Source organism: Triticum urartu, chromosome 7A (assembly GCF_056163025.1).
Source record: "Triticum urartu cultivar PI428250 chromosome 7A, HENAU_Tu73, whole genome shotgun sequence".
NCBI lineage: Eukaryota > Viridiplantae > Streptophyta > Magnoliopsida > Poales > Poaceae > Triticum > Triticum urartu.
In genome coordinates this window covers 253,620,061-253,692,149 of record NC_141879.1, presented here as the reverse complement: position 1 = coordinate 253,692,149, position 72,089 = coordinate 253,620,061, and positions in this window count along the sequence as shown.

Sequence of the window (72,089 nt, the reverse complement as noted above, 5' to 3'; positions counted from 1 at the left end):
CGAATTCATACATATCAAGGGGATTTGTGGATACGTATAAACTACCAACCCAAGCCCTTAGATCACCCATGTTAGTAACCTCGCATGGAGCAGAGTATATGGCCAGTCTATGGTGTGATCGGTTACCATTAAGGATTGGTAACTATGTATTTCCCTCGGACCTAATAATATTGAAATCCCAAGGATTGGATGTGATATTAGGCATGGATTGGTTATCAAAGTATGAAGGGAATATTGAATGTGCCAGTAAGTCAATTTTGCTTACAACGCCAGAAGGGAGAAGGATCAAGTATGTATCCCGGCATGTGCCGAAAAGGACTCAAGTAACTTGTTTAACAGGAGTTGTGCAGGAGGAAGTACCAGTGGTGAAAGATTTCCCTGATGTATTTACAGAGGAGTTGCCAGGCATGCCACCAGATAGAGATATTGAGTTTTTGATTGAACTTTTGCCAGGCACAGGGCCAATATCTAAGAGACCATATAGGATGCCTGCAAAGGATTTGATGGCGATTAAGAAGCATATTAAGGAGTTACTAGATAAAGGATATATTCACCCAAGTTCTTCACCTTAGGGATCGCCGGTACTTCTAGTGGAGAAGAAGGATGGATCGTTAAGGATGGTTGTTGATTATCAAGGATTTAATGAAGTAACCATCAAGAACAAGTACCCACTAGCGATGATCAATGATCTGTTTGATCGATTGCAAGGAGCTAAGGTATTTTCCAAGATCGATCTGCGATCAGGAGACCACCAGTTGAAGATCCGAGAACAAGATATACCTAAGACGGCTTTTACCACCAGGTATGGGCTGTACGAGTATACTGTTATGTCATTTGGTCTGACTAACCCCCCTGCATATTTTATGAACATGATGAATAAGGTGTTTATGGAGTTTCTGGATAAGTTCATTGTAGTGTTCATCGATGATATCCTGGTATACTCGAAGAATGAAGAGGAGCATAAGGAGAATTTGCGTTTGGTTCTTGGAAATCTCAGAAAACATCAATTATATGCCAAGTTTAGCAATTGTGAGTTTTGGTTGAAGGAAGTTGGATTTCTCGGACACGTTATATCTGGAGAAGGTATAGCAGTAGATCCCACTAAGGTTGATACCGTGACGAATTGGGAAGCGCCAACAATAGTTGGAGAGATTCGTAGTTTTCTTGGACTCGCGAGATACTACCGGAGATTTATTGAGAATTTCTCAAAGATTGCGAAGCCTATGGCGGAGTTGTTGAAAAAGGATACCAAGTTCATATGGACTGAGGAATGTGAGGCTAGTTTCCAGGAGTTGAAGAAACATTTGGTTACCTCACCAGTGTTGATTTTGCCAGATCAGACCAACGATTATGAGGTGTATTGCGACACTTCACGTCGAGGACTTGGAGCAATGCTTATGCAGGAAGGAGGAGTTGTTTCATATGCCTCACGACAGCTTAAGCCTCATGAGTTAAATTATGCTACGCATGATTTGGAGTTAGCAGCCGTAGTGCATGCATTGAAAACCTGGAGACACTTTCTTATTGGAAACCATTGTGAGGTGTACACGGATCACAAGAGTTTGAAGTATATTTTCACGCAGAAGGAGTTAAATCTTAGGCAAAGGAGATGATTGGAACTCATCAAGGATTATGATATGAGATTGCATTATCACCCTGGAAAGGCTAACGTAGTAGCTGACTCATTGAGTCGTAAAAGCCATGTCAACACACTAACGATGAGAGATTTACCAAGGGAGTTAGCCGAAAATCTCCGAGAGCTATGTTTGGAAATAGTACCAAGAGGCTATGTAGCAGCATTGGAGATTCAGTCTACTTTGATGGATAAGATTAGGGAAGCCCAGAAGACTGACAAGGAGATTGCCTCTATAAAGGAGAAAATGAGCAAAGGAAAAGCTAAGGGATTTCATGAGGATGAGAACGATACCTTATGGTTTGAAGACCGTGTTTATGTGCCTAATGATTTGGAGATCAGGAAGTTAATTCTGCCAGAGGCCCATGACTCACCCTATTCGATTCACCCAGGAAATACCAAGATGTATCTGGATTTGAAGGATATTTTCTGGTGGACCAGAATGAAGAAGGATATTGCAGAGTATGTAGCAGTTTGTGATGTATGTCAGAGAGTAAAGGCAGAGCATCAGAAGCTAGCAGGATTGCTACAGCCATTGCCGATACCCGAATGGAAGTGAGATAAGTTAGGCATGGATTTTATTACGGGTTTACCCAGAACTCGTTCAGGCTATGACTCGATATGGGTTGTAGTCGATCGTTTGACAAAGGTAGCTCATTTCATTCCCGTGAAGACTACCTATACTAGTGCAAAGTTGGCAAAGATATACATGACCAGAATCGTATGTCTGCATGGAGTTCCAAGGAGCATTGTATCAGATAGAGGAACCCAATTTACCTCAAAGTTCTAGAATCAGTTGCACGAAACTTTAGGTACCAGACTGGAGTTTAGTATAGCTTTCCATCCGCAGACAGACGGACAGACCGAGAGAGTCAACTAGATTTTGGAGGATATGCTGAGAGCTTGTGCGCTAGATTATGGATCTAGTTGGGACGAGAATTTGCCATATGCAGAGTTCTCTTACAACAACAATTATCAATCTAGTTTGAAGATGGCCCCTTTCGAAGCCTTGTACGGAAGGAGGTGCAGGACCCCATTGTCGTGGGATGAAGTTGGAGACCGCCAGTTGTTTGGACCGGATCTGATTAAGGAGTCTGGACAGAAAGTGAAATTGATTCGCGACAGGCTCAAGGTAGCTCTATCCAGGCAGAAGAGCTACGCAGATTCTAAACGCAAGGAGACAGTTTATGAAGTCGGAGACCGAGTTTATCTTCGAGTATCTCCACTTCGAGGAGTTAAGCACTTTGGAGTTAAGGGAAAATTAGCGCCACATTTTGTAGGACCATACAAAGTTTTGGAGCGTATGGGAGAAGTTGCTTACAAGTTGGAGTTGCCTGAAGGATTGTCAGGAGTTCACGACGTGTTCCACGTTTCCCAGTTGAAGAAGTGCCACGCAGAGATGGACGATATACCGCTGAGAGACACAGTGCCGCTGGAAGCGATTCAGTTGGACAGTGATTTGACCTATGAGGAGAAACCAGTTAAGATTCTAGAGTATGCCAGTCGAGTCACCCGCAGCAAGGTTATCAAGTTTTGCAAAGTTCAGTGGAGCCATCACACGGAGGATGAAGCCACCTGGGAGCGAGAGGAAGAATTGCTGAAGGACCACCCTCACCTATTTTCTAGCCAACCCGAATCTCGAGGGCGAGATTCATCTTAAGGGGGGTAGGTTTGTAACATCCCAAATTTTCAATTTGGAATGTTATACACTAGACCATCATTGCATATCATATTTCATTGCATTTTGGTTGATCTTAGAATTTCTACGCAACTCAAGGACCCTCGGAGAGAGTTGGGGATTTCGTTATTTTCATATTTGAGTTTTCTCAAATTTTGAAAAATAGGATCGTTTGATTTTATTTATTTTATCTTCAATTATTTCTATTATCAAATATGAGAGAGGGAATAAAATGACTTCCCAAAAAATAAAGAAATATTGAGGATTTAATAAAAAAATCAAATAAGATTTTATTTTGGTTTTATTTGCTATTTATTTGAATTTAGGAAAAATTGCACGTTTTCAAAAATTGCATTTAGAGCCAAAAAAATGTTCATCCTGTTCTAAATATTTTATTTAGACGGAGAAATTTGTTTTGGCATTTTTAGGATTTTATTTATTTTTTTCTAGATTTTTTTAGTCACAGCGAAACTGTTTAAAAAAAAGAGAGACCCCATGCCCGACTGGGCCAAAGGCCCAGCCGAGCGGGCCGGCCCAGCCAGCCGCCGCCCGAGTCTGGGGAGGACTCCGCCTCCCGAGGCTGACCCCTCCCCCAAGTCGCCTCCCTGCCCCCTTTATAAGCGCCCCCGCCCCCCTGCAGCCCACACCGCCGCCGCCGCCGCACGCCCCCAGCGCCGCCGCCGCACGCAGCCGCGCCGCCTGCCGCCGCCCCGCCCCGCTTGCCGCCGCCGCCCCGCCGCCCGGAGCCGCCGCCCCGCCGCCTCGCGCCACCCGCCGCCCAGCCGGAGTCTCGCCGGAGCGCCACCGCCGAGGTAGCCGCCGGCCGGTTTTTGAGAAAAAGCCATTTCAGTTTTTTTTGAAAAACCCTAGTTTTCATTTTTTTAAATAGATCGGTTTTCTCCGGTTTATTTATTTAGCGAGCGTTCGCTCGTCCGTTCGTTTTAACGAACGCATTTTTCGTTTAGTTCCAGTTAACGAACGTTCGTACGTTAACCTGTTCGTCATTTTTCTTTTTCCCGGATTAAATCCACGATTTTTCTGATCACGATTTCTGATCCGATGTTCGTTTTAGTTTAACTTTTCGCTCGTTTATCGGAATCAGGCGATTCAAGCGCCTGGAGTTTCGTCTCGAAACCCTCTTTCCGTTTAACCTACTCAAACAAGTTTTTTCCACAGTAAAAATTGCCCTAGTTTCAGATTAGTAAACGAAGCTTATTTCTTTTGCCGTTTGTCTTTCGTTGCTTTGTTCGATTTGGTTCTTTTTGCCAACCGGAGTTCTTAAGTTGAACTTTCTGGTTAGATCTCTTATTCGAGTTTTACCTGTGCATTAGATGAGTACTTATTGTATGCTTGTTTGTTTGCGATAGAGTACCCGGAGTGCGCCGCTTGCTACTTCGAATCGCTAAGTTTTGCGGATCATCAGCAAGGCAAGTAACACTTTGATCATACCTCCAACTACCCAGTTTTTATTGAATTAGACCAATCCTCACACATTGGATGATTAGGATCTAATTAAATTATGGGTTTGGGAAGTAGTTGAGGTAGAACCTATTACCTGTTTATCATCAAACCTTTGGGAGTTACTTCTACGTTGCTTATTATGCTATGCTATGCTATGCTAGTAGACGTGGATTGGGTGAGTGTATCCATGACAGATGTGAGATTGTTAAATTTATGGTTTATCTAAGGTGGAAACTTAAATACACATCTGGGTGGATTGAGGCACCTGGGTATTCCAGCGATTGCCTGTTTTTCTTTTGGACCGCCACCCAGGCTCAAAGGGGTCATGAGATTATTCATGCTAGAAACTTCTGTGTGTAGCCACAAGCTATTATGGGCTCTAGCATAGTTGACTAAGTCATGCGAACTCTTACAGTGGTAGACTAGCAGATGTAGGGGATGTAGGTTGGTACGGTCTACCCGTTCGTAAGGTGCTAGCGCTTCTGAAAGACTATGTCTCGGTCATCCGTTTCTCAAACATCATGTATTGCGAGAATCCTAACGGAGGAGATCGAGTCTTGTGGGGAAAAGTGCGCAAACCTCTGCAGAGTTTATAAACTAATCATGATTAGCCGTGTCCGCGGTTATGGACATCTTGAGTATCTAGTACCTGGATTATCATGTGAATCTCATCATGTTACTCTAAAATTAATTTTGGTTGGGTTTTGTTTAATGATGATGCTTAATTGGGATTGAGAATGCTGTCAACCATTCTCAATGTTTAACAACTACCATGATAGTTAAATAAATTTATTCCTTTGTAGTAGGGAAAAATTGGCTTTACGCAAAACTGTAACCATAGAGTTTTCCACCAGCCAAATATGCATATAGAATAGCCTTATTCTTTTATCATTCTCTATGTGTTACATTGCCAGCATATTCCATGTGCTAACCCGTTTCGGGCTGCAACGTTAATGTTGCAGACTTTTCAGACGACGATTAAGGTGCCTTTAGGTCGTGGTTCTATACTCAGTGATGCCGTTGGAGTTGATGGACTCACTTATCTTCCAAGCCTTCCGCTGTTATCGTTATTAGATGGCCTTAAGCCATATTTATTGTAATAAGTTCTCTTTTGAGACACTCGATGTAATAAGTGTGTGATTGCTACTCTGTTATAAATCCTTCAAGTACTGTGTGGTGTCAGCATTACTGATCCAGGGATGACACCTGAGCATAGAGATTGGACCGTTTGAGGTCTAGTCGCTACAATTATACGCACTCTCACCCTTCCACCCTTGCTAGCCTCTTCGGTACCGTGCATTGCCCTTTCTCACATTGAGAGTTGGCGCAAACTTCGCCGGTGCATCCAAACCCCGTGATATGATACGCTCTTTCACACATAAACCTCCTTATATCTTCCTCTAAACAGCCACCATACCTACCTATTATGGCATTTCCATAGCCATTCCGAGATATATTGCCATGCAACTTTCCATCATTCCATTCAACATGACACATTCATCATTGTCATATTGCTTAGCATGATCATGTAGTTGACATAGTATTTGTGGCAAAGCCACCATTCATAATTCTTTCATACATGTCACTCTTGGTTCATTGCATATCCCGGTACACCGCCGGAGGCGTTCACATAGAGTCATCTTTGTTCTAGTATCGAGTTGTAATCATTGAGTTGTAAATAAATAGAAGTGTGATGATCATCATTATTAGAGCATTGTCCCAAGTGAGGAATAAATAAAAAAAGAGAGAAAGGCCATAAAAAAAGAGAAGGCCCCCCAAAAAGAGAAAGGCCATAAAAAAGGAGAAGGCCCAAAAAAATGAGAGAAAAGAGAGAAGGGACAATGTTACTATCCTTTTACCACACATGTGCTTCAAAGTAGCACCATGATCTTCATAATAGAGAGTCTCTCATGTTATCACTTCATATACTAGTGGCAATTTTTTCATTATAAAACTTGGCTTCTATATTCCAACAATGGGCCTCCTCAAGTGCCCTAGGTCTTCGTGAGAAAGCAAGTTGGATGCACACCCACTAGTTTCTTTTGTTGAGCTTTCATACATTTATAGCTCTAGTGCATCCGTTGCATGTCAATCCCTACTCCTTGCATTAACATCAACCGGTGGGCATCTCCATAGCCCATTGATTAGCCTCGTTGATGTGAGACTTTCTCCTTTTTTGTCTTCTCCACATAACCCCCTTCATTATATTCTATTCCACCCATAGTGCTATGTGAAAGTGCGTTATATCGACTAGAGGGGGGGGGGTGAATAGGCGATTTTTGTGAAAGTCTTCAAAACATGAAAGTTATGAAGACAAACAGAATAGATAAGCCTATCACTATGCAGCGGAAGTTAGATTACACAAGGCAAGCCATGGTCAAGTATTCAATATAGTGAAAGCACAGTGACAAACAGCTTCAGTGTAATAAGGATCAGGTAGGAAGAAGTTATGAAGCCAAACAACTCATACAGTTACGTTGTGAAGACAAAAGATAGAGCAAGCATGCAATGGCTTCACAATGAATAACAGTAAGTCAAAGGAAGTGAAGATGAAACCAGTGACACGTTGAAGACAATGATTTGTTGGACCAGTTCCAGTTGCTGTGACAACCGTACGTCTGGTTGGAGCGGCTAGGTATTTAAACCAAAGGACACACAGTCCCGGACACCCAGTCCTGAACACGCAGCTCAGGACACCCAGTCCTCACCGTTTTCTCCTTGAGCTACGGTCACACAGACCTCGCCCAATCACTCTGGTAAGTCTACAAGGTAGACTCCCAAACCTTCACAGACTTCGTTCACCGGCAATCCACAATTTCTCTTGGATGCTCAGAACGCGACGCCTAACCGTCGGAGGATGCACAGTCCTCAAGTGTAATAAGTCTTCAGATCACTTAGACCCGAAGACTTAAGTGATGCCCAATTTACTCTGGCACTGGGTGGTTAGGGCTTTTCTCCTCACTAGGAATTTTTCTCTCAAAGGCTTCGAGGTGGGTTGCTCTCAAACGACAAAAGCCGTGCACTGAAATCTGAGCAGCCAACCGTTTATGGTTGTGGGGGTGGGCTATTTATAGCCACTTGGCAACCCGACCTGATTTATCCGAAATGATCCTGGGTCACTAAGGAACTGACACATGTCTCAACGGTCAGATTTCGAACTCTCATGGAAACTTTACTTGGGCTACAAGCAAAGTTGACTTGTCCGGCTCTGGACAAGATTCGCTCTCATTGTCTTCACTCGAAGACATAGGTTTTTGATTTAGGCATCACTTCAGTCATTCTGACTGGTTCTCCTGGACCCCACTTAACAGTATGGTGGTTCCTATGACTCAACAAGAATAAGAAAAGAACTACGAAGGATCTAAGTCTTCGAGTTCCATAGGCTTCATAACGTGTCTTCTGTTATCATAGTCTTCAATGTGAATATCTTCATATACCACCTTTGTCTTCAATGTCTTCATACATTTTTAGGGGTCATCTCTGGTAGTAAAACCGAATCAATGAGGGACTTCTACCTGTGTTTTCCTGCAATTCTCACAAACACATTAGTCCCTCAACTAGGCTTGTCGTCAATACTCCAAAACCAACTAGGGGTGGCACTAGATGCACTTACAATCTCCCCCTTTTTGGTGATTGATGACAAACTAGTTGAAGTTTTCAACGGGGAATATAAAGTGTGAAGCTTGTAAAGGAATTGTCTTCATAAGTTGCAAGAGCTCCCCCTGAAGATGTGCATATAAGTTGAATGCAAATGCACATGGCAGGTTGTACTTGTGGAGATCAGCTTCAGCTTATGATGACAATCCACTATGCATGTGAAAGTATATGAAGATAATGACATGCATAATGGAAAATGGACGTCTCCAGAATGAGATGAGTGCGGAATTTATCGTCGCACATGCGGAATTTATCTTCGCAAACAGAGTGGTAAACAAGTAGCAGACGACCATCGAGTTTTAGTGTTTACAACTCAAAAGAACCAAATGAAGCAAAAACAAGAGTTGTAAACATGAAGCAAAGTATAACAAAACAAGGCACCCGCCCATGTTGACCCGCTTGAAGACTATAAACATCATATGATTCTCCCCCTTTTGTCAGGAATGACCAAAAAGGTTTGAAGGCATAGAGTTTTCTACGCGTTCCCAGGCGCAGCAGGGTCGGTGGAGTTGTTTGGCGGTGCTGAGCTTTGAGGTGCTGAGGCAGGTGGTGATGAAGTAGCATCATCATCTTCATCAATGATCCTCGCAGTGACGGTGGCGGCAGATGAGGAATACTCAGAGTCTTCAAGTGACGGTGTGTTGCGCATCACAGCCCTCCTAGGAGGTGTGGTGTTAAATTTGAAGCGCTCTGTGAAGCCATCCTCTTCAAGTTCAGCTTCAGTGCAGATCATTGAGAGGCCTTTCCAAGTGCGGCGACAGGTTTCGTGTGCGATGAATGCATTCTTGGTTGCCAGATTTCTGATGCGATTGACGTCTTTCATGATGCTTCTCATCTGCCTCTTGAGCCAGTCGTGATGCCTATCTTGCTTTTGGTGAAGAGCCACAAGAAGCTCTCGGTCATTGAGTGCACAAGCGCGCTTCTTGGGTCTTGGAGCGTTTGTGCTATCTGTGGCTTCATTTGATTCTGGTGCACGTGTAGTGCCAGCCATCGGATAGACCCTGGACATGGCTTCAACACCTTCAACATTCTGCGTGAAGCTCTGGTGTTCGGCATTCTGAAGACTTATTGGTTGCTTGGCAGGCTCAGGGTATATTGCTTCAGCAGAGGTGTCCACATCTGGTAAGAAGATCCGATGGTTGCGGGCTGAGGGCTGATATGAAGTTGCAGAGTGAATCTTGATCAGCCTCATAACCCAAGGAGCATAAAACTTCAAACCAAAGAGATCTGAGCCGGATGCTGCAAGTTGGCGTATAAAGAGATCCTGTGCGTTGAAGCATTTGCCATGCAGAATACAGAAGATGAGAGTCTTCATTGCACCTTCAACCTTGGCATATGGAGAGTGCCCCTTAATGGGCCATAGAGTTCGCCTGACGATGTGATATATGGTTCTGGGCAGGTACTCTAAGTCTTCAACGAAGAACTCAGTTGGATAGGGTGCATCATGAGGCAATGGCTTCATCATTGAGAGCATCTGACTCATATTTGGCTCAGGACGCTGAAATATGCTCTCAATTGCTTCAGCATGGAGTTGGCAGCCTTCTTCGAAGAATTCGCCAGGAGTGGGAAGGCCGGTAAGCTCAATGATATCGAAAGCATTGGCTTCATGATGGACATTGCCGGTCATCCACTCCAGGACCCAAGTCTTCGGATCTCTGTTGTAGCCTTTGATATGCAGGGTGGCATAGAACTGGAGCAAAAGCTCTTCATTCCAGTGCTCTTCATCGGTGATAAACGGCAGCAGACCCACTTGCTTGAAGCAATCCAGTGCGTCTTCCAGGCTAGGCAGGCCAGCAACAGCTTCAACCTCAAGGCGCTTGTGAGGAAAGATGCGGCCTTGGTTGTATAGGATGCATGAATAATAGCTGCGCTGTTGATAGCTCCAGAACCTATCTGATACAATCCGTTCCCTTGAATAAGGGTTCTTGGAGCTGTTGAAAAATGTGTTGTCTGCCCTGAAGCTGTTGATGTTGAAGGAGCCAGGAACTGATGCAGGACCTGGGAACCTTGGCAGTCGTGGGATCGGCTTCTGGACCTGGGGCCTGTGCGCAACATGATAGTTGAATTGGGGACCGGCAGCAGACTCAGGCACAGAAGGTTCAGGAGCAGTAGCTTCAGTGTCTTCTGAAGCTGTTGTTGGGGAGGGCTCCACATTTGCTTCGTTGTTTGTGGCAGCCTCAACATTTGCAGCCTCCACACGTGTAGTGGGAGGGATGAACTCAGGCACGTTCTCCTGGAGAACTGCTTCTTGTTGGTGCGGGGGAGTTGGAGCTTGTGGTATTTCTGCATGCTCTTCGGCTGATGCAGCCGGAATGTCGTCAGCAGCCTGAGCCCTTGGCCCTTTGCGAAGCCTACGGAATGTAGGCGGCGCCGGTGGAGTTGCAGTGGGCTGGGGCTCATTATCTTCCTCCTGTGGGCGATCTGCCCACGATGCATCTTGTGTGATTGGCGTCAATGGACGACCAATGCTGATCAGTTCGCTTGTCTCAAGCTGAGGAAGGGCTGCATCACCTTGGACATTGTCTTGGAGACCAATGTCTTCAGCAGCGTTGGGGTCGGCTGCTGGAATGTCTTCAGCGTGCGGAGCCTCTATGAAAGCAGGCTCATGCACTGTTAACTGACGATCTGCGTTAGGATAGCGGACGGAGAGGGGTTCAACTATCAAGGGCTCTGTGGGAGCAGCCCGAGATTTCTTGGTCTTGCGCTTCTTGATGGTGGGGTCAGAAGGAGAGGCTTCAGAGTGTTTCCTCTTCCTAGCTTCAGCCTCTGCAGTCCATGTCTTCTTGAGCTCTGAGGCGGTTCATCGACTCTTTGGCTTCGAGCCAGTCGTTGCAGTGGGGAAGACAATCGGAGCAGTTTCTGACCTTGGCGCCTCTGGTTCAGGCACAGCGGGCTTCTTTTTCTTCTTCGCGGCCACCCTGGGGTCAATGCCGGGACGCCCAAGTGCCTTGCGCTTCTCGGCCTCATTGTAGGCCTGCACGCAGCGATCAGCCAGAGTCTTCATGCGCTCTCGCGAGCCTTGAGCTTCGGCACGCGTCTTCAGAAAGTTCTCTTTCAGCTCGTGCAACATGATCTTGAAGTTTTTCACTTCTTGCACGCTGAGCTTGGCCACGTGCTTCTTGAACTGAGCCTTTTCAAAATCAATTTTCTGCTTCAGTTCAACAATGCGCTGGGCTATTGCAAGTTCTGAAGCAATTGCGCCTTGAAAGGCAACGCTGAGGCCTATGGGCAGCTGCAGATCGTTGAAGCTGATGTCCGGTGAGGCAAACCATTCATCGATGAAGTTGTGGATGATGGCGACATCAAACAGAGGCAGATTGTTGAAGATTTCAGCCTCCTCCTTGCTCTTGATGAGCTGCTCAAGAGCGTCATCTCCAAGATCTTCATCGCTTGATAGATCAATGGTTTCGCAGCGCAGAATGGCAATGGCTGTGAGCTCTTTGCCTGTGTGTGGCTGAGGCTTCTTGGCTTCTTGGGGCTTGGAGACTCGTGATAAGTCTTCAGACTGCGCACTGGCTTCAGGAGGTGCAGTTGCCAATGGCTTCGCTCTTGAGATTTTGGGAGAAGCGGCTAGTTTTGAAGCTTTTGGCTTCTTCTGCTTTGGCTTCGGCGCAGCAGGGGCGTCATCAGACTCAGTATCTGCTGGAGGGTCATTCACGGCAGTCCCTTGGACTAGGATGCGGGTGATGAGGCCTGCAAGATTGGCATACGGCCCGATGATATTGGGATCGGCATCGCGTGTGCCATCTGCCCTTGGTTCAGAGGGACCAGGGTTGAAGTCTAATCCCAGCTTCTTCTTGTTTTGCTTTGCAGAGTTCTGAGCAAATTGGAAGTTGCGCTTGAACAGATTGTCATCGCGACACCAGAGAAGTGATGACGGATGTGCTTCAGCTGGCTGTGGTCCTCTCACCATGCATGGATAGAAGCCTTGAGCAATGGCTTCGTCTCTGGACCTGGGTACGAGATTTTTGTATAATACGTCTCCCCACGATCTCTTGATGGCGTACTTTTCGGCATACTCCTGAGTGACGAAGCGGTATTGAAACCATTGCTCTGCCCAATATCTTCGAATCCATTGGATTCGTGTCTTGCGCTGACCATAGCTTTCTTCAGGATCAGTTTTGTACATCTCTGCCAATTCATCAGGCAGATCTTTGGACGTTCCACCACGTCTCTGTCTGCCTCCCTTCCTTGCTGCTGTTTTTGAAGCCATGAATCTTAACTTGGAAGGCTTCAAGATGTTCAAAGTCTTCCTTTTGCTTGACCAACAAGAACTGGCTTCAGGAGAGTTGATGTGATGCTGCAAGTACTCTGCAAATGAATGCAGACTATGAGAACCAAAGGATTCTCCCACGGACATGTACCTGTGACAGCATTAAGGTCTGAGGGAAGGGGAAGAGGTCATATGCATTCTCAGAAGATTTTGAAGATAAATCGGTTTAGAAGACATTGACCTCATCGTGCGAAGACATTCACTCATAGATAAGAAGTTGGTTCCAGATTTGTACGAACCCACAGATCAGTACAAGTGAGGAATGTAACTACTTCGTAATGCACAAGTGAATATCTAGGCAGGTTATGAGATGCAGACTGAGAGAGATGTAACTTGTGAGAGCAGAAACTTCTTATGGCAGAAAGTGACTGAACTATAGGATCAAGAGAGGCTGTAAAAAGAGGTTTTATTTACCACACTTGGAACTGCTAGACGAAGTGGGAGTTGAGGCCGAGCAGTTCGATCCTCCATGCCCTAACTTGGCGACGGAAGACACCTACGGCGACGGCGGAGAGAGCGATGTCCGCTGTCGGCGTGAAAACGGCGTCGGAGAGGTTGCAGCAGTGAAGCGCTTCGTCGCCGGCATCGTCGAGAGCTAGCGGTGGCGCTAGGGTTCGTGCGAGGGTGGAAGAAGAGATAATGACCGCAGTGAATCGTGTATTTATAGGGGTAGAGGCGGCACTGCGCTATTACTCAGGTGCCCCTGGCGATTCGCATCTGAACAGCACGTGGCCATCATGCGGTATTTTGGGGGCAGTTCCACATCCCACGCACGCCATGATTGTCGGGTGTCGTTCCTACTTCTCCGGATTTCTTGTGGATGAATGAGCATTGAAAACGGTTTTAAAGTTTGTCTCTGTGTCTTCTGCTGACAAGGATGCAGAGAAGACATTCGACAGTTTCAATAGAATGCATACGACTTGGAGAGATAGAGTTTGAGGTAGAAAGCATGGAGAGGTTAGGGTCCGATCACATTCACTTAGTTCAAAAGATTCAAACAAGAAGACATAGCTATAAGTGAATTCTATAGAGGACAGAACACCATCATATATATATATATCTATATAATCAACGCAGTGAATATAATCATGAAGACATATTGAGATTGAAGCCAAACCAAATGTGAAGACATTGCGAGGTAACGCCATGAGTGAAACACTTCAAAATAGAATGTTTGGTGGTGGCGTTACCCACCGTATAGGAAGTATTAGACCCAGACACGGCGCACAATTATCGTGGCACTCCGAAGTCAAATTCCACATTAATGTATTCACACTTAGAATGTATGTCTTCATTGATTGAAGATATACGTTACTTCGTGTGTTGCACATCTAAATCATCAATATGCATAAGTGTTAGGATGTGTGCCTGATCACAGGACATTTGAGTATTCCAAGATATTTAGCTCACACCGTAACTTGCAAAACCTCTTCTCATCCAAGGGCTTGGTGAAGATATCTGCCAATTCCTCTTCAGTGTTGATGTGTATGATATCAATGTCTTCCTTCACAACATGATCTGTGAGAAAGTGATGACGAATTTCAATGTGCTTTGTCTTCGAGTGCTGAACTGGGTTGTTGGCAATCTTGATGGCGCTTTCGTTGTCGCAGTAAAGTGGCACTTGCTTCAGATGAATGCCATAATCCTTGAGTGTTTGCTTCATCCACAGAAGCTGAGCGCAGCAAGATCCAGCAGCAATGTATTCAGATTCAGCAGTGGAGAGAGATACACAGTTCTACTTCTTTGAAGACCAACATACAAGTGATCGTCCCAGAAAGTGACATGTGCCTGATGTAGACTTGCGATCAACTTTGTCACCAGCATAATCGGCATCCGAAAATCCAACCAAATCAAACTCTGAGCCCTTTGGATACCATAATCCTAGAGTTGGGGTGTGAGCCAAATATCGAAGAATTCGCTTCACAGCTAAGTGATGCGACTCCTTTGGTGCCGCTTGAAATCGAGCACACATGCAAACACTAAGCATGATATCTGGCCTAGATGCACATAAATAAAGCAAAGACCCAATCATGGAGCGGTATACCTTTTGATCGAACTCTTCACCATTGTCGTCAGGACCTAGATGATGTTTGGCCGACATTGGTGTTGTGAAGCCTTTGCAGTCTTGCATACCGAACTTCTTCAGGCAATCTTTGAGATACTTCTCTTGAGATATGAAGATGCCATTGCACTGTTGTCGGATTTGAAGACCAAGAAAGAACTTCAAATCCCCCATCATGGACATCTGATATTGCTCTCGCATCATATATCCAAACTCTTCACTGTACTTCTGATTGGTGCAGCCGAAGATAATATCATCCACATATATTTGGCACACAAACAGTTCACCATCGTATGTCTTCGTGAAAAGAGTGGGATCCAGGGAACCAGGTATGAAGCCTTTGCTCTTTAGAAAGTACTTGAGTGTATCATACCAGGCCCTAGGGGCTTGTTTGAGGCCATACAGTGCCTTGTTGAGCTTGTATACCATATCAGGATGTTTTGGATTTTCAAAGCCAGGTGGTTGTGCAACATACACTTCTTCTTCAATCTTGCCATTGAGAAAGACACTTTTCACATCCATTTGATATAGAAGTATGTTATGATGATTTGCATAGGCCAGCAGTATGCGTATGGCTTCAAGCCTAGCCACAGGAGCAAATGTTTCATCGAAGTCAATGCCCTCCACTTGAGTATATCCTTGAGCAACGAGACGAGCTTTGTTTCTGACAACTTGACCATGCTCATCTTGCTTGTTGTATATCCATTTGGTGCCTATTATGTTGTGCTTCCGTGGATCAGGACGCTTAACCAGTTCCCATACATTATTTAGCTCAAACTGTTGAAGCTCTTCTTGCATAGCTTGAATCCATTCAGGTTCCATGAAGGCTTCTTCAACTTTCTTGGGTTCTGATATTGAGACGAATGCGAAATGCCCACAGAAGTTTGCTAGCTGAGTTGCCCTTGAACGAGTGAGTGGACCAGGTGCATTGATGCTGTCAAGTATTCTGTCAATCTGTACTTCATTTGCAACACGAGGATGTATAGGACGAAGACTTTGCTCTTGCTGATCTGCGTTGTTGTTTGGAGGAATGTCTTCATGCTGAGCATTGTCTTCATGTTGATCAGGTGCTGAGATGATGAGTTCTTCTTCAGGATGAGCTTCAGAAGGCATAATCTCTCCAGTTCCCATAAGCTTGATTGATTCACTAGCTGGGACTTCATCTAGCACATTTGGCAGTTGCTCTCTTTGTGAACCATTTGTTTCATCAAACCGTACATCCACTGTTTTGACCACTTTGTGATGGAAGAGATTGAAGACTCTGTAGGAGTGTGAATCCTTTCCATATCCAAGCATGAAGCCCTCATGTGCTTTTGGTGCAAACTTTGAGGTGTGATGTGGGTCCTTGATCCAGCACTTTGCGCCAAATACTCTGAAGTAACTGACATTTGGCTTCTTGCCAGTTAGGAGTTCATAAGATGTCTTGTTCAGAAGCTTGTGAAGATAAACACGATTGATTGTATGGCATGCAGTATCAATGGCTTCAGTCCAGAATTTTCTTGGAGTCTTGTATTCATCTAGCATTGTTCTGGCCATTTCAATGAGTGTTCTGTTCTTGCGTTCGACGACGCCATTCTGCTGTGGCGTGTACGGAGATGAGAATTCATGTGTGATGCCCAAGGTATCAAGATATGTATCAAGGCCAGTGTTCTTGAATTCAGTGCCATTGTCACTTCTAATGTGCTTTATCTTGGCGCCAAAATTGTTCATAGCTCAATTGGCGAAGCGTCTGAAGACATCCTGCACTTCAGTCTTGTAAAGGATTATGTGTACCCAAGTATATCTAGAGTAATCATCAACAATGACGAAGCCATAGAGGCAAGCAGTAGTAGTAAAAGTTGAGTAGTGAGTGGGACCGAACAGATCCATGTGGAGCAGTTCGAAGGGTTGTGTAGTAGTCATGATTGTCTTCGAAGGATGTTTTGCCCTTGTCATCTTCCCTGCTTCACAGGCACCGCATAAATGATCTTTCTTGAACTTGACGCCCTCGATGCCTATGACATGCTTTTTCTTCGCAAGGGTGTGGAGGTTCCTCATGCCAGCATGCCCAAGCCTTCGATGCCAAAGCCAGCATTCTGAAGCTTTTGCAAGAAGACATACTGCAAGTTGTGGTCCTGCTGAGAAATCTACCACGTACAAATCACCTTTCCGATACCCTTCAAACACTAGAGATTTGTCAGATTCCATTAGCACCAGGCAACGATATTTTCCAAACAATACAATCATATTCAAATCGCAAAGCATTGAGACAAACATTAAGTTGAAGCCAAGGGATTCAACAAGCATGAATTTATCCATGTGTTGATCCTTTGAGATTGCAACTCTACCTAGACCCAATACCTTACTTTTACCAGTGTCAGCAAATGTGATGTGGCTCTTGTCGGATGGACGTAAAGTTGAGTCCATAAGAAGGCTTCTTCTGCCAGTCATGTGATTTGTACACCCACTGTCAATAATCCATTCTGAAGACTTTGAAGTTGCTGGTGTCGTACCCTACAGTGCAGTTAGGGGGATAGGCTTCACGAAGAGAATTGTGAAGCATAAACATTTGACGAACCAGTGGGTTATGAAAACTTAGATCCAGATTAGGACTAATAGGGAGAGTAGCATGCGATTCAGGAGCAAAGTACATAATGATGCCATTCGGGCATTTTATCTTGCGCCCTACAAGATTTTTAAGGTCCCTAGCAATATCATCAGTAGATTTTGTTTTTCTGCTGGAGACCTTTCCCTGCAAAAGAGAGTTAAGCTTTCTTAACCACCCACATCTTCAAGGGTGGCTTAGAAGCAATAAGTCTAAGTGCAGCATCTGAGAATTTTGGCTTTGAAGCCTTAGCAAACAGTCTTGCAGGTGGACAATAATACTCATAGGAATAGGCAGAATAATTTTTGGTCACATGAACACGATTCGATGAACCGCTCTCATATTCATATGCCTGAGTATAGTTTCCCTGCAAAATATTTGCGTTAGTGCGACTCAGGTGAGTCCTCTGTTTGTATGAAGCCTTTGGACCATATGAAGCCTTTGGTCTGAGGTTTGTCTTCTTTAAGTGAGGTGTCATGAAGACATTCATAGGAAGATTTTCCAGACACTTTTTCGGAACCCAGATCTTCTTCATAGGCGGTCCATTCCTGCAGTTAGTACCAATGTACCTGGCAAACACTTCACCATTCTGATTCTTAAACAGTTTATAGTTTGCATCAAAGGATTCATCAATGATAATGGGGTTAGCACAAGTGAAGCCAAATAAGTTGGATGGATCTGCTGAAAGTTCCTTTGCAGCAACCCATGTGGTTTTGGGGTACTGCTCAGGTTTCTAGTAAGAGCCATCTGCATTGATTTTCCTCACAAATCCAACACCCTCTTTCCTAGGGTTTCGATTCAGGATCTGCTTCTTGAGGACATCACATAGTGTCTGATGTCCTTTAAGACTTTTGTACATCCCTGTTTCAAGAAATGTCTTCAACATAGCATTCTCATCAGCAATAGCAGTGGTATCCTCAGCAGAGGGGTTAGTTACCACGTCAACAGTTGAAGATATTGCAACAGCAGTAGCAGTGGAACATTCAGCAACAGAATTAGCATTATCACGCTCAATGCATTTAAGACATGGTGGTTCAAATCCTTCCTGAGCGGGACTGATCTGTTCGGAGCGAAGTGACTCGTTTTCCTTTTGAAGATCTTCATGAGCCACCCTCAATTTCTCAAGTTCTTGCTTCCTTTGAAGATAATCATAGGAAAGCTTTTCATGAGTTGTTGAGAGAGTATCATGACGATCTTCAAGTTCCTGATACTTAATGTGAAGGTTTCTTATGTCTTCAATTAAGGATTCAGATCGAGTCATTTCAGCACCCAACAGATCATCGCTTCTGTCTAACAGTTTTTGAATATGTTCCATAGTTTTCTGTTGTTCAGTTGCAATTTTAGCAAGTGTTTTGTAGCTGGGTTTTGAATCACATTCAGAGTCATCGTCACTAGATGTTTCATAGCGAGTAGTGCGTGTGTTTACCTTGGCACCGCGTGCCATGAAGCAGTAGGTAGGAGTGGAGTCGTTCTTGTCATTTGCGTCGGTGTCGGTGATGCAGTCATTGTCTTCAGTGTTGAAGATGGACTTGGCGACGTATGCTGTAGCCAGACTCGCAATGCCAGAATCAGACTCCTCCTCAGACTCCACCTCTGCCTCCTCAGATGCGGACTCCTCCTCTGAATCCATCTCCTTTCCAACAAACGCACGTGCCTTGCCAGATGAGCTCTTCTTGTGTGATGAAGACTTTGATGAAGACTTGGAAGAAGACTTTGAGTATTTCTTCTTCTTCTTGTCGTCAGAATCATATTCCTTGCTCTTCTTCTTCCTTTTGTTCTCATTGTCCCATTGTGGACACTCAGAGATGAAGTGTCCAGTTTTCTTGCACTTGTGACATGTTTTCTTCTTGTAGTCATGAGCAGAAGCTTCATCATTCCTTGAGCTTGATCGTGAAGATTTTCTGAAGCCTTTCTTCTTGGTGAATTTTTGGAACTTCTTCACTAGCATTGCAAGTTCTCTTCCAATGTCTTCAGGATCATCAGAACTGCAGTCAGATTCTTCTTCAGATGAGGAGACAGCTTTTGCCTTCAAGGCGCGAGTTCGCCCATAGTTTGGACCGTAGATATCTCTTTTCTCAGAAAGCTGAAACTCATGTGTGTTGAGCCTCTCAAGTATGTCAGACGGATCGAGTGTCTTGAAATCAGGACGTTCTTGAATCATCAGGGCCAGGATGTCAAACGAACTATCAAGTGATCTCAGCAGCGTCTTGACGATTTCATGTTTGGTGATCTCAGTGGCGCCGAGGGCTTGAAGCTCGTTTGTGATGTCAGTGAGTCTGTCAAATGTGTGCTGGACATTCTCATTGTCATTTCGCTTGAAACGGTTGAAGAGATTGCGAAGGACACTGATTCTTTGATCTCTCTGGGTTGAGATGCCTTCATTAACTTTGGAGAGCCAGTCCCAGACCAGTTTGGATGTCTTCAAGGCACTCACACGGCCATACTGTCCTTTGGTCAGATGACCACAGATGATATTCTTGGCAGTAGAGTCCAGTTGAACGAATTTCTTGACATCAGCAGTAGTGACACCTTCTCCTGCCTTGGGAACGCCGTTCTCGACGACATACCATAGGTCGACATCAATGGCTTCAAGATGCATGCGCATCTTATTCTTCCAGTAGGGATATTCAGTTCCATCGAAGACGGGGCAAGCAGCGGAGACTTTGATTATCCCTGCAGTCGACATAGCTAAAACTCCAGGTGGTTAAACCGAATCACACAGAACAAGGGAGCACCTAGCTCTGGTACCAATTGAAAGTGTGTTATATCGACTAGAGGGGGGGTGAATAGGCGATTTTTGTGAAAGTCTTCAAAACATGAAAGTTATGAAGACAAACAGAATAGATAAGCCTATCACTATGCAGCGGAAGTTAGATTACACAAGGCAAGCCATGGTCAAGTATTCAATATAGTGAAAGCACAGTGACAAACAGCTTCAGTGTAATAAGGATCAGGTAGGAAGAAGTTATGAAGCCAAACAACTCATACAGTTATGTTGTGAAGACAAAAGATAGAGCAAGCATGCAATGGCTTCACAATGAATAACAGTAAGTCAAAGGAAGTGAAGATGAAACCAGTGATACGTTGAAGACAATGATTTGTTGGACCAGTTCCAGTTGCTGTGACAACCGTACGTCTAGTTGGAGCGGCTAGGTATTTAAACCAAAGGACACACAGTCCCGGACACCCAGTCCTGAACACGCAGCTCAGGACACCCAGTCCTCACCGTTTTCTCCTTGAGCTAAGGTCACACAGACCTCGCCCAATCACTCTGGTAAGTCTTCAAGGTAGACTCCCAAACCTTCACAGACGTCGTTCACCGGCAATCCACAATTTCTCTTGGATGCTCAGAACGCGACGCCTAACCGTCTGGAGGATGCACAGTCCTGAAGTGTAATAAGTCTTCAGATCACTCAGACACGAAGACTTAAGTGATGCCCAATTTACTCTGGCACTGGGTGGTTAGGGCTTTTCTCCTCACTAGGAATTTTTCTCTCAAAGGCTTCGAGGTGGGTTGCTCTCAAACGACAAAAGCCGTGCACTGAAATCTGAGCAGCCAACCGTTTATGGTTGTGGGGGTGGGCTATTTATAGCCACTTGGCAACTCGACCTGATTTGTCCAAAATGACCCTGGGTCACTAAGGAACTGACACGTGTCTCAACGGTCAGATTTTGAACTCTCATGTCAACTTTACTTGGGCTACAAGCAAAGCTGACTTGTTCGGCTCTGGACAAGATTCGCTCTCATTGTCTTCACTCGAAGACATAGGTTTTTGATTTAGGCATCACTTCAGTCATTCTGACTGGTTCTCCTGGACCCCACTTAACAGTACGGTGGTTCCTATGACTCAACAAGAATAAGAAAAGAACTACGAAGGATCTAAGTCTTCGAGTTCCATAGGCTTCATAACGTGTCTTCTGTTGTCATAGTCTTCAATGTGAATATCTTCATATACCACCTTTGTCTTCAATGTCTTCATACATTTTTAGGGGTCATCTCTGGTAGTAAAACCGAATCAATGAGGGACTTCTACCTGTGTTTTCCTGCAATTCTCACAAACACATTAGTCCCTCAACTAGGCTTGTCGTCAATACTCCAAAACCAACTAGGGCTGGCACTAGATGCACTTACACTATGTCCATGGCTCGCGCTCATATATTGCGTGAAAGCTTATAGGTTTGAGATTACTAAAGTATGAAACAATTGCTTGGCTTGTCATCGGGGTTGTGCATGATGATAACATTCTTGTGTGACGAAAATGAAACATGACTAAACTATATGATTTTTTAGGGATGAACTTCCTTTGGCCATGTTATTTTGAGAAGACATAATTTCTTAGTTAGTATGCTTGAAGTATTATCATTTTTATGTCAATATGAACTTTTGTCTTGAATCTTTCGGATCTGAATATTCATACCACAATTAAGAAGAATTACATTAAAATTATGCCAAGTAGCACTCCGCATCAAAAATTCTGTTTTTATCATTTACCTACTCGAAGACGAGCAGGAATTAAGCTTGGGGATGCTTGATACGTCTCCAACGTATCTATAATTTTTGATTGCTCCATGCTATATTATCTACTGTTTTAGACATTATTGGGCTTTATTTTCCACTTTTATATTATTTTTGGGACTAACCTATTAACCGGAGGCCCATCCCAGAATTGCTGTTTTTTGCCTGTTTTAGGGTTTCAAAGAAAAGGAATATCAAACGGAGCCCAAACGGAATGAAACCTTCGGAAACGTGATTTTCTCATCAGATAAGATCCAGGAGACTTGGACCCTCCGTCAAGAAAGCCACAAGGTGCTCACGAGGGTAGGGGGCGCGCCCCCCTAGGGCGCGCCCCCTGCCTCGTGGGCCCCTCGAAGCTCCACCGACGTACTTCTTCCTCCAATATATATCCACGTACCCCCAAACGATCGGGGACGGAGCCAAAAACTTAATTACACCGCCGCAACTTTCTGTATCCACGAGATCCCATCTTGGGGCCTGTTTCGGAGCTCCGCCGGAGGGGGCATCGATCAAGGAGGGCTTCTACATCATCATCCAAGCCCCTCTGATGAAGTGTGAGTAGTTTACTTCAGACCTACTGATCCATAGCTAGTATCTAGATGGCTTCTTCTCTCTTTTTGGATCTCAATACAATGTTCTCCCCTCTCTCATGGAGATCTATTCGATGCAATCTTCTTTTTGCTGTGTGTTTGTTGAGACCGATGAATTGTGGGTTTATGATCAAGTCTATCTATGAATAATATTTGAATCTTCTCTGAATTCTTTTATGTATGATTGGTTATCTTTGCAAGTCTCTTCGAATTATCAGTTTGGTTTGGCCTACTAGATTGGTTGTTCTTGCCAAGAAGTTCTTAGCTTTGGGTTCAATCTTGCAGTGTCCTTTCCCAGTGACAGAAGGGGCAGCAAGGCACGTATTGTATTGTTGCCATCGAGGATAACAAGATGGGGTTTTTATCATATTGCATGAAACTATCCCTCTACATCATGTCATCTTGCTTAAGGCGTTACTCTATTTTAACTTAATACTCTAGATGCATGCTGGATAGCGGTCGATGAGTGGAGTAATAGTAGTAGATGCAGAATCGTTTCGGTCTACTTGTCTCGGACGTGATGCCTATATACATGATCATACCTAGATATTCTCATAACTATGCTCAATTCTGTCAATTGCTCAACAGTAATTTGTTCACCCACCGTAGAATACTTATGCTCTTAAGAGAAGCCACTAGTGAAACCTATGGCCCCTGGGTCTCTTTCTCATCATATCAATCTCCATAACTTTGTTATTGATTTGCTTTTACTTTACTTACTTTGCATCTCTATACCAAAAATACCAAAAATATTATTTATTATCTCTATCAGATCTCACTTTCGTAAGTGACCGTGAAGGGATTGACAACCCCTAAGCGCGTTGGTTGCATTGAGCTATTGTTTTTGTGTAGGTACGAGGGACTCGAGCGTAGCCTCCTACTGGATTGATACCTTGGTTCTCAAAACTGAGGGAAATACCTACGCCTCCCACGGATTGATAAACCTTAGGCCATCCACTTGAGGGAAATTTGCTACTGTCCTACAAACCTCTGCACTTGGAGGCCCAACAACGTCTACAAGAAGAAGGTTGTGTAGTAGACATCAGTCTGCATCAACATCCCAGGGCTCAACAGGGCCGCATCTCAGGAGCGCTTCTGGCCTTCACGTGCTGGCTGGTGTGAGGGCCCGCCTCACAGCTACGCTCACATGCCGTTCGGCCTGCCGAGCGTGGCTTCCGCCTTCCAGCGCAATCTGCGGAGCGTCCTGGCAGGTCAGGAGGCCAGACACCACGCGGTCCTGGCGGAGATGGAGACGGTCCTACGGAGGCCACCTGAGCCTCCAGAGCCTCCCGAGGCTCAGGGTCTCGGCGGCTCGTGAGAAGCAACTTCTTTTCTACGTGTCTTCAGCTACCCCAGCACTCCTTCGATAACCAAACCAGGTGACATCTTTCCAAGTTCATTTAGCTGGGAGTGCCCCCTGGGCTGCATCATCCCCAGGCCGTGTGGGTCTGTCCCTACGGCATGTATCCGCTTGCATCTTTAGTTCACTTTGCTGGGAGCGCCCCTCGGGCTGCATCAACCCCAGGCCTCTTGGGTCCGACCTAGTGGCATGTACTGTTCTCGCATTTTTACCTAAGACAGTTGCTTTTCATGCATAATATATCTATGGTTATCACTTTCTTGATTGTCACCCACCATGGGAGCCGCACGCCTATTGTCTTTCTTTAGGATCCTTCGCATAAGAAGGCTAGGCACGACGTCTGTGCTCGGGCCCGTCCCTGCAGCATCAATAAATCCAACGGCTGAGCTCTGTCTGGCGGGCCGACCCCGTTCACGTCACCTCCTGGGGTCGTTGGTGCTTGGCCTTCTCGTGCGATAGCCTCAGGAAATCCATTCGGCACAGGTTGTCTAACCATCTCGCAGGAACGCCGACAGGTTGTCTAACCATCTCGCAGGAACACCGCAGCCATCAAAAACCAAGACCAGGCGCAACCCGCCTTGAGGTAGGGCCTCGTGAGTCCCGCGCTGGCTCACGAGTGCCCAGATACACCTCGTCTAGCCCTGCCGTGCAAGCCACGTGTCAGGGCGGGGCTGTACAAGCCCGGGGGGCTCTCCGCAATAGGGAGTCCCTTCCCATGTGCCAATGGTGGACCGGCGATCACCATGGCGATTTGCGCCCCTCCTCGCGCTAACCTGCAGGAACTTCCTGAGGACTACAGTAGGCGGTACCGCGGACTCTCTCTCTTCTCCCATGCAATTCACTTGCGCGTTAAAAGGGGGGCTCCTGAGCATCGCGACTTAGGAGGTCTTACTAACTCTCCAGCCCTCACCCCTGGCCTTGACCACGGCATCGCGACCTGGCATACCAGCGGTGGCTGAGCTTGCTTTAGGGCCAGTACCTGAGGACGTAGAGCACCCGGAGGAGCATGGAGAAGGGGGGAGGCCCACACGGGCCTAACCTAGCTACCCAGCAGCAGCCGACGCCCAAGTCTGGCGCAACACGAGAGACCGGCTCCGGAATGCCAAAGATAAGTCTCGTACCTGGACCGACCCAGAGCTATGGCATAAGATTCTCGCCTTTTCGCTTCCCTGCTGCGGCAATGTCGCCTCCCTTTCCCATCCTCGGGTAGCTGCTTGCACGCTAAAGGGGACCTCTTGAGCATCGCACCTCAGGATCTCTTAGTGGACCTCGGGCCGCTCACCTCCTGGCCTTAACCACAGCATCGCGACCTGGCATACCAGCGACGGTTGCAGCCTGCCTAGGGACTGGGACCTGTCAGCGTAGAGCACCAAGCTGCTGCGGGATTGGAAAGGGGAGACTGAGCGTCAGTAGGACATGCGCTCGCAAAATTTTCACAATAAGGATAATATCAACAAAAGGCATTACAAACGCTTTACACACCCCCGCGGGGTCCGTTTTGATTCCTCCCAGGGAACAAAAGGAAGGGAATTCCTAGGAGCCCTATCTACACGCGCCAGACGTCACCGACACCATCATCAACAGTGGGCCATGGGAGGCTGGCGCCAACCCCATCCAGATCAGCGACGGCGGTGGCTGGACGCGGCGGCCTTGCTCCAGGCCCAGCGAGAGCTCGGGGGCACGTAGCTGTCGTCGCTCGTCTCCGGAGACTCGGCAAGCTCGGGAGAGTCGCTGGACCACCAAGAGTCACCGCTGTCGCCGGAGGAGCTGCGGGCGAGGCCAGCGGCAGGCCCGGCGCCAGCCACCGTGCCGTCCTAGCGACCCCCTTCAGGGCAGCACTCCAAGCGGCGGCCTTCCTTGTCGATGACCTTGAAGAACAGCATGGAGGCGCCATCATACTCAAAGTGGATGGCGAGGGCGCCTTCCGCGCGGCAGACACGGGCGAACTCGCCCCAGCCTCGAGTCATGAAGATCCTCTTGAAGGCGATGACTTCAACCTCCGCTCCAGTCGCCGGGGCATTGCAGTCGGCGTGCTGCAGCCAAAGCTCGAGAGGGCCCCTCGGTGGCATCTCAATGGTGAAGAACCGCGGGAGGCGAATCCAAGTGCTCGGAGGCATCGCCACCAACAGCACGAACTCGCGCGAGGAGTCCGCAACATGGAACCATGGACGACAGCGTGCGCCTCCGTGGCACAGTGGCCACGGCCCTGGCGCGGGCGGCGGCGCTCATCGCTCCTCCCTTCGGAACCCTCGGCGTGAGAATACAAGGGAAACAGGTGCCCAGGAGGTGGCCTCTCGTACCACGGCCGCGACACTACCGGCCTCACGACCATCTCACGGCGATGGGACCTCCTCTTCTTTGGCGGGAGTAGCTCGGGCTCGTTGAGGGGAGTCTTGCCCTTCTCCGTGGCCGAGAACCTCCGTTTCGGCGCCATGACTGCACCAGCGAGTAGTGGAGTGTAACGCCCCGAGGCCGAGGTGCCAGGTGTCTTCCAGTTATTCGCTGTCGTTGTCATGTCATTTCCTTGCGTGTTGCATCTTATCATGTCATCATGTGCATTGCATCATCATGTTTTAAAACTTGCATTCGTCCGGGTTCTTCCAGTTCTCTCCGTTGTCCGTTCTGAGCCCAACCACACTTGCAGCGCCCGCGGCATGTCCGAAATAGTATTTTATAAGTGGCCGGAAAATGTTCTTGGAATGGGATGAGAGTTGACCCGTGGTCTTATTATAGTGTAGATAGACCGCCTGTCAAGTTTCATCGCATTCGGAGTCCGTTTGACGCCCCAACGAATAACTATAGCGGCAGTATAGCCGGCCTAACGTCGGACGTTTTCAGTCTCCGGAAACGGTTGCCGGGTTGCATTCCCCCTCTCTCCTCTCAGTCCGCACACTTGACCTTGTCCGTCTAACCCTCTCTGCACAGTGCATCGAACCCTTCGCGCGCGTCCGAAAGTTGTCCCGGACCCGACCCGGACAGTCGTCACCGTTGGGTCCGGATCATCCCCAAACATCTACAAAACATCTCCGATTCTTTGTTTGGTCTCCCAAAGCATTTTATTCTCGACCGTCCGATTACGATCGGAGGGACGATATAGTCTTACCCTAGCCTACCTACTATATACATAGCCAATGCATTTCTAGACCAAACCCTATTTTCTAGGGATCCTTCCCTATCCACTCATCGCCGCCGCCGCTCACCAAATCCCCCTCGGGATCCATCCATCCCCAACCATAGCTCGCCACCTATCGCCACTAGGATCCCGTCGCCCTCTCCTTCACTTTCTTCTCCCTGCCTCCTTTTATTTTTCCTTCTACTTTCTCCTTCTGTTTGCCTCGCTCTCAATATCTCCCGATCTCTCCCTGCTTGCTCTCGCAGGACGCCGCGCCAGCACCAGGGAACTAGAAGTCCGCCGTCGGTCAGGTTCCTCCCCGTCATCCGCGACTGCCGCCCCGGATCAGCTGGCGTCGCTGGGATCGCCGTCAAGTCCGCCACCGACAAGCCCTGCCTCAGCCGCCTCGCCAAGTTCCGCTGCCTGCGCCGGCCTCCTTCCCACCGAGATTCGCCACCGCTGCTCTGCTCGTGCATTGACCCCGCGCCAAGTCCCTCTGCTTCCCTGCAGGTCGAGCGTCAAGCGCCGCTGCCTCCCCTGTTGACTGGAACCCCGCCGGATCCGGTGGCGCGAAGCATCGCTGCCGCCCGAAGCTTCCTTGACCCCGTCGTCAACCAGATCCGCGTCTGCCCTGCGCCACCTTGCCTTCCTCACCCGCATCTCGCCGGATGGAGCAGCCGCTGCATCCCTGCCGTCGCCGCTGCTTAGTCTCTGTCGAGCAGAGAACGAACGTAGCCTGCGCCTCCGCTTGCGTTGCATTGACCGCACAGCACGGACCAGGCCTCGATCTCCTCCAGGCCCAGATCCAGCCTGCCTCTTTCATGAACTGGGCCAAAGCCCATGGGTGAGGCCACCCCAAGCGCCCCCTCCTTTTTTTTCTCTTACTGCTGAGCTAGTTCAATTTCGGCCCATGTTTTTTTTCAACGTCTGCGAATTTAGCTAATTTTCCAGAGTTGGCAGTTTGCAGAAAAGCCCTCATACTTCATTCATTTAATAACTCACAAACTATGCAACATATGTAAAAACTTAATATATGAAACTTGCTTAAAATTGTGTCTAGTTTCATAATATGCCACTTTCATCCATGTTCAAAATGTTTAAAATGCTGTTTGTTTAAATTTGCTCCTATGTCATGCTAAAATGCTTTAATTCATAACTAAATAACCGTAACTCGGAATTTAATTGTAGCGACCCGACCTCAGACGGTCAAGCCTCTGTGTATCTGTGCCATCCCTGGATCGGTATGCTGGCACACACAGTACATCAATGTATATATCAAAGTGCAATCACATGTATAAATAACGTAAAATGGATATATACCTCATAAGTCTCAGCGGAAACAAACAATCAGGTGTGGAGTCCCATCAACGCCATCGGCAGGTTGAGTGTAGACCATAACCCTGTACCGTACTCGTACTCATCAGAAGGAACATATCTGCAACATGAGACGTTGCAGCCGTGTAGGTCAGTACATTGAATGTACCGGCAAGATCACAATATGAGGAAAGCAGATGATAAAACTATTCTATATGCAATATGGCTTTGTGGCTCTGTGTCTGATGTTTTTGCGTAAAAGCTGGTTTTATTTTCCCTACAACGAAGGAATATCAGGAGTCTGTACTATGGAGTTTTCTGTCAGGACATGGTTTCGCCAACCGATGTCTCATAGCCCAAATCATCATAAGTTGCCCACAATTAAGTTATCAGTCCGGTGTTGAGAGTTCCGAGATAGATCCAAGTCCAGAGGCTCAAATTGTTCGTAACCGGGGACACGGCTAATCGATTAGGTTTTAACCCTCTGCAGAGGTTTGTACACTTTACCCGCAAGATTCGATCCCTCTTTTGTGTTCTCGCACTTCAGGGTGTTTGAGAACAAGATGACCGAAACATGGTCTTCCGAAGAGTTCCTCTGACCACTGTCCGGTGCTCATCCAATCCTACTTTAGTTCTACATCTGCTAGCACCGTCCCAGCCAGAGTCACCACTAAGGTCAACCAAGCCAGAGCCCATAGTGACTTGCGGTTGCACAGGTAATCTTCCGGGCATGAAGTATTCTTCCGTCTCTTTGAGCCTGGGTGAAGCTTTCCGCAAGATGTCATGGCGCTTCTCCATGCATCCCGGCCAACCACTGGTTTCTCCACGGTGCCCGTCAACCGTCCTTCACCCAGTAGTGTGTATTGAATTCTTGTCTTGAGTCTCAAAAATCTTGAGGAGTCCTGAAGATGCAGTCCTTGCCGGTGCCATCATGAAGTTGTCGCCATTGACGTAGAGTCCTCCTTCTTCACACCACTCTCATGCACTCATACCAAACCCCGTCTACTATAGCGTAGCATTAAAAAAATATATAACGTCCCGGGTTTGGTAACAGGGAGATGGTTCCTACCTCATGCATTCTACTCAACTACAAGATTCAATAACACTACTGGAGAGACTGTTAAAAGGGTGATACTACATGCAAATAAACATAGGTATGGAAAACATGGTCAAAGTGAACTTGCCTGGCCAGTTGGTGAAGATATTATCGCTCTTAAGAACTTGATAAACTAGTCGTCACTCTCCGATGAAATCTATACAAGCAAGCATAGTATTCACATAAGCAATCATTCTAGCACTCAATCATAACAATCAAAATAACAACGAAATCGAAATAGGATCAAAGGTGAAAACCAAAGAAAACTCCAAATCACTCAAATAAACTTATAGGGCTAATCTACACCACAACAACTCTACCTAACAACAAGTAAAAATCCTAAAACAAAAAAATACTTAACACAAGGTAAAAATAATTATTCGCTATGTAACATAAAGTATTTTTCCTATAATAAAATTCTAACAGTACCTAGAACCTCTAACACTATTCCTATTGCTAGCAACTAGTCATACAACAAACAACACCTAGAACCTCAAGAATACTAAGTCTAATAAATCCTAGAAATCACCTACTGTTAACCAATAGAATATATGACACACTGGCGAAAACTAGCAAAAGAAACTAATTAAAACTAATTAATAATAATTAAACTACAAACAATACTAAAAACAGAGTAAACAGTACTGTTTACAATAAAAAGCTAATCTAACTAACTCACTAACATGCAAACTAAACACTACTGCGTAGCTAGTCTAATAAGTAACCAGTTGCAAAAAGAATCGGTCAAAAATAATATTCCTAACTCAAAATAGCTCAAATCTAGTGATTTGAGCAAATTCATACAAACACAAATTTAAATTGCTCAAATGTGAAATAAAATTGAACTAACAGAAACTTCATAACATTTGTGATCCAAGGCAGTTGGAATCACTCAAAAATACCTCGTAGATAATTAACTATGGATTTTACAGGATTGAAACTATTCTGTTTTAAAAACAGAACGGAAAAAACAGTAGGTCGGGATTTACTGTAGCAGTTCCGGTGATGGGGTCCTGGTGGAGCTCCGGCGACGTCCTCCGGTGGCCCTCTGGCGTCGGGGAAGGGACGGTCGGGGGTAGAAGAGCGGGGCGGAGCAGCTGGTGGCGGCGGTGGGTGGCGGGGAGGGCCGGCGGTGGGTGGGGCGGAGCAAATGGCGGCGGCTCCGGCGAACTCCGGCGGGGCGGCTCAGCAACGTGGGGCGAGGAGAGGAGGGACTAGGTGGGGGAATGGATGCGCGATGTGGCTATTTATAGGGGGAGGAGGTCATCTTGGAGGAGGGGGCGAGGGATTTCGCGAATCCCGTGATTCCGGCGATGCTCCGGCGGTGGCTGTAGATCGTGAGTATCTTGTCTGGAGGAAGGAGATGATTCGGTTCGGATCGGGCAGGATTTGGCCCAAGAAAACAGTACCTTCCTTTTTTTTTGAATAACCCGCGAAGAAAAATCATTTTAGAAAATAAAATGAAAACAAAATATAGGAGTATTATATATCAAAATGATCAGAAAAATAAGCCCAACTTAATGGGATATTTTCCAGGGGAAAATAAAATACTTTTTGAAAAGTCATTTTTTTAAAATTCAAACAAAAATCAAAATGACTTTCAAAACTCTATGGAAAATTTATTCCAACATTTTTGGGGTGTCATGTTACTCCCTCTCAACACTTTTGTTCAAGTGTTCTTTGTCAGAAAAGTTTTTGAATAAAACTCAAATGCCACTTTGAGTTAAAAAAATAAATTAAAAGACAACTTCAAAATGAAAATTTTCTTTACTTCCCACTCTCTTTCATTGAAGAAATCAGGAGGATCATTGAGTGACATGAAGTTTGAAATATTTCCAAATTCAAATATTTTCAAACAGATTTTTTTGGAAAGTCCATTTTATTCCCTCTCAACAAAACTTCAAAAGTTAAAAATTGTAATAAATTTCACTCAATCAATCACTCAACAATCAATCAAAAATCATATATTTTAATTATTATAACATTCCAAAATTTAGAATTTTGGGATGTTACAAACTACCACACTTAAAATGAATCTCGTCCTCGAGATACGAAGAGGCTAGCAAGAAAAGGTTAGGGGTTGGGGGTCTTCTAGCAAATATTTTGGCCGGAAGGGTCAGGGGTGCTACCACACTTAAAAGCAAGGTTACAGTTCCAATAAACTCAGATACTTCCTCCGGAGTGCCGACAATATCTATCTCTTCACATATCTTACAATAGCTCCTTCATTAATGCTCTTCTGTCAGAAGGATAGCGTTTTCCTCAAAATCTTTGGTCGCTTCATCAAAGATGAAGTTCGTCCGAGACTGGATCTTAGCTGATAGGTTTGCGTCCATTCTAGACAACTATCGAAATACTCATGGTGGCCTACCATTAATGGTTTCTGTAGAAAAAGGGCATTGGCTTCATTCTCACCGTATAATCTACGATTGGCAACAGCTGCCATGTACATGGGTTTATCATCATACCATTCTAAGGCTTAAGAAAGGCTTCAACTAGCGTCGTCACTTTACTACGGGCAAGTCTCTCAGATTTACCATTCCAAATATCAAGAGTGAATGATAAGAGTAAGTCGGTATGGTGATCAATTCATTCCGCACCCAGATCATTACCCTGTATAAGGTTTAGTGAATCTCGTATTTCTAACAGTCGGGCATCCTCACAAGCTTTGCAGAAATTTCTCTTGTCCTCGAACTGGGTTCGGGTAAACCCATTGATTCTGCAAGCTGAACAAAACATCTGTCGTTCTTCACAATCTCGGGGTTTACGTAACATCCTATGTAACGTCTGCTGATCAATTCACATCTTCTTCCAGAATTCTTCCTTCAACAAGGTTGTGCTTGTGCCTTTGTCAAATCCTGGGCATGTGGGTTATGGGTCCACTTCAGCGCTTGCATAGTGTTAACTCATTCGTGGAGTTACAGTTGTTCCATATTCCAACATTAAACCTCCTTTAAATCTAATAGTACTTCGTTTTGTCATACTCTTGGGGTAACCATCATAATCAAACTCCAACTTATTTCGTCCGGCTCCTTTCTATGGACCGTCATGAACAACGCCTTTTTTTCATTGATTCTGTGGCTTTACGAAGTACTACCACACTTAAATGAAATGCACTAGTTCATCCATAAATCATATTATTTTCATATCAAATCTTTTATTACCTCCTTAACCATTTTTCATAAATCCAAATTCCAAAGAAATACTTTATTACAAATGCCGCCATCCACATGGTTTGGTATGGTCAAGCATTACTTCCCACTTTATTCATTTTTCCTCCTTGAGGATCCTTCAATCCCACTAGAATTGGGCGACATGCTCCTTGAAATCTTCAATCTTCTTTTTCATCGTGGTGGCCTTGAGCTTCATCTCCATCATCTCTGCATGCACTTCGCTTAGGTATTCTTGAGTATAACGGAGTCTTGCTTCAAGTATATCTCCGATCTGGCGTATGGCTTCCATGGCTGCTTCACGAACAACGTCGAAGAAAGTTGCTTGTGGTACACGTGAGATGAAAAAGTACTGCCCCATCGTCTTTTGGAAAACTCCTTTCATACGGTGGAGGTGTACCTCCACATACCAAAGTTCCGCTCCCTTTTGCATGAAGGGATAGCCTTTGTAGACTGCATCTCCTTCAAGGTGAATATGCTTCATCATGTCCTTCAGGATTTTTGGGTAATCATGATCACTTGTCAGGGTCATGATCGTTTTCGGGCCCTTAAGGAAAGACTCATAAAGGGTCGTCATCTGCAGTTGTAAAACAAAAATGGTGCTTAGAATAAGGTACATATCTCCTTGGGTACACATTCATATCATCCAAAAAGAACTTCAAACTCAATTTCCAACATCCAGTTTATGTATCACAACTCATTTTCTTCCATGTTCACCCAGAATATTAATTTCCAAGATAAAACATAACAACTCCTTAAAGCCTTTCAGCATATGACATATCAACTTTATTGAGTCATGAATTATTACAATCTCTGAGTAATCTATTACATAACTCAACCCCGCATTCTCATGAAAAGTGTTTTCCATACTACCCTTATTACTGATATCAACATCCCACTACTCAGCTCCAGATTTCTCATGATTTGAACAATCCCTAGCAAGATGTCCTGCTTCCTTGCAACGAAAACAAATATCTTCCGGCATGTCTCGAGGCTTCTTGGTGATGGTGCCCGCTCCTTGAGTTCCTTGCTTCCTTTCGAGACAATCATTGGCATAATGCCCGACGTCCTTACATTCAAAACAGGTAATATGACTCTTGTCCCTCTTTGCAGAAATTGGGTTGTTCTAAGGGTGTCTTTGTTTTCTCTTCCTGGTTTTCTTCATTCTGATCAAACATTCTATTCCCTGTGGATCAAACTCCACTGCTTCTGTCGGGAAGTATCCTAGATACTCTTTTCTTTCCTTGGTGCAATACTGTGAAAAATGTCCTTCTTCTCCACATGAATAACAGGCATTGGAGTAAAATCTGTTGAGGCTTTCTCCATCAGGGTCTTCAACACCTTCCTTAATCATATGCTCTTTCATAACTTCTCGGAGGGCTTCTTTCATTCCTTCTTCCTGCTTCTGAATAGTTTGTTGCACCGTGGGGTAAATGTGACACTGAGCTGGGTAGTGGGTGGTTCCTTCACACAAGAAACAAGTCACCTGACTAGTTGGGCATTCCTCAGCTGGGTGTTTCTCCTTACAATGAGGGCATCCCTCCTTGTGTTTCTCCTGGGTGTGTCCTATTTCTCCGCAAATTTTGCAGGCACAAGGTTTATTTCTTGGGGTATCATGGTGCTTCCGGATAAGACGTGATCTTGTCAGAGTCTTCTTGAATTCTTCCCATGTCCTTGCTCCATTCCATCCCTGTATAGCTTGATGCATATGCCACCATGTTGCAGCACTTCCTTCAAAGTACTGAAGAGCATATGATACTTCATTCTTCCTTGAAACCAAATTGCTCCCGAAGTGATTCTCCATGTTCTGAATCCATAGCTCTGCCTCTGGCTGGGTTTTCGGTCCAGAGAATACCAGTCCAACTTCATTCATCATCTACTCGGTCCAAGGGTTTTAGGGTGAGATAAGAGAGGGGTGGGGAGGGATACACACAATACAAACAATAGTTTTGAAAATGGGTTTTATTTGTGGCTGTCGGAAAAACATCAAACAAATGACAGCTCACAAATCATCGCATCTAACATAAGTATATAACATGGGTTTGGTCTTCTAAAGGTCAAATAATTCTTCAGATTCTTCAAGTCTTCGGAGTCTTCAACCATTGTAGCTTCAACTCTTCTAATGCATGGTGAAATCCTCTTTACTCTGAAATGGTCATCGGTTGTGCGATATCTTGTCCTTCTTGGAGCGGCTTTAGTTGATCCTCCATGTGGTCAAAAGGGAAAGGGGTATATTCTAACAATTTGAGGTAAGAGAGGATATTTGATAAAATCAGAAAAGATGAGAAGTAATAGATTCTTTTGGAAGTAAAGTTTTAGAGACTTCCTGTCCTAGGGCTTTCCAATTTCTAGGGTCACGTCCAACAATCAATATGTGCTCTGATACCATATCTGTAGCGACCCGACCTCAGATGGTCAAGTCTCTGTGTATCTGTGCCATCCCTGGATTGGTATGCTGGCACACACAGTACATCAACGTATATATCAAAGTGCAATCACATGTATAAATAACGTAAAACGGATATATACCTCATAAGTCTCAGCGGAAACAAACAATCAGGTGTGGAGTCCCATCAACGCCATCGGCAGGTTGAGTGTAGACCGTAACCCTGTACCGTACTCGTACTCGTCGGAAGGAACATATCTGCAACATGAGACGCTGCAGCCGTGTAGGTCAGTACATTGAATGTACCGGCAAGATCACAATATGAGGAAAGCAGATGATAAAACTATTCTATATGCAATATGGCTTTGTGGCTCTGTGTCTGATGTTTTTGCGTAAAAGCTGGTTTTATTTTCCCTACAACAAAGGAATATCAGGAGTCTGTACTATGGAGTTTTCTGTCAGGACATGGTTTCGAAGAGTTCCTCTGACCACTGTCCGGTGCTCATCCAATCCTACCGTAGTTCTACATCTGCTAGCACCGTCCCAGCCAGAGTCACCACTAAGGTCAACCAAGCCAGAGCCCATAGTGACTTGCGGTTGCACAGGTAATCTTCCGGGCATGAAGTATTCTTCCGTCTCTTTGAGCCTGGGTGAAGCTTTCCGCAAGATGTCATGGCGCTTCTCCATGCATCCCGGCCAACCACTAGTTTCTCCACGGTGCCCGTCAACCGTCCTTAAGAACTTGATAAACTAGTCGTCACTCTCCGATGAAATCTATACAAGCAAGCATAGTATTCACATAAGCAATCATAAAGTATTCGCTATGTAAAAATAATTAGAAATCACCTACTGTAACAATAATTATTCGCTATGTAAAAATCCTAAAACAAAAAAAAAATACTTAACACAAGGTAAAAATAATTATTCGCTATGTAACATAAAGTATTTTCCCTATAATAAAATTCTAACAGTACGTAGAACCTCTAACACTATTCCTATTGCTAGCAACTAGTCATACAACAAACAACACCTAGAACCTCAAGAATACTAAGTCTAATAAATCCTAGAAATCACCTACTGTTAACCAATAGAATATATGACACACTGGCGAAAACTAGCAAAAGAAACTAATTAATAATAATTAAACTACAAACAGTACTAAAAACAGAGTAAACAGTACTGTTTACAATAAAAAGCTAATCTAACTAACTCACTAACATGCAAACTAAACACTACTGCGTAGCTAGTCTAATAAGTAACCAGTAGCAAAAAGAATCGGTCAAAAATAATATTCCTAACTCAAAATAGCTCAAATCTAGTGATTTGAGCAAATTCATACAAACACAAATTTAAACTGCTCAAATGTGAAATGAAATTGAACTAACAGAAACTTCATAAAATTTGTGATCCAAGGCAGTTGGAATCACTCAAAAATACCTCGTAGATAATTAACTGTGGATTTTACAAGATTGAAACTATTCTGTTTTGAAAACAGAACGAAAAAAACAGTAGGTCGGGATTTACTGTAGCAGTTCCGGTGATGGGGTCCTGGTGGAGCTCCGGCGACGTCCTTCGGTGGCCCTCTGGCGTCGGGGAAGGGACGGTCGGGGGTGGAAGAGCGGGGCGGAGCAGCTGGTGGCGGCGGTGGGTGGCGGGGAGGGCCGGCGGTGGGTGGGGCGGAGCAAATGGCGGCGGCGGCTCCGGCGAACTCCGGCGGGGCGGCTCGGCAACGTGGGGCGAGGAGAGGAGGGACTAGGTGGGGGAATGGATGCGCGATGTGGCTATTTATAGGGGGAGGAGGTCATCTTGGAGGAGGGGGCGAGGGATTTCGCGAATCCCGTGATGCTCCGGCGGTGGCTGTAGATCGTGAGTATCTTGTTTGGAGGAAGAAGATGATTCGGTTCGGATCGGGCCGGATTTGGCCCAAGAAAACAGTACCTTCCCTTTTTTTGAATAACCCGTGAAGAAAAATTATTTTAGAAAATAAAATGAAAACAAAATATAGGATTATTATATATCAAAATGATCAGACAAATAAGCCCAATTTAATGGAATATTTTCCAGGGGAAAATAAAATACTTTTTGAAAAGTCATTTTTTTTAAATTCAAACAAAAATCAAAATGACTTTCAAAACTCTATGGAAAATTTATTCCAACATTTTTGGGGTGTAATGTTACTCCCTCTCAACACTTTTGTTCAAGTGTTCTTTGTTAGAAAAGTTTTTGAATAAAACTCAAATGCCACTTCGAGTTAAAATAATAAATTAAAAGACAACTTCAAAATGAAATTTTTCTTTACTTCCCACTCTCTTTCATTGAAGAAATCATGAGGATCATTGAGTGACATGAAGTTTGAAATATTTCCAAATTCAAATATTTTCAAACATAAACTTTTTTTTGGAAAGTCCTTTTTATTCCCTCTCAACAAAACTTCAAAAGTTAAAAATTCTAATAAATTTCACTCAATCAATCACTCAACAATCATATATTTCAATTATTATAACATTCCAAAATTTAGAATTTTGGGATGTTACATTAATAAACTTTATATGTAAATGGGGTGGAAAAATGTCTAGTTTAACATGGTGGCATCACTTTGCATGTTTGACAACCCTAAAATTGTGTTTAGGGCAGAACAGTACCAAATACTTAAATTGCACATGAGGAGTTTCCGGACTTGTTCTTTGTCGTTCCGGCCTCATTTAAACTTGCCTAGATAGGTATTTTTCATTTGCTTCACCCTCTTGCCATGTTTAACAACATTTAATATTGTTGGGTACATAAACGAGATCGAACTAAATAATTTGAACATGGTGTTTCGTCAATATGCAGTGGAGTTGCATATTGAGCTCCACTTAATTTGTAGGATTGCTTGTGCACTTTGCCATGCCATGCCCTCTTTAAACCGGACATGCATCATACTTGGTTGTGCATCATGCCATGTTCATGTGTTGGTTGTTTACTATGTTGTGTGCTTCTTTCCGGTGTTGCTTCTTCGGGTGGGTTCCGATAACGTCGTGTTTGTGAGGACCCGTTCGACTACGTCTGTTTGTCTTCTTCATAGACTCGTTCTTCTTCCTTGCAGGATTTCAGGCAAGATGACCATACCCTCGAAATCACTTATATCTTTGCTTGCTAGATGCTCGCTCTTTTGCTATGCCTATGCTGCGATACCTACCACTTGCTTATCTTGCCTCCCATATTGTTAAGCCAAGCCTCTAACCCACCTTGTCCTAGCACACCGTTGTTTGGCTATGTTACCGCTTTGCTCAGCCCCTCTTATAGCGTTGTTAGTTGCAGGTGCAGTTTGGAGCTTTTTCCTTATTGGAACATGATATTTTGTTGGGATATCACAATATATATTATTTACTTAATGCATCTATACACTTGGTAAAGGGTGGAAGGCTCGGCCTTATGCCTGGTGTTTTGTTCCACTCTTGCCGCCCTAGTTTCCGTCATACCAGTGTTATGTTCCCGGATTTTGCGTTCCTTATGCGGTTGGGTTATAATGGGAACCCCTTGACAGTTCGCTTTGAATAAAACTCCTCCAGCAAGGCCCAATCTTGGTTTTACCATTCGCCACCTAGCCTTTTCTTTTCCCTTGGGAGTCGCGCTCTCGAGGGTCATCATTATTTTAACCCCCCGGGCCAGTGCTCCTCTGAGTGTTGGTCCACCCTGTCAGCCGCCGGTGGCCACCAGGGGCAACTCTGGGCTGGCCTACCAGAAGTTTGGACAATCCGGTGTGCCCTGAGAACGAGATATGTGCAGCTCCTATCAGGATTTGTCGGCACATTCGGGTGGCTTTGCTGGTCTTGTTTTGCCATTGTCGAAATGTCTTGTAACCGGGATTCCGAGTCTGATCGGGTCTTCCCGCTAGAAGGAATATCCTTCGTTGACCGTGAGAGCTTGTGATGGGCTAAGTTGGGACACCCCTGCAGGGATTTGAACTTTCGAAAGCCGTGCCCGCGGTTATGGTCAGATGGGAATTTGTTAATGTCCGGTTGTAGAAAACCTGAAGTTGACCTTAATTAAAATACATCAACCGCGTGTGTTACCGGCGGAGTCCGGGAAGTGAACACGGTGTTGGAGTTATGTTTGACGTAGGTTGTTCTAGGATCATTTCTTGATCATAGTTGTTCGACCGTGCTTTTGCCTTCTCTTCTCACTCTCATTTGCGTATGTTAGCCACCACATATGCTAGTCGCTTGCTGCAGCTCCACATCATACCTTTACCTTACCCATAAGCTTAAATAGTCTTGATCGCGAGGGTGTGAGATTGCTGAGTCCCCGTAACTCACAGATACTTCCAAAACCAGCTTGCAGGTGCCGTTGAACCATTCAGATGACGCAACCAAGCTCAAGGAGGAGCTCTATGAAGATCGTGTTCTTTATGTTGTTCCGTTTTCCAATTGATCAGTAGTGGAGCCCAGTTGGGATGATCGGGGATCTGTGTAGCATTTGGGGTAGTCTTCTTTTATTTTGGTTCCGTAGTCGGACCTTGACTGTATCTGGATGATGTAATGCTTTATTCATGTAATTGTGTGAAGTGGCGATTGTAAGCCAACTATGTATCTCTTTCCCTTATGTATTACATGGATTGTGTGAAGATTACCTCACTTGCGACATTGCTTTCAATGCGGTTATGCCTCTAAGTCGTGCTTCGACACGTGCGAGATATAGCCGCATCGAGGGCGTTACATGGAGCGAGGAAGAAGAAGAAGCGGGAGGAGCAAGGAAGGAACGGGTGACGGGGGCTCCGCCCCACTTCCCATTTATAGCCAAGGGGAGGCCAACTGCCGGCCTCCACTATCTAAGGTAATAATGATCTTTTTTCTATATGCAGCAAGGACCCGTCAAGTCGGGCAGTTGCCGAGGCTACATGGGGAAGCGGAGACGCCCACGTCCAATTAGTCGCCACGCGCCAACCATGGACACATGCTAATGGGGCCCGCGGCGCTCCGCGCTTGCCCTTTGGCTTCGCCTCGAAACCAAGCCCGAGCGCGCCTTGGGCCCGGGGGCTACAGTCGGCATTCTGGGAATGGGGCTCCCCAGACTTGCCTGCCTGCGGCCCGCAGCGTGGCTCCACCAGCGGCCCTATACGGCCCATCTTCACTAGCAAACACTCAAGACCCTCGCAAGGGGCCAAGCCTCGTGAGGCAGATGACGCAAGACCTCCTTAGGGGCGGCCTCACTGGGATGGCTCGCGAGAGGCGGGGAGATCAAGGCAAGGGACACCTCGCGAGGTTTCTGTGACGCAAGCCATGACGACTGGAACCAGGCGGGCGTCAGGCGTGCGCCAGCACGCACAGTGTCCTCGTTTCCTTTTTGGTGCTAAAGGGGCAAGCACAGGCGAGGAGTCCCGAGGCAGCAGGCAAAGGATTCCATATCGGTGCAATAAGACCAATACCAACAGGACAGCAGGATGGAGGTTACCATGGAGCCCAAGACGGCGTCACCACCAGAGCTTTTGGCAGGCGAAGACTACTTTTGTCAGGATAGCTCGTACTAGTTGTCTCCCTTCAAATTTGGCCGTTGTGGGATCCCTTCCCGCTCAATATTTGGGAAGAGGACCAGGGCCTCTTGATGACCCACAAGTGTAGGGGATCAATCGTAGCCTTTTCGACAAGTAAGAGTGTCAAACCCAACGAGGAGCAGAAGGAAACGATAAACAGTTTTCAGTAAGGTATTCTCTGCAAGCACTGAAATTATCGGTAACAGATAGTTTTGTGATAAGATAATTTGTAACGAGTAGCAATTAATAAAAGTAAATAAGGTGCAGCAAGATGGCCCAATCCCTTTTGTAGAAATGGACAAGCCCGGACAAACTCTTATATGAAGGAAAGCGCTCCCGAGGACACATGGGAATTATCGTCAAGCTAGTTTTCATCATGTTCATATGATTCGCGTTCGGTACTTTGATAATTTGATATGTGGGTGGACCGGTGCTTGGTTACTGTCCTTACTTGGACAAGCATCCCACTTATGATTAACCGCCATTGCAAGCATCCGCAACTACAACAAAAGTATTAAGGTAAACCTAACCATAGCATGAAACATATGGATCCAAATCAGCCCCTTACGAAGCAACGCATAAACTAGGGTTTAAGCTTCTGTCACTCTATCAACCCATCATCTACTTATTACTTCCCAATGCCTTCCTCTAGGCCCAAATAATGGCGAAGTGTTATGTAGTCAACGTTCACATAACACCACTAGAGGCTAGACAACATACATCTTATCAAAATATCAAACGAATACCAAATTCACATGACTACTAATAGCAAGACTTCTCCCTTGTCCTCAGGAACAAACATAATTACTCACAAAGCATATTCATGTTCATAATCAGAGGCTACTATCGCAGAGTCAAGTCCATATTTAGTGCTAAACTTTTGAAAAGTATCAGTATCCATAAAAGATTTAACACAATCATACTTAAGTTTAATACCTGACTATTTACCTTCGTCGAGTTCCCAATCTTCAGAGTTGCGCTTAATTCTTTCTAAAAGATCCCACTGGAATTCAATTGTCTTCTTCATTAAAGAACCAACACAAGAAGTATCAAGCATGGTTTGATCATCACGAGAAAGGCGAGCATAAAAGTTCTGGATAATAATTTCTCTTGGGAGCTCATGATTGGGGCATGAATATAACATTGACTTAAGCCTCCCCCAAGCTAGAGCAATATTTTCTCCTTCACGAGGCCAAAAATTATATATATAATTTTGATCACGATGAACTAGATGCATAAGATAATTTTTTTGGTGGAACTCCAATTTCAAATGATTCCAATTCCTAGATCCAATATCATTGCATAACCTATACCATGCCAATGCTTTTACATTCAAAGATAAAGGGAATTTTTTTTTCATAATTTTATCTCTGGCTAAACCTGCAAGCTTAAACAATCAACAAATTTGTTCCACATATATCAAGTGCATATCAGGATGTTCGGTTCCATCTCTTGCATAAGGATTAGCTAGCAGTTGTTCTATCATACCCGAAGGAATTTCATATTCAATATTTTCAGTAGGTGCAGTAGGTTTAGGGGCAGCTAATTGTGGTTCCGGACGAGGTGAAGATACCCCGAACAAACCCCTCAAAGGATTGTTTTCCATAGTAACAAGTGATAATAAATTTCAGCACACTATATAAATGTTTCCTTACCAAATTCCACTTACCAAAGGCGCTTCACTCCCTGACAACGGTGCTAGAAAATAGCCTTGATGACCCACAAGTATAGGGGATCAATTGTAGCTCTTTTCGATAAGTAAGAGTGTCGAACCCAACGAGGAGCAGAAGGAAATGACAAGTGGTTTTCAGCAAGGTAATGTCAGTAAGTGCTAAAATTGTAAGTAGAAGAGTAGTTTGATAGCAAGATAGTTTGTAACGAGCAAGTAACGATAATAGTAACAAAAGTGCAGCAAGGTAGCCCAATCCTTTTGAGGAAAAGGACAGGCCAAAATGGTCTCTTATGATAAGCAAAGCGTTCTCGAGGGTACACGGGAATTTCATCTAGTCACTTTCATCATGTTGGCTTAATTCGTGTTCGGTACTTTGATAATTTGATATGTGGGTGGACCGGTGCTTAGGTGCTATTCTTACTTGAACAAACCTCCTACTTATGATTAACCCTCCCGCAAGCATCCGCAACTATGAGAAAAGTATTAAGAATAAATTCTAACCATAGCATTAAACTTTTGGATCCAATCGGTCCCTTACGGAATAACGCATAAATTGGGGTTTAAGCTTCTGTCACTCTCGTAACCCATCATCTATTGCTAGTCCACAATGCATTCCCTTAGGCCAAAATACAGTGAAGTGTCATGTATTCGACGTTCACATGACACCACTAAGGGAATCACAACATACATACTATCAAAATATCAAACACATATCAAATTCACATGATTACTTGCAACATGATTTCTCCCGTGACCTCAAAAACAAAGGTAACTACTCACAAATGATAAACATGCTCATGATCAGAGGGGTATTAAATAGCATATTGGATCTGAACATATAATCTTCCACCAAATAAACCATATAGTAATCAACTACAAGATGTAATCAACACCACTAGTCACCCACAAGTACCAATCTATAGTTCCGATAACAAGATTGAACACAAGAGATGAACTAGGGTTTGAGAGGAGATGGTGCTGTTGAACATGTTGATGGAGATTGCCCTCCCCAAGATGGGAGAGTTCTTGGTGATGACGATGACGATGATTTCCCCCTCCGGGAGGGAATTCCCCCGGCGGAATCGCTCCGTCAGACGACAAAAGTGCTCCTGCCCAAGTTCCACCTCGAGGCGGCGGTGCTCTGTCTTGAAAGTCCTCTCCTTATTTTTATAGGTAAAAATGACATATATACCAGAAGATGGGCACCGGAGGTGGGACTGGATGAGCACAACCCACCAGGGCGCACTTGGGCTCTCTAGCGCGTCTAGGTGGGTTGTGCCCACCTGGTGGGCCCCCTCTGGTAGTTATTTGCTCCAATAATTCTTAAATATTCCATAAAAACTATCCGTGAAGTTTTAGCTTGTTTGGAGTTGTGCAGAATAGGTAGCCTGATGTAGCTTTTCCAGGTCCAGATTTCCAGCTGCCGGAATTCTCCCTCTTGGTGTGTACCTTGCAAATGATGAGAGAAAAGGCATTACAATTACTCCAAAAAGCATTATTATGGATAAAACCATCATAAATAACAGTAATAAATCATGATGCAAAATGGACGTATCATTCACCCGCGGTGTGTGTAGGCCCCCCGGCTCCTTTCCGGCACAGACCAGTCGGTATACCTCTCTAGCCAAGTGTGCCTACCACAAACACATACTTCCCCTCTTCTCTTCTCATCGTCCATGCCCCCCTATGTCTAATATGGTACCACGCAGGTGCACACTCCCGCCCCTCTTTTCATCGATCTCATACTCGCACACTCCTCCCCTCGACATAGTAGGCCTCTCGCACCACCTCCTAGCCGCAGCCCTCTCCCCCTATCTGTCTCTCCAGACCTTATTTGCTTCTAACACATGCATGCATGTATACGTACCAATCTCCCTACATATATCTAGGTCGACTATAATTCTTTTTCCCCACGCATCGATAGACTTACCTCACTAGTTATGTCTCTCCATTTCTCGAACACACGATGGTTGATCTTCCTATGTAGTTATGTATGCTTACTACAACCATATCATCTCCCCTCATCATCCTTGCATACCTCCCGACCCTTCTCTCACACGCACGTGCATAGACAGACAGACATCCCCGGCCCTCTCTTATTGGTATTGCACTCGTACCCTCCGTTTGTCTAGCAGGCCTCTCCCACCATTTGTGACATGCCGCTCCACCACCAACCCTCCGACACTCTACCTTTGTCTTTCTCCCAACCTTATTCCTCTGCTACACATATGCATGGATGCCGATCGATCTCCCTCAATACATAGCTAGGTCTCTCTCCTTCTCCACACAAATACTAGTCGATCTACCTCTCTATAGTTAGGTCTCTGCCCCCTCCCCCACCACATACCGATAGTCAAACATTGTAGGTAGGTATCCATGCCATAGAGAAAAACTGCACCTCTGCCCTCTCAAATTCTAGTAGGCCAGCCGCCCTGTATCTTTGACGTGGGCAAGCACAAATTCGATGGCACTCTTTATCGATCACACAACCACACAATTCATCCCTATTTTTGATTCTATCGACATCTCACGCAAATGATCCCTCCACTCTCTTCTCGTGGATCCCTCCCTCTATATATGATATATCCATGACTCTGTTTCACACACATTGCATATGTTACGTTTTTTTGTTTGAGATATCATCGACACATTGCCTCTGTTTCGCACAAACCATCTCTCTCATACCTGCACCTAAAGAAGAGGTGCACGCAGGACGCACGTACTCACGTCTCATTCCCGGCCACACCCGCGCGGGTACACGGTGGAGTTTGTTTCTGTATGAAAAGGCAGCCTGCGTGATAATTTGACGCGTGTAGCAGTTGTTTACTCGAAGGAGGGTCGTGTACCACGTGTAGACAGAACAAAGTTCGACTTGACGCATTACTATTAAATAAAGTTATATATTCCTCAATGGCATGTACAAAATATAAAACGATTGTCGTGTGGAAAATGGAAAAATCTGCTCCACTATATACAACGGAGCTTGCCTGCCGGGGTTTGTCTCTCGTCACACCATCTCACACAAGGCGGCGGTGGCCTGTGTCTCTCACCGTTGGTCACCGTTGGTCAATGATCCATCCGCATCCCGTCCGCCGGCAGAAAGGGAGGATGTGCATCATTTCTCCGTTCGATGGTGTTGAGGCAGCACGTCCCAATCTGTGGTACCCGTCGTTCTCTCTGACCAAGCTCCGGCGTGGCAGGGCCTTCGCCACTTGCTCACTGCCGCAGTTGGGCAGACCCCGGCCGTCGGCGCCCTCCTAGTTTCATCCCGACGACCCTCAGGTGCAGTTTCCTCTGGCCTTGCTCCACTAACCATCTTCCCACATTGCTGCATGTGGAAAATCCTGCATGTGGATCTTCTTTAGTTGTTTGCTTAAAATGTATCTCGGCCGGCGTACTTTCCATCTTACAATCTCGTCCTCAAACCATTTTTGATAAACCACCATGCTGCTATCTTTCCCTTATTACATGGAATATGCTTCTTTTTTGTCGGTGTATGTGTCTTCAACTCATGTTATTAGGCAGTAATTGTTTCCTTTCTACCTCCTTTTCAAACAGGGCTATCCATTTCACCTTGTTGCTATTACGACCTTTTGGTGAACTGCACAAATCACTTTTTTCTCAAGAGTGTTTTGTGCAGTTCCGCCAAAATGTCGCACGGGCAACGTTTTTACATTTATGTGGGAATGCATAAAGGGAGATTGGTTTTGCTATCCTCCTCATCCAACTCCGTGCCTAATCTTCTCCAACAAGTAGTTAGTCCTAAAGAGAGATCGCAGAGGTGATCGACTTCTATTTATGTGTGTTATGTTTCATCATCTAGTTCCACTATTATTGTAATCACACTGACCGGATATCTTTGCAAACAGGGATGGTCAGCTCGATTTTAGTGGAGCTGCACAAAATGATCAGATTGTGATGTCCTCCATACACCTCTTTTTTGTCTATAGAGCTGGGTGAAACTAGCTGCCAACCAATGAACACTGTGCCCAGGAAATGGAGCCATGACTACATACATCATCGATCAATTATATATTTTTATTTATTTGTACACCTTCTCACAACTTTGTCTTCAGTTGTGTTGTGAATATTGGCGTTGATATGCGAACCATTGAGATGCATTAGCAGCCATGGTAGTTTCATTTGTATTTGATGGAATGTTGTAACGAGATAATCTTGAGGCAAGAGGACACATGAATCCTAAGTTGAAACCTTTTTTTCCTGCGGGAACCAAAGTTGAAACCTTCATAGCATCACAGTACAATTTCATTAAAATTATGCGTACATATAAACTAATCCTGAAGGATTGATAACAATGCCAGAAACAATTCAACTTCGTTTCGCCGATGCTACCTCTTGAGCACTGCGTTGGTTTTCCCTTGAAGAGGAAAGGGTGATGCAGTAAAGTAGCGTAAGTATTTCCCTCAGTTTTGAGAACCAAGGTATCAATCCAATAGGAGATCACGCTCGAGTCCCACACACCTACACAAACAAATAAGAACCTCGCAACCAACGCGATAGGGGTTGTCAATCCCTTCACGGTCACTTACGAGAGTGAGATCTGATAGATATGATGAGATAATATTTTTGGTATTTTTATGATAAAGAGAAATAAAGATGCAAAGTAAAATAAACGGCAATAGAAATAACTAAGTGTTGGAAGATTAATATGATGGAAGATAGACCCGGGGGCCATAGGTTTCACTAGTGGCTTCTCTCAAGAGCATAAGTATTACGGTGGGTAAATGAATTACCGTCGAGGAATTGATAGAATTGAGCATAGTTATGAGAATATATAGATATGATCATGTATATAGGCATCACATCCGCGACAAGTAGACCGAAACGATTCTGCATCTACTACTATTACTCCACACATCGACCACTATCCAGCATGCATCTAGAGTATTAAGTTCATAAGAATAGAGTAATGCTTTAAGTAAGATGACATGATGTAGAGGGATAAACTCATGCAATATGATATAAAACCCATCTTTTTATCCTCGATGGCAACAATACAATACGTGTCGGTTCCCTTTCTGTCACTGGGATCGAGCACCGCAAGATTGAACCCAAAGCTAAGCACTTCTCCCATTGTAAGAAAGATCAATCTAGTAGGCCAAACCAAACAGATAATTCGAAGAGACTTGCAAAGATAAACCAATCATACATAAAAGAATTCAGAGGAGATTCAAATATTTTTCATAGATAAACTTGATCATAAACCCACAATTCATCGGATCTCGACAAACACACCGCAAAAGAAGATTACATCGAATAGACCCCCAAGAAGATCGAGGAGAACTTTGTATTGAGATCCAAAGAGAGAGAAGAAGCCATCTAGCTAATAACTATGGACCCGAAGGTCTAAAGTAAACTACTCACACATCACCGGAGAGGCCATGTAGTTGATGTAGAGGCCCTCCGTGATCAATGCCCCCTCCGGCGGAGCTCCAGAAAAGGCCCCAAGATGGGATCTCTCGGGTACAGAAGGTTGCGGCGGTGGAATTAGGTTTTCGTGGTGCTCCTGGATGTTTGGGGGGGGGTACGTAGATATATATAGGAGGAAGAAGTATGTCGGTGGAGCAACGAGGGGCCCACGAGGGTGGAGGGCGTGCCCAAGGGGGGTAGGCATGCCCCCTGCCTCGTGCCCTCCTCGATCGTTTCTTGATGCCCACTCCAAGTCTCCTGGATCACATTTGTTGCGAAAATCACGTTCCCGAAGGTTTCATTCCGTTTGGACTCCGTTTGATATTCCTTTTCTTCGAAACCCTAAGATAGGCAAAAAACAGCAATTTCGGCTGGGCCTCCGGTTAGTAGGTTAGTCCCAAAAATGATATAAAAGTGTAAAATAAAGCCTATTAACATCCAAAATAGATAATATAATAGCATGGACCAATAAAAAATTATAGATACGTTGGAGATGTATCAGCCGACATGTGGGACATCCTTCATCTGGCTCCACATACCATGCACAACTGCAGGGAAAGATTCACCCCGGTCATTGTGCCGTAGTAGTAATGATTAGTGAGCAGTCAAATCAAAGAGCCCCACCTTCGCCACAATGAGTTTCTCGGATGAAGCAACCATCATTTCTCTGTTCATTGAATCCGCTGGTATCCCATATTCCCGGAGTAGTAAGTTGCTCGGGCAAAGCAACCATCACTTCACCATTCCCATAGTAAGTACTATGTACCTCCTTTTTTATTCTAGAAACAACCACACACGAATATTGGACGGTAGCAGCACAACAACTGAATCAAAAATCAAAACCAACCAATGAACTACTACTACTGGCGAGCGTTTGCTAGTATCATGTACTCCGTCTGTCCATGTATATATGGCTTAATGCATTTTTTTAGACTAACTTTGGCCCTGTTTGGATCCATGGGTTAGAGTTAGTTTGAGCTAGTTGGGGCTCAAATAGCCCTAAAGTATACAAACATGAGGGTTAAATTGGAGCAAGTTTCCCCAAACCCACCAAAAAAACTATCCCACCCAAGAGTCGCTAACATGTGATGAGTTAACCGACCTCAATAGACGACAAAAATGCCAGCTCGCCGCACTTTGAGAGAGACGAGGAGCGAGAAGCGATACGGGCTGGTGGATTAGTAGAGCTAGGTGTCGCACAGAGGCCAAGAAATATGGTGATAGCGTAGGTTAGCCATATAGTATGATGTAACTACACTGGGCTGCCGTGTTTCGTACTCTTCCGGTCTACTGTGGAGATGATTGGTTGATTTTATATTGCTAAATAATATAAAATACTATTATGAGTGCAGACGCTCCACCACGAGGTTCCTTGCTCCTTCTCGGTCGTCGGGAATCTATGTTCTTCCACTCTTTTTTTGACGTGAGCTTTGTTCATCCTTTTGCCAACACGCGGCAACTCGCAAAACAATTAGAAGCTTGCTTACTACGCCTTCTCCCTCGCCAATGCGTTTGCGGTGGCTTGCAGCACGAGGAGAAACTTTTTCTTACAAGCGGTGGACGTGCAGTAGTTCATTTGGTGTTAGATTGCCAGAAGTACTACTGTAGTACCATGATTATTATTCAACTTCTGGAAGAGGAGAAGAGCCAAGCGCAAGGTCACCTACTAACCTAGTACTACTACTAGTATAGCCAACGCTGCTCCACCTTTTTAGAGCATGGTTAATTAATATTGGCGGCTCTTGCAGCGGCACATCATTAACACAGTGCTCTTGCAGCAGCAAGTACTCTCTTTGTAAAGAAAAATAAAGGATTGGAGTGGCATGTCCACTTGAATCCCATAGCATTAACACATTGTTCCCCTAAAAAACCAGAGTGTTTGACACAAGAAAAACAAAGGAAGAGAAAAAAAGTTGGGTGGATGCTAAATTGCCAATTAACACATGATTACATGGGAAAAAAATCTTATAGCATTCTATCCTACTCCCTCCGTTCCAAAATAGATGACCCAACTTTATACTACCCCTAGGTAGTATAAATCAAATGACAAATGTAGGTAGCACGGTGCTGCCTCTCATCAACCTCCTCTGCAGGAGTTTTCTTCTAGTAGTGGCGGAGCTTAGGCCAAGGATACAATTGATTTTGAAGTAGGGCTCGATTAACTCAACCATGTCTCCTAGCTAGCAGCGCCTACCTGCAAATGAGCGCCACCGTGAGCTGCGCGGCAATGATAGAGGCTCTGGGAGGACCAGAGGTAGGCGGGTGACGAGCTGACGAGGTAGCCCGATGACCCCTTGAGCTTGAAAGGCACACTCATGATCTCCTCTCCTCCTAGGGAAGGTCGAGGTCCATTGGGTACATCTCCGACGACATCCGTGGCTTCCGACGCGTCGTTGCCATTTCATTAGTGTAAATAATTAGTCAATTCCCAGTCAACAATCAAAACCGCCTAAACTCAACATGTGAACACTAAAACCGCTCAAGGGGGTGATATGCCCAGTTTTAGAGATTTGATGGTAAAAATCGTACCAAAATTGACTTTGGGGGGTTATTTGTCCATCAACTTACATTTGAGGGTGAAAAATATACTTCTTTCAATGGTCCGCTGGTCAGAGTATACTTTTTAGATTTATAACATGTGGGACCGAGTGTGAGCGAACAGACCTCAATTGACAGCAAATCGCCTGCCGGACGCACTTTGAGAGAGACGAGGAGTAAGAACCGAACGGGCTAGCTGGTCGTGTCATGCAAGAAAATGGCTAGTCTCATGTTTAAAACTTGCTATACTCTAGTAGAGGTAGATGCAGATGTAGATGTAGATGTAAATGTAGTGTAGATGTAGATGTAGATGTACATGTTGAGATGTAGAGATAAGTGAGACTCACCAACGTAGGCCGAGTACGTGCACGAATTACCCACAAAAAAGGAGTACGTGCACGAAGAGAAAAATTGCATGCACGGACGCACGTACTTTGTGCCTCATTCCCTAACACACACACGCGGGTACATGGTGAAGCTCATTTCTAGATGAAGAGGCAGCTCACATGATAATTTGACGCGTTTGGTAGTTTTTCACTTAGTGGAGGGTCGGGAACCACACATGGACGAATCAAAGTTCGACCATGACGCGGTGGCGTGTTTGTTTTTATTTATTTTTCTTCCATGGAATGTATGCAGTTTTTTTATTGAATGGCACGTGAATCATGCACATACTCAATGACGGAGCACGGGATGAGATGGTAGCCATGGACATGGTCGGCCCTTTTTGGAGACTACTACACTGGTACTTTGATGTACATTTTGAAAAAACTACTACTTTGATGTGTCATGTCAACTCGCAGAATGATGAGAAGCTTGCTTACTACGCCCTCTACATAGCCCAGACTTTGTACGGCTAGTATAGTGGGAGTAACTTAGCGCACTCCAAGAAAATTTTGCTTATGTGGAAAGTAGTTAATAAGAAGTGCTAACATAACTTATATGGCTGCATCTACCTGCTGTCAGCTAACCTCATGGTGCTCCAGGTATTCCTACATTCGTAAGTAGGTACAATCACCACCGCAATATGAAATAAGCTTATTCATACGTTAACTTGCTGATTGCAGTGCGGAACGATCCTGTCATGTGTGGAGTAGCAAACAAGCAGTGCAGACGAAGGTGGAAATCAACCAAGGACTTATGAAATTATATATAATCTTCCTCAGGCAGGTCAGTATCCCCTTCATCCAGATGATCGTGTTTTGTCATGCCGAGCTATCGACATGTGTTACTGTTTTGCAACACCGTTTAAGTATAGCTATTGTTTTCCTATCTTTTCAGATTCAGGACAATGAAGATGATTTCAGGGGAACTACACAATATGGACTGATGTTGAGTCATCTCTATTGCCTCATGTGTTTGCTGCAAATGTGTTAGCATCAATTGCAAGATGAGGCAGCTAGCTAGCTGTGGAGTTGCCAACATGCTCAAAGTGCTCGCAACATTGAGAAGAAACAAGCATGCCCAGGAAATTAATGCGTGCGTAGGGAGGCCCTTTGCTCAGAGAGGCATCGGCCGATTTTGTTTATTTCCACATCTTCTCACAGCTCTTTATTGGTTATAGTATGGTGAATCATTGAGATGCATAAACATTCTAAACTTTTGTTCTTCTGAATGTTAGTATGCATACCGTATCTTCTGAAGCTTAGTTTAACGTGAATGTTGACTAGCCTATGAACCTTCACAATCTATTAAGTATATTGTAGGCCTGTTATTTGACACCTCACTTTGACATGCTACGCGACCAGTGTGAGTGTCTGCATCCTGTACTGCATCCTCTAATTTGGTGGATGCCAAGTTGAAAAAGGTTACCGATGAGTATCCATAAGCTAGAGGCGTCTCTTTTTTTCCTTCGTACGGGCAATAAGCTGGAGAGTGTCTCGAGCTGCCTCTAGCACAAGGCCCTCCACTATGAAACATGGACAACCGACTAGGCCAATACAAAAGCCTATCCATCTTAAAGCCCATTTGTTTTTGTTTTTTGCGAGGAGAAGCCCATATTTTTTGAAGAGGGGGCGATCCCAGAAAAACCCTCCTTCCTCCTCGCTTCCACTTATGCTGCAACTCGCTCTCCCGCTTCCATCTCGCCCCAATCCCCCCCGCTCCCCATCTTCCTCACTCGTCCAGAAAACCCCCGCTCACCTTCTTGCTCACTTGTACAGAAAACACCTGCTCCTCTTCTTCCACTCCTACAGAAAACCCCAGCCCTCCTTCTTCCCCACTGACACTACCACTAGGCTCGTCTCTGGATACTCTACTCAAACCCGTGTGATCGGCGTGACGCCCGCAAGGAAAATCGAGTCGGCTGGCCCCAACGCCAAGAAGATGAGGCTCCCGCCAGTGGCGACGCTGGTTGTAAACCCCGCACCTGGCAGCGCGGGGAGAAGCGGCGAGCCCCCCCACTCGAATCTGAGGAACCAGTAGAATCTCTTGTGGAGCACATCAGTGATCTCCCGGATGTCATCCTCGAGGAGATCATCTTGCTTCTCCCCACCAAGGATTGCTGCCGCACACAAGTCCTCTCAACTCAGTGGCGCCCGATATGGCGCACTGCGCCCCTTAATCTGGACTGTCGTCAGATTTCTATCCTTCCTGAATTTGATCTCCTCAGAGCCATCGTCTCCTCTCCCCAGCAGGGCCCTGTTCAACGCCTCTGCATCCCAACACGCTACCTGCTGTCCATACCCTGCATGGTGGACGCTTGGCTGACATCCCCTAAATTCAGAAAACTCTAGCAGTTTGAGTTCTACCATTACCACGAAAGTTTCATACCACGAACACACCAAGAATTTGTGCCCACACCACTGTTGTCCGTCTCGTGGTTTTCCTCCTCTCTCCACACCGCCACCTTCTCCCGGTGCCATCTACCACACGATCTGGTACAAATGCTTCGACTCCCAGTGCTAAAAAACTTCCGCTTGTGGTGGTTTATCTGTCCGAGGCCTCACTGCACAACATCATCCACTCCAGTTGCCCTGCCCTGGAGTGCTTGCTGATTATGGGAATAGAAATCCCTATCAGTTTTCTCCAAATAAAGTCGCCTCACCTTAAAAGCATTGGAATTTGTTTTGAAGGACAACAGCTCATCATCGAAGATGCCCCTTCACTTCAAAGTTGCTCCTTGATGATTGTTATAAACCTTCGCAAATAACTGTCGTCTCTGCGCCCAAACTGGAGACCTTGGGTGTAATTCGTGATCCGTTTAATGATCACAGGAAGTTGGTGTTTGGCTCCTCAATTTTTCAGGTACCGTATATTATCATCTACACATTTGTAATCATAAGCTACATTTTTCATTTGTGCGCATAAGTTTTATATCATCTTGGAGTACACTTTGGGTACTAATATATGTTATATGCTCAATGAAGAGTTCGTCCATGGATAGCCTATCAATGCTACTGGATTCTGTCAAGATCTTATATATCGGAATGTTTACTTTTGATCTGAACATACTTATTGGCTTGCTGCGATGCTTTCGATCTCTGGAGAATTTATATATAAAGGTGATGATTTCATGCACATTGAAAGCCCATATATATTGTACTAGAATTAATCATTCAACTGTCGCTCTTTTGACATACTCTTTTTTCATACCTTAACTGTTTTCAATCTTGATGTCTACTTAGGCACTGCTACCACATGGAGAAAAATGTATAACCAATTGGTGGCGTAATAAGCACCAAGATTTTCTCATTTCTCATGACATTCGTTTGAGGACAATAACGATGGATGGATATGCATCCAACCAGGCAAACAGAATCTTTGTCACATTCTTCCTATTGAATGCGAGGTTACTATTGTCCATGAGGCTTAAGTTTTTCGTAAAGAGATTTCTCACGGACGGACATGTTTAACAGCAAAAAGAAGTTTCAGGTGGACAAATGGGCTTCTGAACGTGCTCGACTTCTATTTACAACAACTTATAGTCATCCTCCACTAATTTTTTTGCACAGGATGTTGATTTTATGGATCAAACCGATCTATTTGTTTGTGACTGCAAAAAAGAGTGGTTGGGTGATGACCCACAAGTATAGAGGATCTATCGTAGTCCTTTCGATAAGTAAGAGTGTCGAACCCAACGAGGAGCAGAAGGAAATGATAAGCGGTTTCCAGCAAGGTATTCTTTGCAAGTACTGAAACAAGTGGTAACAGATAGTTTTGTGATAAGATAATTTCTAATGAGCAACAAGCGAAAAAAGTAAATAAGGTGCAGCAAGGTGGCCCAATCCTTTTTGTAGCAAAGGACAAGCCTGGACAAACTCTTATATGATGTAAAGCGCTCCCGAGGACACATGGGAATATCGTCAAGCTAGTTTTCATCACGTTCATATGATTCACGTTCAGTACTTTGATAATTTGGTATGTGGGTGGACCGGTGCTTGGGTGCTGCCCTTACTTGGAAAACCATCCCACTTATGATTAACCTCTATTGCAAGCATCCACAAATACAACAAAAGTATTAAGGTAAACCTAACCATAGCATGAAACATATGGATCCAAATCAGCCCCTTACGAAGCAACGCATAAACTAGGGTTTAAGCTTCTGTCACTCTAGCAACCCATCATCTACTTATTACTTCCCAATGCCTTCCTCTAGGCCCAAACAATGGTGAAGTGTCATGTAGTCGACGTTCACATGACACCACTAGAGGAGAGACAACATACATCTCATCAAAATATCAAACGAATACCAAATTCACATGACTACTAATAGCAAGACTTCTCCCATGTCCCCAGGAACAAAAGTAACTACTCACAAAGCATAAACATGTTCATAATCAGAGGGGTATTAATGTGCATATAGGATCTGAACATATGATCTTCCACCAATTAAACCAACTAGCATCAACTACAAGGAGTAATTAACACTACTAGCAACCTACTAGCACCAATCCGGGACTTGGAGACAAGAATCGGATACAAGAGATAAACTAGGGTTTTGAGATGAGATGGTGCTGATGAAGATGTTGATGGAGATTGCCCTCTCCCGATGAGAGGAGCGTTGGTGATGACGATGGCGATGATTTCCCCCTCCGGGAGGGAAGTTTCCCCGGCAGAACAGCCCTGCCAGAACCCTAGATTGGTTCCGCCTCGTGGCGGCGGAGTTTCGTCCGAGAAGATGGCTTATGATTATTTTCCCATCGAAAGAGTCCATATAGCAGAAGATGGTCACCGAAGGGCCACCAGGGGGCCCATGAGGTAGGGGGGCACACCCAGGGGGGTAGGGCGCGCCCCCACCCTCGTGGGCAGAGTGTGGCCCCCCTGGTGAAGTTCTTGCGCTCAATGTTTTTTTATATATTTGGGAAACATCATCCGTGAAGTTTTAGGACTTTTGGAGCTATGCAGAATAGGTCTCTAATATTTGCTCCTTTTCTAGCCCAGAATCCCAGCTGTCAGCATTCTCCCTCTTTATGTAAACCTTGTAAAATTAGAGAGAATAGGCATAAGTATTGTGACATAATGTGTAATAATAGCCCATAATGCAATAAATATTGATATAAAAGCATGATGCAGAATGGACGTATCAACTCCCACAAGCTTAGACCTCACTTGTCCTCAAGCGAAAAGCTGAAATCGAAAAATATGCCCACATGTTTAGAGATAGAGGTGTCGATAAAAAAATAAAATACGGACATGAAGGCATCATGATCATTCTTAGAACAACAACTTATATAATTCTTGTCATATGATTTCTTATGATAGAGTAATAATTCAATCACAATATCAAGTATGAATCGTAAACTTCATTGAAAACTAACAAACTATAATCTCAGTCATTGAAGCAATTACAATTTATCATAACATAGGAAAGAGTCGATGTATAAGAGCTTTTCAGCAAGTCCACATACTCAACTATCATATAATCTATCACAATTGCTGACACTCACGCAATACTTATGGGTATGGAGTTTTAATCGGACAAAGAGAAAGATAGGGGCTTATAGTTTTGCCTCCCAACGTTTTACCTCAAGGGTAATGTCAACAGTAATAGTTCATGAAAACTCACATCCAATTAGCCATATATACCAAGATCTTTCCAACATATTGTGCTTTCCAAAGGATAAAATGTAAAAAGGAAGGGTGAAGATCACCATGACTCTTATGCAATGTAGGAGATAAAAGTAAAAGATAGGCCCTTCGCAGAGGGAAGCAGAGGTTGGCATGCGCTTTTATGGTTGGATGCACAAAATCCTAATGCGAAAGAATGTCACTTTATATTGCCACTTGTGATATGGACCTTTATTATGCAGTCTGTCATTTTTATTACTTCCATATCATACGATTGTATAATGCTTATTTCTTCCACACCAATCAATCATACATATTTAGAGAGCAATTTTTATTGCTTGCACCGATGACAACTTACTTGATGGATCTTACTCAATCCATAGGTAGGTATGGTGGACTCTCATGGCAAAACTGGTTTAAGGGTGTTTGGAAGCACAAGTAGTATCTCTACTTGGTGCAATGAATTTGGCTAGCATGAGGGGGAAAGGCAAGCTCAACATGTTGGAGGATCCAAGACAATATAATTTATCTCATATGTAAGAAAACATAACCCATTATGTTGTCTACCTTGTCCAATGTCAACTATTTAGCATGTCATATTTTAATGAGTGCTCACAATCATAAAAGATGTCCAAGATAGTATATTTATATGTGAAGACCTCTCTTTCTTTATTAATTCCTATTAATTGCAACGATGACCTCAATAACTTTTATTCATCATACTCTTTCTATGTGAGCTCATTACTCTCCATAAGAGTCACATGATCTCTTTGTTTCTTTTTATTTCTTTCTCTTTTCTTTTATTCACTTAGGATCATGGTAAAATAATCAAGCCCTTGACTCAACACTAATCTTTATTATATAGCTCGCAGACTCGATTACATAGAATGATAATAAAGCAAAACTCACAACTAGATCATACTAAGAACTTTTATTCTACTAGATCAAGATATTACCAAAAGGATCGAACTAAGAAAAATGATAAAGATAAAAGTGATGATGATATGATACCGGGGCACTCCCCCAAGCTTGGCAGTTGCCAAGTGGAGTGCCCATACCAGATACTCAATTCTTCTTTTTTGGTGGAGACAGTGGTGATTTTGTTGATGGCGTAGGCTTCTTCCTTAATTTGCGCTTGAGGACAGAATTTTGGCCCCTTAGGTCCTCGATCTCCTGCTCCAAGATCAGTATCTTTTTGCATAGTTCCTGTTTGTTCTCCTGCAAGAGGCGAAAACGGATAAACTCAATCTTAGTTTTCTTTACCCTATCTGGGAGGCTTGACCTTTTGAACTCCACATGCATGTCCCCAGGTTGAGGTAGTGGGACTTCATCTTCATCTGAGCTCGTCTCCTCCTTTCCCTTGGTTTCATAGTCCTCTTCTTCTTCCGTAGTCCAACCGCAATGCTCCACATCCCCATAAACCTTAGGATCTGCAAGGTAATCAGCCATGTAGCGTTCTCCTTCCGAATTCTGGGACGACATGTTGCTCTGTTTGCAGCAGGACAGCTCAAAACAAAGACAAGAGATATTTGCGTGATACGGGAGTCAAAACCCCCGGGAGATTATATAATGAATTTTTACAGACCAAAATACGTGTCCTATAAGAAAACGGAGTCGGGAGAGCACACGAGGTGCCCACGAGGTAGGGGGGCGCGCCAGGGGGGTAGGGCGCGCCCTCCACCCTCGTGGATCCCTCGTGTCCTTTCCGGACTGCTGCTTATTTTTCTATTTTTCTAAATATTCCAAAATGGAGAAATATTGCCTTAAGAACTGTTTTGGATTCGGTTTACTTACCGTACCACATACCTATTCCTTTTTGGAGTCTGAAACGTTCCGGAAAGTGTCCTTTATGTATTCCTCCGGGGTTACGGTTTCAATAACATTGGTTTCAACATTTATGGGATTACCTGAGATATAGTGTTTGATTCTTTGACCGTTCACCACCTTCGGATTTGTGCCTTCGAAGTTGTTGATTTTTATGGCACCGGAACGGTAGACCTCCTCGATAACGTAAGGACCCTCCCATTTAGAGAGAAGTTTTCCTGCAAAAAATCTTAAACGAGAGTTGTATAGCAATACATAATCACCTACATTAAACTCACGCTTGTGTATCCTTTTATCATGCCACCTTTTAACCTTTTCTTTAAACAACTTGGCATTTTCGCAGGCATGGGTTCTCCATTCATCAAGTGAGCTAATATCAAATAACCTCTTCTCACCGGCAAGTTTAAAATAATAATTAAGTTCTTTAATAGCCCAATAATCCTTGTGTTCTAGTTCGAGAGGTAAGTGACATGCTTTTCCATAGACCATTTTATATGGAGACATACCCATAGGATTTTTACATGCAGTTCTATAGGCCCATAATGCATCATCTAGTTTCTTGGACCAATTCTTTCTAGACCTATTGACAGTCTTTTGCAAAATTAATTTGAGTTCTCTATTACTCAATTCTACTTGACCACTAGATTGAGGGTGATAAGGGGATGCAATTCTATGATTAACATCATATTTAGCAAGCATTTTACGGAAAGCACCATGAATAAAATGTGAGCCACCATCAGTCATTAAATATCTAGGGACTCCAAACCTTGGAAAAATAACTTCTTTAAGAATTTTAATAGAAGTGTTATGATCAGCACTACTAGTTGGAATAGCTTCTACCCACTTAGTAACGTAATCAACAGCAACTAAAATATGTGTATAACAATTAGAGGAAGGAAAAGGTCCCATATAGTCAAAGCCCCAAACATCAAATGATTCAATAACAAGTGAATAATTCATAGGCATTTCTTGACGTCTACTAATATTACCAATTCTTTGACATTCATCACAAGATAAGACAAACTTACGGGCATCCTTGAAGAGAGTAGGCCAATAAAAACCAGATTGCAGTACCATATGTGCAGTTCTATCTCCAGCATGGTGTCCTCCATAAGCTTCGGAGTGACACTTGCGTAGGATCTATTCTTGTTCATGCTCAGGTACACAAGTCTAATAACACCATCTACTCCTTCTTTATAAAGATGTGGGTCATCCCAAAAGTAATGCCTCAAATCATAAAAGAACCTTTTCTTTTGCTGGTATGTGAAACTATGTGGTATAAACTTAGCAACAATGTAATTAGCATAGTCAGCATACCATGGAGCAGTATGAGAAGCATTTATGACATTTAATTGCTCATCAGGAAAGCTATCATCAATAGGTAGTGGGTCATCAAGCACATTTTCTAGCCTAGACAAGTTGTCTGCAACGGGGTTCTCAGCTCCTTTTCTATCAACAATATGCAAATCAAATTCTTGTAGCAAGAGAACCCATCTAATAAGTCTAGGTTTAGCATCTTTCTTTTCCATATTAATTTTATGTTGACATAGAGTGGGACTAATGCCCTTAAGATCATCAAGAGTATACCCAATAGCAGCACGGTGTTTTCAGAGTTTTTAATAATCTCTCTTCTTCATGTTCTGAAAGGTTAGCACTAATAATAACAGGGTATATCCTTTTCTCATCAAGATAAGCATATTTAAGAGTATCAGGTAATGGTTTAAGCTCAAACACGGGATCACCCTTGGGTGGAGGAGGATACCCTAGGATTTCAACAGGTAAATTGTTTTTCAGAATAGGTTCCTGTTTAAAGAATACTTCATATAATTCCCTTCTTTCATTCATAAACATATCATTTTCATGGTCTAGCAAATATTGTTCTAAAGGATCACTAGGAGGTACGACAATAGAAGCAAGACCAATAATTTCATCCTTACTAGGTAATTCTTCTTCACGGGGTTGTCTACTAAATTTAGAAAAATTAAATTCATGAGTCATATCATCTAATCCAATAGTAACAACACCCCTTTTGCAATCTATGGTAGCATTAATAGTATTTAAGAAGGGTCTACCAAATATAATGGGACAAAAACTATCTTGTGGGGAACCAAGAACAAGAAAATTAGCAGGATATTTAGTTTTCCCACACAAGACTTCAACATCTCTAACAATTCCCATTGGTGAAATAGTATCTCTATTAGCAAGTTTAATTGTAACATCAATATGTTCCATCTCAGCAGGTGCAATATCATGCATAATTTCTTGGTATAAAGAATAAGGTATTGCACTAGCACTAGCACCCATATCACATAAGCCATGATAACAATGATCTCCTATTTTAACATAAATAACAGGCATGCCTACCACAAGTCTAGGTTTATCTGTATCACAGGGTTTAGCAATTCTAGCAGTTTCATTATAGAAATAAATAACATGCCAATCTATATTATCAGATAATAGATCTTTAACAATAGCAATATTAGGTTCAACTTTAACTTGCTCAGGAGGTGTATATGTTTTAATATTGCTTTTACGAACCACAGTTGAAGCTTTAGCATGATCCTTTATCCTAACAGGGAAAGGTGGTTTCCAATAAATCCCATTTTAATTCAATGGTCTTCATCATAAAAGAGCCAGCACAAGAAGTATCAAGCATGGTGCGATTGTTACCAGAAAGCCGAGCATAAATTTTTTGAATAATCATTTCTCTTGAGAGCTCATGATTGGGGCATGAATATAACATTGATTTAAGCCTCCCCCAAGCTTGAGCGATTCTTTCTCCTTCGCGAGGCCAAAAATTATATATATAATTGCGATCACGATGAACAAGATGCATAGGATAAAACTTTTGATGAAATTCCAATTTCAATCGTTTGTAGTTCCAAGACTCCATATCATCACATAGCCTATACCATGTCGATGCATCTCCCCTCAAAGATAAAGGGAAGACCTTCTTCTTAACAACATCTCTGGGTACACCTGCAAGCTTAAATAATCCACAAACTTCATCCACATATATTAGATGCTCATCGGGATGTTTTGTTCCATCTCCTAAAAAAGGATTAGCTAGCAGTTTTTCTACCATACCCAAAGGAATTTCAAAGCAAGCATTTTCATTTTCAGTAGGTTGAGGAGCAACTCTTTTCTCTACTGGTCGGGGTGAAGATACCCCGAACAAGCCCCTCAGAGGATTACTTTCCATAGTAACAAGTGACTGTAACATCCCAAATTTTCAATTTGGAATGTTATACAATAGATCATCATTGCATATCATATCTTATTTGAATTTTGGTTGATCCTAGGAATACTACGCAACTCAAGGACCCTCGGAGAGAGTTGGGGATTTCGTTATTTTCATATTTGAGCTTTCTTAAATTTTGAAAATAGGATCATTTGATTTTATTTATTTTATCTTTAATTATTTCTATTATCAAAATATGAGAGAGGGAATAAAATGACTTTCCCAAAATAAGGAAATATTGAGGATTTAATAAAAAAATCAAATAAGGTTTTATTTTGGATTTATTTGCTATTTTATTTGAATTTAGGAAAAATGCGCGTTTTTCAAAATTGCATTTAGGCCCAAATAAATGTTCATCCTGTGCGGCTTGATTTTAGAAGCCGGGGAAAATTTATTTCAGGATTTTTGGAGTCCGTTTAGTATTCCTTTTGTTTTCTTTCTGAGCGTAATTATTTAAAAAAAAGAGTCCGAACCGACTTTGGGCCGTGTCCGGCCAGGACTCCGCCTGGCCGGGGGGCTTTATATAGCGCCACCCCGGGCTGCCCCAGCCCAAGCCGCGCCCCGCCCGCAAACCCTAGCCGCCGCCGCGGCTTGTCGCCGCTGGAGTTCGCTGCCGACGAGGTCGAGCCGCCTCGGTTTTTTTAGAAAACCGTCACCGGTTTTTTCGGTTTTTTTAGATTTTGTTTTTTAGATTTCGTTTTTTAGATAGATTGGTTTTTTTCGGTTTAGTTAATTAGCGAGCATTCGCCCATTCATTTGTTTTAACGAACGCGTTCATCGTTTAGATCGAGATAACAAACATTCGCTCGTTAATCTGGTCGTCGTTTTTCTTTTTCTCGGATTTAATCTGCGATTTTCCTGATCGCGATTTCTGATCCGATTTTCGTTTTAGTATAACTTTTCGCTCGTTTATCAGAATCAGGCGATTCAAGCGCCTGGAGTTTCGTCTCGAGACCCTCTTTCCGTTTAACCAACTCAAACAAGTTTTTGCTTTTGTAAAATTCGACCTAGATCCAGAATAGTAAACGAAACCTGTTTCTTTTGCCGTTTGTCTTTCGTTGATTCGTTCGTTTTGATTATTTTTGCCAACCGGAGTTCTTAAGTTGAACTATCTGGTTAGATCTCTTATTCGAGTTTTACCTGTGCATTAGTTGAGTATTTATTGTATGCTTGTTTGTTTGCGATAGAGTACCCGGAGTGCGCCGCTTGCTACTTCGAATCGCTAGGTTTCACGGATCATCAGCAAGGAAAGTAACACTTTGATCATACCTCCTGCTACCCAGTTTTTATTGCATTAGATCAATCCTCGCACATTGCATGTTTAGGATCTAATTAAATTGTGGGTTTGGGAAGTAGATGAGGTAGTACCTATCACCTGTTGTTATCAAACCTTTGGGAGTTACTTCTATGTTTGCTTATTATGCCATGCTATGATAGTAGACGTGGATTGGGTGAGTGTATCCATGACAGATGTGAGTTTGTTAAATTAATGGTTTATCTAAGGTGGCAACTTAAATACACATCTGGGTAGATTGAGGCACCTGGGTATTCCAGCGATTGCCTATTTTTCTTTTGGACTGCCACCCAAGCTCAAAGGGATCATGAGATTATTCATACTAGAAACTTCCGTGTGCAGCCACAAGCTACTATGGGCTCTAGCATAGTTGACTAAGTTGTGCCAACTCTTACAATGGTAGACTAGCAGATGTAGGGGAAAGTAGGTGTAACGGTCTACCCGATCGTAAGGTGCTAGCGCTTCTGAAAGACTATGTCTCGGTCATCCGTTTCTCAAACACCATGTAGTGCGAGAATCCCAACGGAGGAGATCGAGTCTTGTGGGGAAAAGTGCGCAAATCTCTGCAGAGTGTATAAACTAATCATGGTTAGCCGTGTCCCCGATTATGGACATCTTGAGTATCTAGTACTTGGATTATCATGTGAATCTCATCATGTTACTCTAATTAATTTGTTGGGTTTTAATGATGATGTTTAATTGGGATTGAGAGCATGTCTACACTCTCAATGTTTAACAACCACCATGATAGTTAAATAAAATTTATTCCTTTGCAGTAGGGAAAAATTGGCTTTACGCAAAACTATAACCATAGAGCTTTCCACCAGCCAAATATGCATGTAGTATAGCCTTATACCATTATTGCTCTCTATGTGTTACATTACCAGCATATTCCATGTGCTGACCCATTTTGGGCTGCAACGTTCATGTTGCAGACTTTTCAGACGACAAGTAAGGTGCCTTTAGGTCGTGGTTCTATACTCAGTGATGCCGTTGGAGTTGATGGACTCACTTATCTTCCAAGCCTTCCGCTGTTATCGTTATTAGATGGCCTTAAGCCATATTTATTGTAATAAGTTCTCTTTTGAGACACTCGATGTAATAAGTGTGTGATTGCTACTCTGTTATAAATCCTTCAAGTACCGTGTGGTGTCAGCATTACTGATCCAGGGATGACACCGGAGCACAGAGATTGGACCGTTTGAGGTCTGGTCGCTACAAGATGGTATCAGAGCACACGCTGTCTGTAGGACACGACCACTAAGCTAAAGCCCTAGATCACTACTCACTCTTCACATTCTAACTCCTCATCTTTTCTACTCTTTTAGGATGGCAGATGCAAGGAACAAGTTCACACAACCGGATGAAGATACACCCTTTGGACGTCACTTGAAGGAAGTCACTAGATACCTGAACATAGGAGTACCAAGCTTCACCGGGACTTACAACGCCACTTTACCTGAAGAAGAGCGCTGGATGATTCAATTGCAGCTTTTATCCAGGAGTTAAACCAGCACATTCGACGTTAGGAGAACCAGATGTGCGCCGACATGATATATCTGAAGAAGGCGAGGACTAGAATCAAGGAACTGGAGGAAGAACTCAAGGCTACCCGTGAATATTATGAAGAGGAAATCGAAGTATTAGTGGAGAAGAATGACGATCTGATCAACAAGATCGGAATATTTATGGGAGACCCTACACCAGTAGAAGAAGACGAGGAACCCAAGGAGATTCGCCCGGAAGACTACATCATCATCGACGACACCGACTCAGATCCAGATGATAGCGATGATGACTATGTTGATGAAGCAGGAGAAGATATCATGGAGTCTGCAACCGAAGAATATTTCTAGTAGACCACCCCAACAGTTGTAGTAGTCCACCATGTAAATATAGTAGTCCGAGCACTTTTGTGATAGTTAGATTGATTGTATGCTCTTGTTTGATTGAATGAAGTGAATTGTTTGCTTTTGCCTCATGTACATATGGGTAGTGCTTTCTCTCTAGACCCCTCTCTATTCTTAATCTCATCTTTTCTAAACCCTCAGATGCCTCCGAGACGTGACCCCGAATTTACCTTCCCATCGGAGCTCACCCAGTTGATCCAGCAGCAGAACACATTGATGCAGTTGCTAGTCCAGAATCAGAATTAGGGGAACAACAACAACAACCCACCACCACCACCACCTGTTGATCACTTAGCCCGTTTTCTCAGGCTGAATCCGCCGGTATTTTCCAGTAGCACCGAGCCAATAGTAGCAGATGATTGGCTCCGCAAGACAGCAAGGGAGTTGACCACTGGAGGATGCACAAATGCGGAAAGGGTGAAGTTTGCCGCACATCAGCTTGAAGGACCCGCAACATCATGGTGGGAGAATTTCACCGCCACTTTCCCTATCGACACTGTCACATGGGACCAGTTCCTGCAGGCTTTCCGTACTGCCCATGTTTCAGCAGGAGCTATGGCCATGAAGAAGTGAGAGTTTTGCAACTTGCGCCAAGGAGGACGGACAGTTGGCCAGTATGTGGAGGACTTTAGTAAGCTAGCACGTTATGCTCTAGATGACGTTGCTACGGATGCAGCTAAGCAAGAGAAGTTTCTAGAAGGGCTGAATGATGAGTTGAGCATGCAGTTGATGGTAGCAACTTTCAACAACTACCAGGAGCTGGTAGATAGAGCTCTCATGATTGAAGGGAAGCAACAACAGATTAAGAACCGCAAGAGGAAGTATGGACAAGGGAAGTACAATTCTGGAGCTCAGCAGAAGCCACGTTTTACCCCTAGACCGGGAGGCCATTTTCAGCATACCCATGGAGGAAGTAGCTTGCACAATCATAATGGCACTAAGAATGGTAGTGGGAATGGAGGAAGCAATGGCCAGAACTGCACCAACCCATCAACCCCAGCCAAGAGAGACCTGAGCTAGGTCACTTGCTTTAAGTGCTAGAAGACCGGACATTATGCCAATGAATGTCCTGAATCCCAGAATGGAAATGGCAATGGAAGCTCTGGGAACAAGCCGGGCCCTTTCAACAGGGGACAGGTGAACCACGTTAACGTGGAGGAGGTTGAAGAGCAGCCGGATGTAGTAATCGGTAAGTTTTTGGTTAAGTCATTTACTACACTCGTTCTTTTTGATACTGGTGCATCGCATTCATACATATCAAGGGGATTTGTGGATAAGTATAACCTGCCCACCAAAGTTCTTAGGACACCTATGCTATTAAGCTCACCAGGGGCAGAGTATATGGCTAGTAAGGGATGTTTTGAAGTGCCATTGAGTATAGGTAGGCATGTGTTTCCCTCGGATTTGATCATTTTGGAATCACAAGGTTTGGATGTAATTCTGGGTATGGATTGGCTGTCGATGTATGGAGGAAACATCGATTGCGCTAGCAATTCAATTTTTCTTACCACCCCAGAAGGAAGAAGGATCAAGTATGTATCCCGGCATGTGCCTAAAAGGACTCAAGTAAATTCGTTAACATGAGTTGTACAGGAGGAAGTACCAGTAGTGAAGGATTTCCCTGATGTATTTCCAGAGGAGTTGCCAGGCATGCCACCGGATAGAGTTATTGAGTTTTTGATTGAGCTTCTGCCAGGCACAGGGCCAATATCTAAGAGACCATATAGGATGCCCACAAAGGATTTGGAAGAGATTAAGAAGCAGATTAAGGAGTTACTGGATAAAGGATATATCCGCCCAAGTTCTTCGCCTTTGGGATCGCCAGTACTTCTAGTGGAGAAGAAGGATGGATCGTTAAGGATGGTTGTTGATTATCAAGGATTGAATGAAGTAACCATCAAGAACAAGTACCCATTACCGATGATCAATGATCTGTTTGATCGATTGCAAGGAGCTAAGGTATTTTCCAAGATCGATCTGCGATCTGGATACCATCAATTGAAGATTCGAGAATAGGATATACCTAAGACGGCCTTTACCACCAGGTATGGGCTATACGAGTATACCGTTATGTCATTTGGTCTGACTAACACACCTACCTATTTTATGAACATGATGAACAAAGTGTTTATGGAGTTTTTGGATAAGTTCATCGTAGTGTTCATTGATGATATCCTGGTTTACTCGAAGAATGAATAGGAGCATAAGGAGCATTTACGTTTGGTACTTGGGTAGCTCAGAGAACATCAGTTATATGCCAAGTTTAGCAAATGTGAGTTTTGGATGAAGGAAGTTGGATTTCTCGGACACGTTATATCCAGAGAAGGTATAGCAGTAGATCCCACCAAGGTTGACACTGTGACAAATTGGGAAGCGCCAACAACAGTTGAAGAGATCCAGAGTTTTCTTCGACTCGCAGGATACTACCGGAGATTCATTGAAAATTTCTCAAAGATTGCGAAGCCTATGATAGAGTTGTTGAAAAAGGATACCAAGTTCATATGGACCAAAGAATGTGAGGCCAGTTTCCAGGAGTTGAAGAAACGTTTGGTTACATCACCAGTGTTGATTTTGCCAGATCAGACCAAGGATTATGAGGTGTATTGCGACACTTCACGTCGAGGACTTGGAGCAGTGCTTATGCAGGAAGGAAGAGTTGTTTCCTATGCCTCACGACATCTTAAGCCTCATGAGTTAAATTATGCCACGCATGATTTGGAGTTAGCAGCCGTAGTGCATGTATTGAAGACTTGGAGACATTTTCTCATTGGGAACCATTGTGAGGTGTACACGGATCACGAGAGTTTGAAGTATATTTTCACGCAGAAGGAGTTGAATCTCAGGCAAAGGAGATGGTTGGAGCTCATCAAGGATTATGATATGAGATTGCATTATCACCCTGGAAAGGCTAATGTAGTAGCTGACGTGTTGAGCCGTAAAATCCATGTCAACACCTTAATGACGAGAGATTTACCAAGAGAGTTAGCCCAAAATCTTCGTGAGCTATGTTTGGAGATAGTCCCTAGAGGCTATGTAGCAGCATTGGAGATTCAGTCTACATTGATGGATAAGATCAGAGAAGCCCAGAAGATTGACAAGGAAATTGCCTCTATTAAGGAGAAAATGAGTAAAGGAAAAGCTAAAGGATTTCGTGAGGATGAGCACAACACCTTATGGTTTGAAGACCGTGTTTATGTGCCCAATGACCCGGAGATCAGAAAGTTAATTCTGCAAGAGGCCCATGATTCACCATATTCGATTCACCCAGGAAATACCAAGATGTATTTGGACTTGAAGGATACCTTTTGGTGGACCAGAATGAAGAAGGATATTGCGGAGTATGTAGCAGTTTGTGATGTATGTTAGAGAGTAAAGGCAGAGCATCAGAAGCCAGCGGGATTGCTACAACCATTGCCGATACCCGAATGGAAGTGGGATAAACTAGGCATGGATTTTATTACAGGATTGCCCAGAACTCGTTCAGGCTATGACTCGATTTGGGTTGTAGTCGATCGTTTGACAAAGGTAGCTCATTTTATTCCAGTGAAGACTACTTACACTAGTGCCAAGTTGGCAAAGATATACATGACAAGGATCGTATGTCTGCACGGAGTTCCAAGGAGCATTTTATCAGATAGAGGAACCCAGTTTACCTCAAAGTTCTGGAATCAGTTGCATGAGACATTGGGTACCAGGCTAGAGTTCAACACAACTCTCCATCCGTAGACAGATGGATAGACCGAAAGAGTCAATCAGATTTTGGAGGATATGCTGAGAGCTTGTGCGCTAGATTACGGATCTAGTTGGGACGACAATTTGCCATACGCAGAGTTCTCTCATAACAACAGTTATCAATCCAGTTTGAAGATGGCCCCTTTCGAAGCCTTGTACGGAAGGAGGTGCAGGACCCCATTGTCGTGGGATGAAGTTGGAGACCGCCAGCTGTTTGGACTGGATCTGGTTAAGGAGTCTGAACAGAAAGTAAAATTGATTCGTGATAGGCTCAAGGTAGCCCAATCCAGGCAAAAGAGCTACGCAGATTCTAAACGCAAGGAGACAGTTTACGAAGTCGGAGACCGAGTTTATCTTCGAGTATCTGCACTTCGAGGAGTTAAGCGTTTTGGAGTTAAGGGAAAGTTAGCGCCACGTTTTGTAGGACCATACAAGGTTTTGGAGCATATGGGAGAAGTAGCTTATAAGTTGTAATTGCCCGAAGGATTGTCAGGAGTTCACGACGTGTTCCACATTTCACAGTTGAAGAAGTGCCGCACGGAGATGGCTGATATACCGCTGAGGGATACAGTGCCGCTGGAAGCAATTCAGTTGGACAGTGATTTGACCTATGAGGAGAAACCAGTCAAGATTCTTGAGTATGCCAGCCGAGTCACCCGCAGCAAGGTTATCAAGTTATGCAAAGTTTAGTGGAGCCACCACACGAAGGATGAAGCCACCTGGGAACGAGAGGAAGATCAGTTGAAGGACCACCCTCACCTATTTTCTAGCCAACCCGAATCTCGAGGGCGAGATTCATCTTAAGGGGGGTAGGTTTGTAACATCCCAAATTTTCAATTTGGAATGTTATACAATAGATCATCATTGCATATCATATTTTATTTGCATTTTGGTTGATCCTAGAAATTCTACGCAACTCAAGGACCCTCGGAGAGAGTTGGGGATTTCGTTATTTTCATATTTGAGCTTTCTCAAATTTTGAAAATAGGATCATTTGATTTTATTTATTTTATCTTCAATTATTTCTATTATCAAAATATGAGAGAGGGAATAAAATGACTTCCCCAAAATAAGGAAATATTGAGGATTTAATAAAAAATAAAATAAGGTTTTATTTTGGATTTATTTGCTATTTTATTTGAATTTAGGAAAAATGCGAGTTTTTCAAAATTGCATTTAGGCCAAAATAAATGTTCATCCTGTGTGGCTTGATTTTAGAAGCCGGGGAAAATTTATTTCGGGATTTTTGGAGTCTGTCGTGGATTTGTCACGGCAGATGTCCTAGTGTGAGGACTTAGTCGCGAGGCCAACGCATCTATGTGGTAGCTTGAGAGGGGTTGAGCGGGACGAGAGACGCAGGGCGGATCAACACGCAAGACAAGGATTTAGACAGCTTCGGGCCCCGGGAAACATCATCCGGTAACAACCCTACATGCTGTTTGAGGCTAGGTCTCATTATCATCATGAGGGAGTCGCCATAAACCGGCTCTTTGTGTCTAGCCCTAGAGATTGTTTTCTTGCTTGTAACCTCTCTCTCTTTGGGGAGCCCTGCCCCTCCTTATATATGTTGAAGGGGCGGTTTACATGTGGAGTCCTATTAGGATTAGGACTAGTCTATCTCTAATACAAACCGGATACGAGTCCTGGTCTTAACTACTTGTATGGTAAATATTCCTTATGCCTTTCCTCTTAAACCGGCCCACCATAGTATGAACCAGCCTTCATGAACCGCCCGTTGGGCCACCGGGTCTTGTCGCTCCTCTGACCCGCCTGCCGGTTTACCAATGAGTCATAATGACCAGGCGGGTTGCATGTAAACCGCCAGGTCAAGGCGAGTCGCCAGTAACTCGCCAAGTGCCAGTAGGGTCTTCAGATAAACCGCCAAGTCTGGCCGGGTTACACTTCCGGCCGGTTTACACCGCGGGGTATATCCCCGACATTAGCCCCCAGTTTAATTTGGATTTATCCATGTTAAACTGATCCTGTAAAACAAATACAAGAACAAATTTGATAGATTATGCTTCGGGTTAAGAATTCTTGTAAACCGGCATCTGATCATCCTTAATTCCTTGCCATTTCCTTCTTCTAGAAAATCCAGGTCAATAAGCCAACTTCATACTTAATTTGCCGACATTGGTTTGTCACCGAGAAATATTGTGAAGAATAACTCCTTTGACTCAGCTCCCAAAGCACCGGTTTAAGAAATATGGGTCTGAAAATACTTATCTGATATTCAGCCGGTTTGAAGATGTAAAACTTGCCGGTTTAATATTACCAAAATGGCTGGTTTATAAATATGATGGCACCGGGTCATAATTGTTGTCGACACCGGGTCATGTAATTGATCTTCTTGATTTGCTCAAAACTGATAAAATGAAGATGTTCCTCCTTTATATGCATAATACTTGTAGCCCCCAAGTCTTAAGAGGAGAACATAGTGATAACTTAAGACTTGCTCAAATAAGTGTTTCAACCTTGAAGAAATCCAGTTTGTTCATCTCAATCATATAAACTGAATACTCCATATATGTAGCCACCAAGTGCCGGGTTGTCATGCTTGCAGCAACCTGGGACTTGTAATTTGCTTATAAAAACTTCAATCAGTGTAACCCCCAAGGGCCGTCTCATTATGCAATAATGAGCAGGGACTTTGTAAATATAATCATGTAGACTTGAGCAGCGATATGTAGCCCCCAAGGGCCGGCTTTAGTAAGATAATACTTGAACCGGGACTTGATATATACTTCAATGAAAATAACATCTTATAATGTAGCTTCCATCGTAGGGCTTGAACCCACGCCCACAAGGTTAAGAGCTTTGTGCTTTACCAACTGAGCAATGGATCCTTCAATATTATGGACGAAAATTTATGTACCTTGAATTGTTGACAGGAGCAATTGGTAGCCCCCAAGGGCCAGCTCATTACGATGTGATGAGTCGGGTCTTCAATAAGGTGAGCAAACAATGACTTTGCATTTGCCCCCAAGTATCATGGTGCATGCTTGCAGCGACATGAGACTTGTGTATTTGATGTAATCTCAACTGAAATAATGTAGCCCCCAAGTGCCGGGTTGTAAGCCTGCAGCGACTCGGGACTATTCCTTCCATTGTAGAATAAATCATATCCTTTGATAAAATAGTAGACATTGCGCTATAGCGACTTTGAAAATCTTAATAATAAAAATCCAGCCATGTTGGCTATTCAAGATAATATAATCCGGTATGAAAACCTTATTCATTCAATATCATAATGAAATTTCAGCCAAGTTTGGCTATTTGAATAATATAACCCAATGATTTATAAGCACATGATTCCAATGGCGCAATCCAAATATATACTGGCGACTTATTGTCCAAAGCCAGGCCGGTTTAATAAACACCGGATCATACTACCGGTTTAATAAACACCGGTGATTTATAATCATGCTTTATTCAACCTGTTTCTGCATACAACAAGTTTAAAGTGTCCTGTGACATTGAATCACATCGTTGGTTTACCAACTTTTTGTAGAAGAGTGATAACCCCAATCTCGAGTACTGATAACTCCTTCCATATTGTGCCGGTTTATGATAAAACCATACCGGGTTATGATAAACACCGGGTTATCCATATGTAATACTGGCGACTTGTAGTCAAAACCAGACCGGGCTGATAGTCTCCGGATTATAACTTGATCGTGTACTGACAACTTGTAGTTGACAACCTAACCGGGTTGATAAACGCCGATTTGAAAGCATCACAAATCTTATCAAAAGAAAACAAAACTTAGCAAAAAGCAAATAAAACCGTTGTAGTCGAGGCTTTTCACGGGCTGCCAGGCCCCAAATTCGAGGCTTTTCATGGGCTGCCAGGCCACCGAGTTAAACCATTTTTGCAAAGCCTTTTAAGACGGTCCTCAATCCTTAACCAATCATCGTTTTAACTTGACAAGTTCAGGGTCTTCATTTTAGAGTAACTTGTCAAAGTTTGAAGGGTCATACCAGGTTTACCTGGGCGGAGTGACTTACTTAAATAGGCAGGTTAACCCGGGGTTT